The sequence below is a fragment of the Eleutherodactylus coqui genome, chromosome 12 (genome assembly GCF_035609145.1).
Source record: "Eleutherodactylus coqui strain aEleCoq1 chromosome 12, aEleCoq1.hap1, whole genome shotgun sequence".
Taxonomy (NCBI): Eukaryota; Metazoa; Chordata; class Amphibia; order Anura; family Eleutherodactylidae; genus Eleutherodactylus; species Eleutherodactylus coqui.
Window position 1 is genome coordinate 67877736 of NC_089848.1, and position 72089 is coordinate 67949824.

Here is a 72089-nt window from a genome sequence, read left to right on the forward strand (position 1 = left end):
CATGAATAGATGAACCCTTCCTGTTAGCTGTTCAGAGCTGTATCTAATTTGCTGCAACTGCAAGAGGCTATTATGTCCGCATTGGCCAATACTCTTGAAAAGCAATCTCAATATTTAGCAGAATCGATACCACAATGGATTGTTGCAGTTCTGAATGCCAAAGAAGGTCCAACGTTCTAGTAGATTGGTGAGCCTAATAAAATGGCTATTCGTTGTATATCATGTATGTTATCAAGGGTAGACACCAGCAGTCGAAGTAACCTGAGCAAGAACAGTATATGGATGGACCCCTTCTTCTCTAACTGCTAATTTACTGACAGTGGGGTAATAGACATTGACATCTGCATTCATGGATCTCCAAAAAATTCCTCACTTATATACCAATTTGTTAGTAATTTTGAGACATGCTGGTAATGACCATTGCCACTTATAGGTGATGTATTAGACAGTAGTATTTTTAGATTCCTCGCAGGCCTTATTCACCTTGCCTGCAAGAACATACATAACCCTCTAACTAAACAGTAAGTCTCTGGACATAAACAGACAGCACTCGGATTTACCAAACCACATGATCCTTTATTATACAGGACAAGTATGCAAATACATTGCCACACCAACAACAAGGAAACATCTGACCCTGGTCTATACCAAGAGGGGAACCTGCCTATAAGTGGAGTAATCATCCTGATAAGGACGGTCCGACATCAGGAACCCAGGCCTAACTCACCCTCCCTAACAGGTAGCAGTGGTACAAATGACATATAATATAAACTCCATCAAACAGTACAACATGAGCCAGAAATACAGTCAAACTCCCAAGACCAGGAAACAGATAAGACAAGATGCATTTCAAACACAAGTGCCTGCATGCACCTACGGATGGAAAGGGAGACTCAGGTATCTGTGCACCTATGGACGGAGGAAAGACTCAAGCGTCTTCGCACCTAACTGAGTGAAGTCAATTCAGGCATAAACCAAACAGGACATATTTCAGACACAGGTGTCCACACCTACAGACAGATGGAAATTCAGGCATCTTCACACCTACGGACAGAAGGGATTTAGGCATCTTCACACCTAAGGCCAGAGAGCTACAACAAGTAAAACCACATGCATGCAAACCACAAACCAGATGGAGAGGACTAGACACCAACAAACACCCAGAGATTTGCATAGCATGCCTCCTATCCCCCGGGTTCAGTGAGGAGATGGTGAGATGACCTGCATTGTCTAGGCTGGAGCAATCAATCAACCAGCCAAATCAGCTCTCACCTGGATAGATGTGCTCCTGAAAGTACATAGTACTACAAGACCCAGGAGAATAAACCACCATGATGTGACAAGTACTGAGCAAAAATATTTTTCTGCAAGCATCAATGCTTGCAGGACCCCCTGTATGTTATACATACTACACGCAACTGTCAAGATATATTGCTCAAATATCTTGTTTTAGTCTGCATGTGACCTTTTATATGCTTCTCTGATACTACAGGGGTGTACCTACAGGGGATGCATTTGCCTCTCTTCTCCATATAGGGAGCCCAGTACTATGAATAAAGCATTATAGTTGGGGGTCCTGTTACAGATTTTGCATTGGGTCCAAAAGCTTTAATGCATATGCTTTGCTCACACTGATTATAACAATAGTTTCCACTAATTTTTGGTCCTTTTATACTGACAGAATGTTACATATTTATTTTCCAATTTCTCATCATTTGATCATTAAGATCAAAGACAACATTTAGAGATAATCCTGTCAGATGTAACAGCAGGGCACAATACACGATAATAGTGACATTTATCTCCAGTATAAACAGATATAAGGCCGGGATATAGATCCCTGCACATTCACATCAAACAGATGAAAGAACAGACCTGGGTGTCAGGAACATGCTATCACAGGCCAGCCTCGCCCCAAGGGATGTGCACTCCTACAACTACTGCTTGTGTCTCCGCCACCCATCTTCCGCATTTATATGGTATATAATCCAAGCGCTGCTTCCCGGACTCGTTACGTTCTTGTCAGTTTATGAGTGATGGAAAGTTTGGTCTATAACTAAGAACTTATAATACTCCTTTAAATACTTTCTATAAATCATAACCTATAGTAGCTAGATCTTGCTTAAAGGGAACCTGTCACCAGGTTCATGCTGCTCTATCTATTGGGTAGCATGATCCGGGACAGGTATGTACAGCGTGTCCATGTATGTTTATGCTTAAATGCTGCACCGGCATAATGAAGACTGACAGCTCTCTCCATATACATAATAGGAGAGAGAGCTGTCAGTCTGTATGATATGAGCAGGGAATAGCCAGCGTGGCCCGCCTTTTTGACTCAGAGCTCCATCCCCACTCTGTTCTGAGTCATACTTTAACCCTTTGCAATCCAATTTTGGATTCAGGATTTCCTAGGGAGCTTTCTATTTCTGCCATTATACAATGGCGCCATCTGCTGGCTAGAGCCATTACTGCGGTATGGGACATGCTGGAGAGGCCCCCGACAACAGAGCGGCCAGTAACATACAATAAGAATACCCTGCCGGACATCTTCCGACATCGGAGCTGTACAGTCTTCAATCAGAATGTCTTCAGACGTCAGACAGTAGATTGGAAAGGGTTAAAGTATGTTTATTCTGAAATACCGCAGCATTTCAGAATAACCCTATTCTACAATACTACCAAAGTAATTTTATACCAAAAGTAATTTCAAGAATCAAAAGTAGGATTTATTTACATGTGTTAATACTTAGTGGGGTCTTCTTTGGCCCTAATGAAATTGGATACTCTGTGGCATACACATATACTCTCTAATGACTGATACACTTCAGCTGGTATTTCCCTACATTCATCCCGCAAATATCTGGTGAGTTCTCTCAAAAAAGATGGATGCTGTTCATATTTCATGACCCGACGTTCCAGCTTGTCTTGAAGATGTTCTGTAGGGTTCAGGTTGGAATTCTGTGCAGGTTTACCCTATTGTAGAACATCCATATTGTGACAAGGCACATTGTCTTGCAGGATGTGTTGCTGATACTTACCAGAATATTGCCACATTGTTGGCAGCACATTGTTGGCAGCATACCATTGTCTAGAATGTCAAGGTACACCTCCATGTTGATGGCTCTTGCCACTACAACCATTGGACCGAGACCATGACACGTAACGCATCTCCAGACTATAACGGAACTTCAGCCATACTTAACTGTTGGCACCTAACAGAGGCGTCCTCCACACCCAGGCACATCCATCTGATCTGAAGATGGAGCAGCGTGATTCATCACTCCATGGAACGTTCTTCCATTGCTCAACTGTCCAATGATGACACTGCTTGCACCATTGTAGATGGGCCGATGAATTGTGCTTCATGATGGACGGCTCGTGTGCGGAGGTATAACCTGTATATCCAATAGCGTGTCTGCATCCTAATGGTCTGCATCTTATATAGCATGGTTTAAGACATGAGGTATGCTAATAAGGCACAATCCATTCAACTGATAGGGGTGTCCAAATACTTTTGGTAGGATAGTGTATCTGCTCTGGGTTCATACTGCTTAGTGACAGGTTCCCTTTAAATACCATGTACTGCGTATGAAATTATGAAGGCGCACAGAGGGACTGATATAGCATTCTAGAATGTTATTTGCATATTCATCAATTGTAAAATGGCAATGAAAATGAGAAAGGAATGATCTGACCTCTATGTTGTGAGATTAATCACCCAGCATTGATCTGCTAAAGGGATAATGGGTCATTATAAACAGGAAATGCTATGTGTTAGAAATATCCCAGGCTCGGACAGATGAAAACTGATGATTTTCCATTGACTGAAAATGTAATTTTACAAATGCAAAATACAGTGGAATTCTTTCAATCCATCCTCCAGTAATTCAGAAAGGCTGATAATCCAGAACGGTTTCCAGTACAGAACTGTAATACGTGGAATGATACCAGAAACACAAAACCGAGCTGCAAAAATCAATTAAGATTATCACTTGATTAAAAGCAGATTTGGGGTAAATTGGTAAATTAGAATCTTAAGATTAAGGGTACATTCACATGGGTGAGCGCGATACCGATCCAAGAAACTCATCCCAATATCGCACTTGCCAACATGTGATCTTCACGGCGATCGGAAGGTTTTTTTTAATTAAAAATCACATTGTTTCTGTGAAAGCGCATGATAGGATTGCAAGAGCTCCATCCCCACTCTGTTCTGAGTCATACTTTATACTTTAGAAAGGCCTGAAAGTTTTTACATGGAAATGGCTGGACGCCTTTGGATTCCAGTGTGTTGCTTTTACCAGTCTATGAACATGGCTGTCGTCGATGCCCAAACTAAAGCTGGTTAAGACACATGTTCAAGACACATCTTCAATCGAAGGCAATAGTGGTTGCATGTCAAAGGCAGTACATGTAATAGGCACCGTGAGACCAAATGTCCTTCAGCCAACAGCCTGGAAATGGTTCCGACAGACACAGAAGCCGGTAACGATGGTGCCACCTGTCTCTGGATGGCATTTGTAGCTGCTTGTACTTGTCAGATGATCCTCTCTACTGATGGTCTCTGGAAAGCGTCCTGAGTCCGGTTGCCTTGTGTGCCCTCACACATCCACTGGTCCCAACACCTCCTAACAGCCTGGTCAGAATGGCCCAGGTCTCACAAAAAAACTGCAGCATGCTCTATTTTTCTGTGCACTTGTGCACCAGAGTCTCCATAGAAGTCAATAGCGATGTGCAATACCCTAGGAGATGCGTGAAACATTATGTAATTGTGCAGGAAAAAGAACACATCTTGAACTCATTAGACTAATTAGCCATTTTAATGTCTGGGAGCATCAGTTTGTTTGTTTTTTGGCAGTCACAAATGCACATGCCTTGCTGGTGGAAAATGTACAGTAGGATATGCCAATAGGCGTGCAAAAAAAACGTTTGTTCCACAAAACGCGGCACTGATGCACTCGCAAATGCATATACGCTAGTGTGAAGCCTTAGAGAAGCAGTTAAGAAGGAGTTATTTTCATGACACAACCTTTTTAATTAAAGGAAGATGTGCCAACAACAACTATGTATGATTCATTAGATAGTTGGAGTCCCTTGACGAGAGATCAGAGGACCAGATTAGCCAGAACTGAAGGAATACTGTCTACTTCATGTTCAAAACAGGATTAGATCCTCTTCCAATAACCTTACCTTTTATTTTTTTGTTATTTAAAGGGGTTGTCTTATCTCATCATTGTCCCCTTAAGACATTTCAGACAAATGGCTAATTTGCCTGAAAGAAGTCACGGCCAGCCATAAATGTAGTATTACAGATTAGCAGCTCTCCATTTTGGCTCATAGAAGAGGGTCTATAATACGCCATATAGACCATCGTTTTCTTTATGAGACAACACCTTTAATAACTTCCCTTATCGTATTACAAAGAAATAACTCTACTTCTCCCACAACAGCTCAGACTGAAAACGGAGCCTATTTCAACATAAACTTAGTCTTTATTTTCTTTCCATATATATTTTTTTAGAAATAGCTTGAGACATTGTCTGAGCGCTGTAACAACAGGATCACTCCATTTGTACAGCTAATATGTCACCTCCTTTAAACTGCTCTGATTCTGCTCACATTGTTAAAGGGGTTTTTTTGCTGGAGGAAAACCTGCTGCAGTCTGCAAAAGAACTGCCACTTCAAAGAAACTGTGTCTGCTAGCAAGAGTGGACTTGAAATTATCTGTTCGCTCATGGTCCCATGCAGTTTGACAGAGCCTGGACAATGTATCAAAGGAGAAATAAAGAATATTGCAGTAGAATCTGACCAGACATCACTGCTGGGGAAATCTGAGTGGCTGACCATGTAAGACATGAATAAGCTGGGTCGCCGTTTTAGCTCATTGATAGGGATCATAAGCTGGGACCTACTTCCTAGAGTTTCATATGTCCAAATTGGTCTTAAATGATAAATTCAGTTCAGATAGATATTTCATTTTTATGAAGTTCATGTGGATGAAGCATATGAATAAATACGCATTCAGCTAAACTCATGTGATTAGAAACATTGTAGACTTCACATTACAATGAAGATAATATATTAAACTAGGTACAGTATAATAGTGTGGAAAAAACTATGTATATAGATAGCTCCAGCACTTCTCATAAAAAAATGAATTTTTATTAGAATATATCCATAAAAAGGTAAAAACGCTCACATGTGCGAATAGTGACCTACGCAGTTTGGTAAAAAACTAAGACTTAATGAGATGATATAGTCTGTACAAGAAGCAAGTAATTTAAAGGTAGCAGGATATGATGTAACAAAAGCATAACCACTCCTACTAAGGAATACATTGGCGTTGTTCTCCGTGCTCTCCCCTTATTGGAGGTTGGCTGTTTCGTATGACGCTGTGGATCTAGATTTTTGGCGAGCTGTATTTTACCTTCTTACTGCTTATATATACAGTATAATAGTACAATTCAAAACAAAAGTTTCCATTGTTTAATCCATTGATCATCAGTAATGTACGTACATAGGTCATTCATCTCCTACATACACACAATAGTAACCAGTCAGTGTCTCATGGGACAGGCAGCAACTACAACACATTTCTACAAGTAGAGTAACGAATAAGTCATGTTTGGTACAATAGTACAAGATCACAGAATACAAATCACAGCAGTGAACAGTTGAAATCCTTTTTTTGTAGACATTTCATTGGCTTAGATACAACATTTAGCTGAACAGTTATATTCCCGAAACGTTATACCATGTCGTAGACTACATGAGGCAGTCATGCACATACATGACCATCATTCTATAGGGTTGATGAGGATAGCCAAGTGCTGCACTCACCTATGTCCATAGACAGTGAATGGAGCAGTGGTCACACATGTGCACTGCAGTACCATTCAACTGGCTGGCTCGGCGTGTACCGTTCTTGTGATTCCTGCGGGTCCCAGTGATCAGATCCCTAGTAATTAAATGGGTTTGGTCATTAAAACAACCCACCCCTTCTCAACTGGGCCCTCTCTAAAATCACCTCTCCTGGGACCCAAGGACTCAACTGACAGCCGGCGCTGCCATTTGACTTCCAGGCAAACTGGCCTGGCAGAAGCATGTGACTGCTGAAGCCAATCAGAGGCCACAGTGTCACCATCAGCACTCCTGGCATCAGTGCTCATATCCTGGCCACCATGATGCCAGGAGTTTTTGGGGACGTGGATAGGCGATAAATTATTTTGGTGGGAAAACTCTTTTAACTGAACTCAGAACTGCTATGTCTATATAACACATGTGGATATAGCTTTATTAATGCGAGAAAGTGGTGTATTACTAGTATCATCTTAACAATACTAATATAATAATTTACACATGATAACATCCAGAATAAATATTCAGTACAAACAATATAATTTATAGAATATTATTATCACAGCAGCAGAAAGATCCAGATATGTTAGAGATGGATATTCACAGATATAACAATATATAGAAAATATATAAATGATATAAATCCTAAGGAAACTAAATGTAAAAATGTAAAGGAAAAAAACAAGGCGTTGATAGCTTGTGTACTTTATGTTTAGCACTTTATATACACTGGCAATACATCTTGGCATACCAGCCATCCAGTAATTTTAGAACACTGTTTGGGTTGCTATGGCACCTATCTGCAGGAACCTACCTAATGATACTGATATTATAAAAGCACCACAAATTCCGCTGTAATGTACTAAGGTCTTTATACCGGCATCAGGGTCTGATCTCCGCAACATAAGATTTCAGAAAGAGATCAAAATGTTTGCTTGTTTGTACTGTAGATGCACTAGAATTTAATGATCTTTACATTTAATCTTCAGGCTTGGAAAAAGAAGTGGCTCGAAAAACTTCCAGGCAATTGACAAAGATAAGAGTCCCAGTCAGCTCCCTCCATTGCCTGGTCACCGGATACTTCATTCTGTCCAATGCGCAGTGTAGGTCTTGGAGTACATCCCTGTAACTGTCTCCATAATGAGCAGCCCATGTAAATAGGAAGTCAAAAGCAGGTTTCCACATCATCTGCCAAAGAAAGAGTTCAAGGGTTAATTGAAAGTAAAGTAGTTTCATTACTGAAGCCAAAAAGGTCAGTAGCAAGTGTTCTTCCCTGCGAAGAACAATCTGTGCCTCGGAGGTTGCCTACACTACCGCTCAAGCATCCCTTGAAGTTCTCAAGCTAGATTTGGCTGCCCCAGAAGGGTAAGCCATGTTACAGGGAGATGAGGAACATAAATGGCCATACATATCCCACATAGAGTAGCTATCACATCATTAGAAGTGAGAGGCGGACTACCAAGGATTACTAACTGAACCCCAATGATAAAAAAATGTGACCTAAAATTGGCAACCACTAATCACCGGACAAACTGTAAATCATCAAACGCTTTGTAAAAATAGCACACCACCAGAAACATAAATATTCACCTACTGGGCACTGGGGATATTATTAATAAGCTTTTAGATAACAGGGACAATATTAATGAGTGATGACCACATTTTCGAAAAGTTCGATTTGGCCAGTTCACTGAATATTTTCAAAAAGTTTGGTCCGAATTAGTGTGAATGGAACCAGCAGTTCACCAAACCCCCTCAAACGAGTGTATAATATTATCGGACAGCCATAATTCCCCTGTATAATACTGAGTGGCTTTTATGGCTCTTAGTGTTATACACCAGTATTCAGGATCAGGACTAGAACCAAACCAGTAAAGCCCCGTTTCAGGAAGAACTTTGCTAAAAGCTTGATTTGGGTTCATGCCAAACTAAACATTTAACAAAGGTCACCCTAAAACAGGGTTCTACTAGTAAAGTTGACTCAACACTAGTATTAACCCATAGCATCAGAGATGTTATTGAAAAGCTAGACACATGGAATCATGACCCAGGAGCTTCAAGTTACGCCTCTTAATTAAGGGGTTAAGAGAAGTTCGGGAGCCCCAAGATAAACTTTTGCACTCCGGCCCATGAGCCTTTAGCTACACCCCTGTCAGGACCCATTGAATTCTGTGGGAGTCTGTTGTAGACATGCTCTGTGACCTGTGCAGAAGTCATTGTGCAGAGAGAAAGAGTAGATAAGCTGTGATTATCACCTATTGTGAACACTGGGTCATATGTTATCTATAAATATATGCGTTACCTTTTATTGTATCCTGCCTGTGATTAGAATGAGATGACTGCTGAAAAGTTTTCTCTACAGAACAGGAAGCGTCAGACTATTATTAGGCTCAGCAGTCCGTGTGAAAACTGCAGGATTTTAGGATTTTTTTTAAACAATATAGATCATGACATCAAAAATAAAAAAATGGCTAAACATTTTAAAAATATATATGTTTAAAAGAAATACTTAATTTATACAAGAGGTCTTTTTTATATAAATAATTTCCTTTAAGTTATATTAAAGCTTATCTTTGTTTTTAGATTGTTATGAAATCTCATCTGTAAAGGTTGGTCCACAAATATCTCAAAAATCCATTGTGGATTTCGTTGCAATTTCTGCAGTGAATCCACTACAAGATTTGCATGTTTTATATGACATCAAATCTTGAATAGCATATAAAAAATATATAGCATTGTTCAGAGGCATAACTTGAAGCTGCTGGGCCCCAGAGCAAAATTGTGGAACTGGGTCTCCAACTATAAAGCTTCATTGATAGTATTGGCTTGCAATATGGGGAAGAGAAACTTTATGGACCCCCTAGGGCTCCTAGGCCCAGGTGCAACGGGACCCTCTGCACCCCCTATATGTACACCCATGGCATTGTTTACTAGAGTGTTCCATGTCTCATGTGCAAGAGGTGCGTAACTCCTTCTGTATACATTCACAACCTTTTCATACTGAGTGGGTATTTATTAGCTTGTAACAATAGGAAGCAAATATGGATAAGGAAGATACCTGGAGGTTGACTTCTCCACTTTTCCCCTGATGCGGAATCTCATAGGCCTCAATCTGTTGCTTTGTAAGTCTGGCTAGTTTCTCAGCAAGCTCTCTCCAGCGTACGCCGAGCTGCACAGCAGCAGTCAGAATAACTGTATCTTGTGTAAGACGAGCTACTAAACCTTGACAGTCAATCTTCAATAGACCCTATGCAGTTCACAAATAGAAAAAACATGATGAAAATGCAATCCATGAGTCTTAGAAAGATATCCATTCAGTAACGTGGCATGTGTCAACTGTATTGTGTGTTTTAGATGCCTACCGTGAATCTTCAAAAAGGGATGTTGCTAAAAGGACTCTTAAAACATACTAGTACTAAAAACATGTCGAGGGACCTAAGCAAGAGAAATGTGTCTAACATGCTTAGCAAGTTGCACCATAAATATATTATGCCATCTGTGCTGCTATTTTGATCAATTTCATGCAATTTGCACAATTTTTGCTAACTTATGAACACAATGAAATTATTGAGAACTCTGCCACATTGAGTTTAATTGAATGCCTTTCATACTATTTGCAATTTATGGCACACTTGTTGAAACAGCCCCATTCACTCATGAGCTCTCTTCACAGGCTGGCATGGAAGTCATGGCAAATTTAAAATTCCCCCAGCTAAACTTCTATATTTTGGAATTATTTCTGCCCTCTGTGGCAGTTTTACTGCTTACAATTTGCATATTAGGCAACTTCTGTTGGGTAGCATAATGAAAAATGCTATGGGATTCCGTTGGGGGTTACATCACACGTTTCAAAAACAGCACTGTGACAGAACCATTGAATGTACCCATTCACTATCATTAGTGAAATGGACATTATTTTGGTGTTTATTTGACAAGATTTCAATTCATTTTCGTTATATTTAGAGTATAAAATAACACAGTCAATGACTTTATCCTATACTCCAAATATAATGGAAATCAACGGAAACCTTGTCAAATGGACTCCAAAGTGAAGTCAGTTTCACTAACGACACTGAATAGTTCCATTAGTTTCTGTTTGGGGGTTTCATGACAATACTGTTTTCAGCACCTGTGATGTAACCCTAGACGGAACCCCATTGTGTACTGAAAAGTGCTGTTGGAACATTCCTTTTATGCCGCTCCCTACTAATTTGTAATGTAAAGCTGACCAGGAACGCCAATTGCATATTAACAATTCTAACTACTGACAATAAAACTGGTACAAACAGCCAATTACAGCTAATCATTCATTAGGATATTGCGTGCTTTCATTACTTGTACTTAACATTAGGAACAAGATGCATCAACCAAAAATGACTATTTTTCGGTACATGTAATGGCAGGTTTACTAATATCTATAGCCATTAGTGTGGTCCACAAGTATACTTCATGATTCATCCAGTAAACATAATGGACTGTGCACAGTGATGGAACATAAATGGCAAGAAAAGAACCCTTCACTGTAATGTGTGAATAATGATGTGAAACTTTTATTAGCTCAGCAGTTCACGTCATGTGATGTTTTGGTCCTAATACATGAGCTATACCTATAGCTAACAAATTTCCACCAAAAGACAATATCCAAGAGAAACAGCTAAGCTGGAGAAAGGCCTGTGGCGGGCCGAAACGTCGCTTATTTTATGGACATAGTAAAAATGCATCTTAGGATGCAATTTTCTAATTAGAGGAATTTCCGTGTGCTGCTTGCAAAAACCTCCATTGCGAATTACTTGGATTCTTTTGGAGTCAGGATCCAGATGGCAAGCTGGCACCCCTGAATTGGTGGTGCTGTTGGACAGCCTCTTTTTGCAAGAGAAACAGCTGAATGGTACTAATAAGACGTGTGGCGCAGAGTGTTAAGACAGCAAAATGCAGTCCTAAGCTCTCGCTCACGACCTGAAGGTTGCAGGCTGCCAGTTCAAGGCTGACTCAGCCTCCCATCCTTCCGAGGTCGGTAAATTGAGTACCCAAGGCTTTTTAAGCTTAAACAGCTGCAAACGTCAAATGAGCAATTTTTTCTCATTCACACTGAACGATTATCTCTCAAATTCGTTCATTTGTATGAATTTTGAGCAATAATCGTTACATGTAAATGGGCCTTAAGGCTCCCCCTCCTTCATATATGACTCATGTTTGTTAAGTGATACATTTACTTTTTTAGATGTACCGGTATGTATGTCCTCCATGATCCTGGTGCTGTTTTCCTGTATTTGACAAGTTAGGAAGCAGCTTCCTCTTGTATTCCATGTATAGTATATAAGAGCCAGTTAGCAGCCAACCTCCAATCATGAGCTCAGAGAGAAAAGCAAACTAAATATAAAGAATACAGAGGAAACATGCACTGGACTACTGATTAATGCTAAGTTTATTGAAAGTTTCGGTAGGCTTTTATCTGCCTTAATACTGCCTTCTTGTTCTCTCTAGTAGTCCTGAGATGAGTGTAGGCATGCCCAATGCCCAGTGCTACCTTCCTCTGGCCTGTAGAGGAGGAGCTTCACTACTGAGCATGTGCAGATAGCACAGCACACAGTTATCTCAACTAAAAGCCTTAAAGAAGCAGCATACGGATATTTAGTGTAACAGAGAGGAAAGGCAATAACTGATTTTCTATTGCTGTTCCCACATCCTAGTTATCAATGTTTTTGATAAATAGGGGCTTAGATGAATAGAATATATATTATAGTACATTTCGAAATTTACCTAAATTCCTATGTAAGGAACTATGATATATATATATTTTTTATAAGCACGGGTACATTTCTACCGACTCAACCAAAATGGGACTTTGACTCCGACTCTCACTCTACAGACCTGCTTTTAGGTAGGCCTATTTGTAGGATTCAAAAAGACAAACACACGGAGCACCAACTGTACTATGTTGCCTTTACTACAGAAGACTAAAATACCTACCATAATGAGCTCATAATGAAATTTCCTCTTCTTGGAGTCGGCATGACAATCTTCTTTCAGCTTTTTCACAACACATGACACTCTTTCCGACTCTTTCTCAGGAAGAGTGTGACAGAGATCGTCTAGTGACAAGTGGGAGTAACCAAGGGCATCGGCTAAAGCTCTCCAGTCATGGACGTTGTCGGAGACATTTGACAGCACGGATGAGTATATGTAAGTCAATTTCCTAAAGGGCAGTGTGATCTGCTCCAAAAGCATCTTGCTTGTAAAATGTACATCCATAAAATCAATGACTTGATCTTTGGAAATAATCTTTACATTTTTGCAGTGTACAAGGCCAACCTTCCCTCTCAAAACACCCACATACCATTCTTTAACCTTGGTCTGTCCAACAGCCTTAATTTTATCTTCACCAAGAAGCACAATTGTGTCACCTTTAAAATATTCCAGGAAGTAGTCAATCTTTTGTTGCCTCAGGACAGTTTTTAATGTCACGGCAAAGTTGAGCATCTTCAAAGTTTTATCTTGGAACTTCGGATATTTCACAGTATTCCTAATGGGCATGACAGGTGTAGACACGATTTGCTTGCGTTTCTGTACGTAAGTTTGACTTTTCAGAGGGCATTGTATTTTTGGTGCAGGGTTAGGTGTGCTGATTGGAAACTCCGATATTAATGAAGAACCTTGGCTGTCTTTGATCTGAACATTAAAAACAAATGAGCTGATATCTTTTCCACCTTTCAATGAGAAAGGGAACTGGACCCGAATGATCTTACCCGCCTTTAGCTGTTGTAGTTTGATTTCATTACCATTATCTGCTGATTTCACTGAATAACAAGAGTCATTTGTAGCAAAATGAATCAGTAAGTCTTGCATTTGGTAAAACGTGAACTGATGCTTTCCCCAAAGTTGAAAGAAAAGTGGTGGCAAATTTTTTCCTCGTCTTTTAATGTCATCTACTATGAGTTTATCGGGAGTGTAATTATGTCCCAGAACAGCTAGAACAGTGGTGAATGCCGGATGTAGATGCTTGGGTCCATACACTGCCACAGTTAAGGATTTCTGAATGTAGTCATAAACACTGCTGGACTGGTTTAGAAAAGTCTTGGCTTGTGCCGCACTCACAATGTATGTGATACGGCTAAGGATCGGTAACTTGATTTGTAACATGTTATTGTAAAGGTAGCCGTCTGGGATTTTTTCAAATGGACCTTCTTTGTTGTAGCTGTAAAAGGTTGCAATATTAGTCATGACTTGACTGTATGGATCATTCTTTATCTCAGCCGCAATTTTCATTTCCAGTAAAAGATCTTCTACTGTATTGATGTTGCTTAATGTTATTTCTAGAAGAGGACTAACAGTAGTTGACAGGTTGTTGTTAAGCGATGCTGGTGGATCAAGAAAAGCTTTTAAAGAGATGTCCTGGAATTCCCCTGGTTTCACATGACCTTCAGGGACATGGATAGTTATGTCTGAGTTTGGAAGCTGTACAGATCCTCCTTTATCATCTATCCTGCAAAATATATGAGTGTCTGATGCTTGTGTCTGCCCCCAGCCGGGACTCTGACTCATAACGTCCAAATCAAGACATGACCGGGTCAACTGTCTATGGCTCAACCAAGCCATTTTGTAGGCCTCTCTGTCATTCTGAAGCCATTCTAAATCCGGAGTCAGAATCTGTCCATCAATCTCCTGTGCATTTGAGTTTTTGCTGCCTAGATCATCCAGATACGAAACACTCTTAGACCTTCCAGACTTTATTGGTTGGCTTTTCTCCAAAACATGATCTATATCAAGTTCATCTCCGGAACTTGATGCTGAATTTCTGTTTTGTGAATCCCTAAAGAACAAGAAAGGGTCCTCTTTCAAAATTGATACTCTTTCATTAGCTGATGTGTTGGCTTGAACCACATCATCCAGAAAAGGATTCGATTCAGAGAGTCCATTCCAAAATGGGTTTGTTTGCTTTAGAAAATTCTGGGAATGTTCTTGGAATACATCTGACCAATCAATGAGAAGATCCAATTTGTTTTCCAAATTTTCTGTGGAAAAAAAATGTGATAAATTGATTCAGATACTTTATCTTTTAAAAATGCTAACATATTGAGACAAACAAAACCTTTGTGAACAGCTCACTAATATATGGCTCCACTAGATCACATGTGCATGGAAGCTCTGGGAGCATGGGCAATATGGATCCAAGAAATTAAAGTCCAGAACCAGGTGCAGTGTGGGTCTAAAATATACCCTTTATCAATTCATGATGCAAATATTTAACAGCACACTAAGAGCATAACTTATATGGTTCCTCAGAAATGTCTTACTCATAGCTTACTTGCCATTAGGGAGTCGGGAAGGAATTTTCCCCCAAAAAAGGCTAATTGGCTTCTGCTCTTGGGGTTTTTTGCCTTCCTCTGGATCAACAACACAGGAGGATAAACAGGCTGAATTAGATGGGCATTGTCTTCATTCAGCTTTACAAACTATGTAACTATGTTACTATGTTACTTGGATTATGAGTAAGACCACTCTCACACACAATTCTTATTACAGCATTTACTGCAGTTGTAAAATGCCTCCATTGCTTGCAATGGGGCTTCTCTGATTAGTGTTTCTAATGCCACATTTTTGAACGCGGCGTTTAAGCATTTTTTAAATGGGATGCGCCCCCCATTGAAATCAATAGAGAACATTTTCAAACGCTGTCAAAAAGCTGTAGAACACTGTGTGCAGTGTTTTACCACATTTTTGAACGCATCATTTTATGTCACCGGGAGGAAAAGTGAAAGTGGTGATGTCATCGGCCTGCTTTGCCTGCAGGCAAATGCTCACACTGAACACTGTACAAAGCAGCTCTGCCTTAGTAAAGATACAGTGTTTTTACCATCGCCGGTGTTAGAGTGGCCTAAGGCACTCTCCTCGAGGTGTGTAAGCCATGCTCCCTATCCTCTGCTGTTGGACATTTGCACAATGAAGTAACAAAGCATACATTTTAGACTTACATCATGACTGGTGATGACCAATATACTGATGATCATTATTCAGTACTGTTCACTAAGAGAACAAAATGTGAAACCCTTCACAATTTGTTTGTAAAAAGACTACAAATTAATCCCACTTATTGTTATCACTATGTAAGGTAAATTGGTCATCTAATGAGGCTGTAGCAGATATTCCATGTTTAATTCTAACAAACACTATAAAGCCTCATCTACACTAGTGCCAGTAGGTGAGAAAATATATGAACTAATTGAAATCCCAGAGGCATTGCTGACTTTCTCAAAGCTCTGTAATTAAGGTTCAACAGGATGAAATCATAGAAACAGACTGGTGGAGTTGGAAGGGACCTCCTGGGTCATTGGGGCCAATTCCCTGTTCAATGCAAAATCAGTAAATCATCGCAGACAGATGTCTAAAATGATTGTTCTCAGCAAGAGAAACCAAGTAATCTTGTAGATATGATGCCTTTTAATGGCTAACAGAAATACATAATGTTATAGCGAGCTTTTAAACCTACTTAGGGTCCTTCTTCAGGCTTAATGGAATAGATCTGAAGATATATATATATATATATATATATACATATAAAAAGGCACAGACATGGCGTTTAAATTATTTGCACTTGAAACAATACCAGAACAGGATGAGTAGAGGAGTAAATACTTGATTAGTCCACTGATAAGGGATGTGAAAGTTTTATGGACTCTTGATTGGTGTTAGGTGGTCACCAGACCTGTGTGTTATCTGTGCTTTAAATTTCTCATAATCTCCCAGTGATGCAGGAGACCTCTTGAAATGTTTATGCCTCTCTTGAGACGTTGAGATTTGAAGTTGCCTTTTAATATAGTAACTTTCATATGTTTTATGAATTTAGGGACCAAAAACTTTCACATCCCTTATCAGTGGACTAATCAAGTATTTACTCCTCTGCTCATCCTATTGTGGTATTGTTTTACGTGCAAATTAATCACGCCATGCCTGTGCCTTTTTATGTGTATGTACATTATATATATATATATATATATATATATATATATATATATATATATATATATATGTATATATCCTCAGATCTATTTCATTAAGTCTAAAGAACAACCCTAAGTAGGTTTGAAAGCTCGCTATAACATCATGTCTTTTTCTTAGCCTTTAAAAAATGCATCATATCTACAAGATTACTTTGTTTCTTTTGCTGAAAGCAATCACATTTTGTTCGACTGGCTAACATGGTACCAAACTTTTTTCTTTTTACCTAACAGACAGATGTCTGTCCAGCCTCTGTTTGAAGACTTTCAGTGAAGGAGAATTCACGACCTCCCGTGGCAACCTGTTCCACTCATTGATCACCCTCCTTGTCAGAAAGTTTCTTCTAATATATAATCTGTCTCTAATCCCTTTCAGTTTCATCTAATTGCTTCTAGTCTTTCCTTGTGCAAATGAGAATGGGGCAGATTGCCCTATGTACAGGCAATACTATAATCAGTGCTTCATTGTTCTATCTGTAAAAGTACTCCAGAGTTTAGGGGAAAGCATTGAAGAGGCATTCATACCTTATAGAGTGAAGACATATCTTTATGATTGGTTGGTGTTCGAAGTATGGGACCCCCACAGATTCTGACAATTAAGGCACCTTCAGTGCATTGGCCCTTTCACAGGTTTTTTTCTGGCACAGAGGTTCCCCCAGCCCCCACTGCTGAAGCTTGTAGAACTCAGTGCTAGGGGACTGCTAGAGCCTGCAGGACTCAGAATTGAAAGGCTGCTGGAGCCTGGAGTACTCAGGGCTGTGAAGCTGCTGGAGCTTGGAGGACTCAGGGTTAGGAGGCTGCTGGAGCTTGCAGGACTTAAGGCTAGGAGACTGATGAAGCCTGGTGGAGTTAGAGGTGGAGGCTGCTGCAGCCTTCAGGACTCAGTTCTGGGAGGCTCCTGGAGTCTGGAGGACTCATGGCTAGGGAGGCTGCTGAAGCCTGGGGAACTCAAGATTGAGAGGCCGACGGAGGCTCTAGGCATCTCTCTGGAACTATGGCACTGGCTGGGACACTTAATCTCTGGAGGCTGCCTGAAGAGAAGAGTGCACACTGGCTAGTTTGGTCTAGCCAATGAAGCCCTCACTCAACAGCAGTCAGCACCACAGGCTCTTTAAGACACAAGTGGGAAGAGGAAGCAGGGAGAGGATGGCGACTCCAGAGATGGAGTCTGCAAAGAAGTCTTCGCCTTTCTGCTCAGGATCAGGCAGCCCAGCGGTCAGTAGCAACTACTGATGGTAACATTGTCGCAGACAGTGTCCGAGTGTCACATACTACTGCAATGCTGCTTACAAAACCACCACTCAGCTTCTAAAATCAATGCTGACAGACAGCGCTAGGCAGGCAGAAATTTGGAACAGCACACCTATAATCCAGGACTCAGGCCTCAGAAGTAAGTGCCTAGTGATGCCCTTGACTTCATGTATGATTGAATCAGCTTTACTTTTACTGCATTCTTTTTTAATTATCTTGTATTTGAGCTTTACAAAAAATTAAACTTTTCAAACAAGCTCTTAGGAAAGTATGCCATTCGTATGACTTTTGACCTGGGAGGCTGCAGAAAAACTCAGTTCTGCTATAACCTGTTCAGCTGTGCTGTACCCCTGTCCAGCAGCTGAACGATTAATCCCACCAGCTCTGGACTTTCACTTGTACGGATTTCTGTTTTCACCTTTTTAGGTTTCTATATTACCCCGCTTGTTTACTTTTTCTGTGCTTGTTAGGGCAAAAATAGATTGCCGCAGGCGAAACTACACTTGGCAGCGCAGAGCGTAGTTGCCTCTGGATGAGGAAAATTTCTTCTCCCTCCCTGGATTTTCACCCTCCCCGCCAGAGCGCAGGAGTTTGAAAATAACTGCGGGAAAATAGGATCCGCCCCTTCTTCTCTGCACTATGCATTCTCTAGATGCAGGAAAGATAGGGCAGGTCCTATCTTCTCCCGGCCGTGATTGGTACCCAGCAGTGAAAATGAAAACTGAATAATGGGAGGAAAACACGCTGATGTGTTTAAGCCTCCACCTTTAGTCCGTGTTTTCTGTTCAGTTTGTTTACCTGTGATAACTCTGACTCTTGCCTCATCTTGTTCCTATTTGTTGCCTGTATCTATTAAAGCTTTCATCAACTACAGAACTCCTGAATCCTGTCTGTCCATCACTACTGGCTTCAAAGGGAGTGCTGAGTGAAGTTTTGAAAAGTTCGGTCCAGACAGTTTGCTGAACTTTTGCAAAAAGTTTGGTTTAGTCCGAATAGTTCGAACCTGACCAAAGTTCACCAAAACCGCTAAAGCTGGTATATAACAGTGTCTAAGAGCTATAAAAGCCCTGTGGGAGAGTCAGCTCAGGTAGAGCGCGGGGTTGCAGTGTGAACGACAGTCAGAGACCAAGACAGTAGTTATAGTCCACACAGGCTTGGCCTGCGTTTATTAAAAACACAAAAATAAACAAAACACAGTCTTAGCTTTCAGGCACAAACAAAATCCTGCTTCTCCAGCACTTACTATACAGAGTCCTTCCCTGACTATAAGTGGATGGCTAGCTGCAGCCTCATGAACACCAAACAGTTTGCAGAAAGTCCAGATTTTCCTTGGTCAGGAATAAAGCATTTACTTGAGGCCAGCAGCCTCCAGCATGCTTAGCTGCTCCCAGGCCTCCTCTCTGTTTGCAGCTTGCAGACTTTATGGACTTAGCTAATTGCCCAGTCTCTCCACTTGCGGAGCATGCCTCCCCCTAACAAGACCTGGAGTAGAGGGAGTGGATTGGGCAGCCCCACTACCGAGCCTGCCACCCATGTAAAAAAAAACAACAGGCCCAAACACATTTTACCAAAGCTGCTCCATAAACTATCTTTGCTGGAGATCATATCACATTCCCTGGTTTTTCCCCGTGTCTCACGTAGTGAGACACAAACTCTCTTCATACCTACTGGGCATAATATCTGAACCCAGGTGAAATATACCGACCATCCAATATTAACCCCTTCAGTGTCTCACAGCCCTTTATAACACTAAGGCTGGCTTAACATGGGCAGGGAAATTGCGCGAAGTTTGGGCATTGTGAGACGCACAAATTTGAACCCCATTCTTTTGAATGAGGTTATATACATGAGCAATGTTATGTTCTCCTGCGTGGCACTGCGATGTGATGCTATGCAGGAGACACATTGCAGCATGTTCTATCCCACTGCATGCTCTCACATCGCAGCTCCATTGGTTTCAATGGGACCAGTGGCAGCATCATACCATGTGCGAGGTGCATGTGATGTGAGGTCTCCCATTGAAAATAATGGGAGAAATTCTGTGAACCTCCGCCACAGCTGTCTGCCATGGCAGGAGGATTGCTTCTTCCCCGAAGTAATATGAGGCTGTTTTGCCATGAAGACACCTCCCATCCATTCAGATTTCAAATGGATGGTGAGCGTGATATGGGGGCGGGATTCATGGCCCCATATCGCGCTCACCTCTGTGAAGTTAGCCTCAGAGTGTTACACAGGACTTTTATAGCTCCTAGACACTGTTATACACCAGTGCTCAAGACTAGTGAACCAAACCAGTAGAACCCGGTTTCGGGTAGAACTTTGCTGAAAGCTCAGTCCGTGTTCATACTGAAACAAACTTTTAGTTTGACTTGGTTCGGTTCGCTCCACACTAAAAGGGGCCTCATTTTGGAAAAACCCTCCTTAACAAAAGCAGTCCTGCCAAAATATGACAGTGAGATAATGTAGCACAGCTTGGCTTGGCTACGCTTCTTGGCAAATGAATGACGTAGAAACCCTAGCCTGTCTAGGCAATTCATCAACTGATCATTGAGTTTCAGCAAGTATAAAAATGCTCGCTGATTGGTGGTACATCTTTCTGTGTGACTAAGGAGATGTACAGCCGGCCTATGGGGAGGAATGATTCTCCATCCATGTAAAAGAAAATGAAACAAGTGCAAATTAACATGTGTGCTATTACATAAGGCCAAAATTTGTCCCATGTAAAAGGACCATAATCCTACTCAAAGTTGAGAGTTTGCTACAATTATAACCAGTCTAGGCAATTAAAGGGGTTTTCCAGGCAGCGCCGGCTGTCAGTGCCAGGCTACAACGAGGTCAGAGCGGAAGCTGTTACTCCGACCCCTCTGTAGTGGCTGGCACTCGTAATTGCAGGTGCAGCTCTCATTGAAATCAATGGGACTCCAGTCTGCAATTACAAGCGCAACTCCTATTGATTTCAATGAGATTTGCACCTATGGGCTGCGGGTACCCACATCATTGATAAGCGACGGCGTGGGAAATACAAACAAAGAAAAGATAAACTGTACTGCACGTGACCGCCTGCGAGCTTCCGGTCATCCACTGTACAGTTTGGGGAGGTACACAGGGTCACCAGCCGGAATCTACTGTGGGCCTCCCGCATGCGGAATCCGACCCGTTCGTGTGAGCCCAGCCTTAGGGTGCGTTCACATGAACGTATATCATCTCGGTTTTCACGCCGAGCCGATATACGTTGTCCTCATGTGCAGGGGGGGGAGGCTGGAAGAGCCCAGGAGCAGAAACTCAGCTCCCGCCCCCTCTCTGCCTCCTCTCCACCCCTCTGCACTATTTGCAATGGGGAGAGGCGGAACGGGGGTGGGGCTTATTACCAGAACTTAGCCCCGCCCCCGTTTCACCTCCTCTCATTGCAAATAGTGCAGAGGGGCGGAGAGTAGGCAGAGAGGGGGCGGGAGCTGAGTTTCTGCTCCTGGGCTCTTCCAGCCTCCCCCCCCTGCACATGAGGACAACGTATATCGGCTCGGCGTGAAAACCGAGCCGATATACGTTCGTGTGAACGCACCCTTCGATATAGAAGGTTTTTCTAGCCTCAAGATCTTAACCATAAAGCTTCTTATTTACTGACAGCAATAGAAATTCTGAAAACGGTGAGGAATGGAATCACAAAGTATATTAGAAAGTCGTATTACTCTTCATTATACAATGATTAAGCTTTATTTACATAAAACCAGAAAACCCCTTTTAAAGTTGTAAATTCCATTAGCAGATTAAAATGCTATCGAAGGTAAAACTCAAATGTGATTTGTAGAGCTTTAAGAAATGCTCAATCAAGGAAGATGTAATTAGTAAATTCAATATTAAAAGGCTTCCTAAAACTTGGCAGTCTGAACAACGTCAGTACTTACAGCAATTAGAATTTATTAGGAGACTTGGATTAACTAAAACATAAAGCATTCTGCTGTTTGAGCGAAGATTCGGAAGTGTGAGCCTAACCACATTGTTACATTATCGGCTGCCATTACAGAGTACAATGTGTTTATATCAGATCTGAGGCCAGCGCTGCGCTCCGATGACATTTGTAAAGTAAGGCTCTTACATATATCTACTTTCATGGTATCATTATCTACTTAACCCTTTCCAATCCAATTTGTATCCCGGTTTTCCTAGGGGGCTTACTCTTTTTCTGCCGTTATACAACGGCGCTATATGCTGGCTAAAGCCAGTACTGCATGAGGTGACACATTGGATAGGCTCCGACAGCAGAGAGGCTGGCAATATACAGTAAGAGAACCCTGATGGGCGTCTTCCAACATCGGAGCTGTACAGCCTTAAATCATAATGTCTTTAGAGGTCAGACAGTGGGTTGGAAAGGGTTAAAGGGATTACAAATAAATAGTTTTTTTTCTTCCGGCTGGTGTGAAGGCGCTTTTATGGAACGACTGTCATTCAGACTCCCGCAATCCATCTGCATGCAGAAAACTGAATGATGTATCATTCCATGTAAACAGGCAGTCGTTCACTTATGAATGACTTCCTGTTTACTGTGAATGGAAGAGGATGACTGGAATGATCTCTGGCCTGCTGCGCCTCCATTCACTGAGCGATGATCATTCCTCTTTAAAAGCACAGGAGCGATTATCGCTGGGATGAGCAGTTGGGCATCTGCGCCTGACAGATCATCCTGTGTAAAAGCACCCTAAGGCCCAATGTCCACGGGCGGATTTTTTGCGGTGGAATCCGGAGCGGGCATCCCCCTCCAGACTCCACAGCAATAACCCTCCATAGTATGCATTGCAAATCAGATTCTTCATACGCACATGATTGGAAACCAATTGCGGTTTCCATTCGCGGATGAAAAATCGCAGCATGCTTCATTTTACTGCAGTTCCCGCATGGCTGGCTTCCATTGAAGTTAATGACCCGCGGCCCGCAGATTCTGTGGGAAGAACAGGAGATTTAAAATAAATCTGTACTGCACATGTCCGACGGCTGGCACGTCCGCTCACATCCACAGTACAGAAAAAAGTCATATCGCTGCATGTCCTAACTTTTCGCGTGGCTCAGAACGCAACACCCATTGTTATCAATGAAGCAGTAAAACACATTGCACTGTGTTCGATCTGCACGTGGGTGCGTAGCGAGGTTTTCAATTGAAAACAATGGGAATCACTTGCCTATCCTCCGATGTGGTGATATAGCGCCCCGCCATGGTCCTGTTGTTTGTTGCTGCTGCTGATGATGTCAACTATACAGGTATGTGAATGTATAGGATTGCCTCTGGGACCTTTCACATGGACACAAATTGTTCCACAGGACAATAGATGAACATAGTAACAGCAGATAATCTGCACAACGGAAATCTAAGTCAGCACATAAACAATGCATTATGAGTCGAGAAAAACTTTACGTCTTGTGGATTTCAGGACGGGTAATTAACAGCCTTGCGGACATTCTGCAGCCTATTCTCCATCCAGTGCGAACATAGCCTGGATGCAGGTTTTAATGTAGAATTCCTTGCAGAATTAGGCTATATTCAATCCTGCAACAAGATCCACATATGCAGATTTTTTGAGGAATTTTCTGCAGTATGGCAAATTCCACTGTGTCCTGCAGAACAATTCTTGTACCTAATATAATTGTATACATCCTTCAATTCTGTTCAGGCTCTTATTAATCACTCTCAATCACAACACAAAGCACCAAAAACAACACAAAAAGTGGAGGAATGCTGCAACTATAGTTTTATAGCCGGGTGATACGCCCATCTCCCTTTTATTCTAGTTATTATGTTCTTAATACTTGTTTGAATGTTGTTTTATACCGTGTTTCCCCCAAAATAAAACTTACCACTAAAATAAGCCCTATGCTGGTTTTCGTGTGGGGGGGGGGGGACTTGAAATATAAGCCCTAGGTACAATACATGAAAAATAAAAAGCAAAAAAACTTACCTAGCAGGTGCTGTCCAGGTCCCTCCCGCTGTTCCCCAGAGTTCTGTCAGACTTCCTTTTAGAATTCATGGCTGTGATTGGTTCTCGAGCACTGCGGCTCAGCCAATCAGAGCAATTGTTTGCTGGATCTCTCTCTCTCTCTCTCTCTCTCTCTCTCTCTCTCTCTCTCTCTCTCTCTCTCTCTCTCTCTCTCTCTCTCTCTCTCTCTCTCTCTCTCTCTCTCTCTCTCTCTCTCTCTCTCTCTCTCTCTCTCTCTCTCTCTCTCTCTCTCTCTCTCTCTCTCTCTCTCTCTCTCTCTCTCTCTCTCTCTCTCTCTCTATATATATATATATATATATATATATATATAGATGTTTGATATCCCTCTGGTTTGCCCATCATGGCAGAGAGTTCCTGGGAACCGTATGTTGAGAATCCCTTAGGCTTTTTATGTTTCCCCTAGCTAGCCAATCAACAATACTGAAAGTTTATATATTTCAGCTCCTGCTCTTGTAGAGTGCCGAATATTCATTTTATATTGATGAAGTTGGTCTGATCCACATCTTAGTAGCCGGTGTATTAATTTACATATAGGTGTAACTCCTGCCATTGCCTCAGTTTTGCCTATTTTTATTACCACCTGTTTATTGGCACTGCGTGTTTTTCACCTAGCGGCAGTGCAGGTGGCACAGGTTCGGGACATGGGCCCGCCATTATCAGAGTCATCACCCTAGGTAGGGGTTTTCCTACATACAGCAGATAGTGGGCAGTGGGACTTACTGGTGTTTATTCATCTCGTGTGAACACTGCCTTGCATCCATTCCGGGCATGGTACGTTTAAACTCGGCACGGACGTAACAAATAGCAAATTCATGTACACAAAAATCAATAAAAGAAAAACATGCGAAGATGATACATCAGTTGTAAATAGTATCCAGCAACCACAAAAGTCAAAATACATATTTATATTGCATTGTGTACTTCGGCCATTTGTGATGGCTGGATAGTATTTGTTGGATACACAGTGTACAGTAATCATAAAACGCTCGCTTTGGCTCTAAAGGAGCTGCTTGCCCCAACACAGATATATACAGTACATGCAGCTCTATAATATAATTCAGAGGGGCATTAGTAGGCAGCCAATCAGACCATGCACATCAGATCTTGCATGCTATAATCCTTGCAATTTCTATATAATTATGCATCGGTCTTGCCCAAACACACAAAGTGATGCCAGATAAGACACGATGATGTAATGGCTACTAATAAAGTGATGTACAGAAGCAGGCAGTTTTCCATTAATTTTATCTATATACCAATATTAGTCTTTATGGAAGCTGGCTGGGAAAGAGCTGATAAAACCTTCTTTTACACCAAGTTAATCATTAATGGTAGATTGTATTTATGTTCGAGAGTACACATTGAAGAAAACTTCAAAAGTTAATAATTTCTGTACGAGAATGTTTCAAAATCACTTTTAAACAACCATCATGCAGTGTTACATATCATCTATGCAATATTTGCCACAATTAAAGGGGTATTCCAGTTATAGAGCTTTTTTTTCAAGTTATTACACCTGCTGGATGGGTTAAAACTCATAAATCGGTGGGAATCTGACCACTGGGACCGATCCAGAGAATGGGGATTACATTTCCCCCATCCTCCTCACTTTCGTGTGGCTTCTCACACTTGCAGTGATGTCATTGAATGGAGCGCAGGTTGGGCTTGCATGGCCGCCGCTCCAGTCATTTCAATGGAGCTGCTGGAAATAGCCAATCGCTTTGTACTTGGATGTCTCCATTGAAAATAAATTGAGCGGCACTGCACAACTTTGAACTATGCTTAATTAATTCTCCTCCTCACTAAAGGGGACGGTGAGAAGGACAGGGGAAAGGGGACCCCTATTCTTGGAAATAGTGGTAGTCCCAGGGATTGGATCACCTCTCATCCATCAGTTTTGACACCCAGTGGATGGGCGAAAAATTGAAAAAACGGAACAAAACCAGAATACCACTTTAAGGTTGATGAAATAGGAAAGATGGATTTTCAGTCCAACTCAAGCTGCAGTAAAAGAAGGTGAAATCCAGATACTAATGTTACCTGGGTTATTTGTAGGTGTACTCTGCCCATCCAAGTCAATCAGCGTTCCTTCTGATTTGCTTCTTGAAATGCCAACAGACCGAAAAGATTGTTGTCGACTTGACATTGTCCTGCCAAATAGGAAATGTAATGGCATTAATATTTGTACAGCGGCATGTCTTCAGACAAACATAAAAACTCAAGTGGACTTGTGACTCCCTGATGTGTGTTATGTTCCTATAGGCTCAGCAATGTGTTCTCCAGACATCTCCTGCCTTCAGTTCCTGAAATGTGATGTACATATCTAACAAGTACCATTGCCAGCCATATTAGCTCTCCTGGGACTCATTTAGCAGTCACCTAGAACATTGACCTGTCTTCTTCCAGGTCTCCCTAACAGTCCGCCAAAGTAAGAGAATCCTCCCACCCCATAACTTTTAGAGAAGTACCATAAAAGACAACTTCCCCCTTAGCCTAAAAACAAAGAAATACTGAATGACGAAGTAACTAACGTCTCTTTAGGGTTTTAAAGGAAGTCTGTCAGCAAAATTATAATAAACATGACATAACTTTCTTGTCATACACTTATGTCCCAGGCTGAAAGCTGGATACTGTATATTTCTCGTAAATGGAGTCCGTCAGCAAAATGATGATTTCCCCCCCAAACAACTGCTGGCACTTGGTAGGGCACCTACACCCCGGTGACACATACTTTGGTTGCCCACTTGGCTGTTTCTGTAACCCCAACCACCCCTGGCCACCTCAGAAAACAGGGTAGTGCGGGCTAGAACTAGAGACAGATGCACAGTTAGGACCCATTTCTGTCATTTCAGGTGGAAATACCATGAAAGTCTGAAATGGGAATACCCTTTTTGGATATGTTCACACATAGCAGAAAAAATTGAGCATTTCTTCATCAAAAACTCCGTCAAAAGCCACACCGTTGGTGCAGATTTTTACTCCAGATTAGCTGCAGATCCGCAGCGGATTTCAGCCTGTGCAACACTCCTCTCATCTCCCTATACTACACACTGCTGCACCCACCAACAGCTACTGAGAGCCGCTGGTCATGTGATGTGGAAGTAGCATCAAATGATCGGCACATCACATGAACGCCAATGACGACACTCAGTAGCCATTGCCAGTGTGTGCTGCAATCTGACAACAGCAGCTCATAGTATTGGGAGGTGAGAGGAGCGCAGGCTGAAATCAGCAAAGTGCAGAAATGCTGAGGATTTTGCTGCAGAACATCCACAGCATTTCCACCATGTGTGAACATACCCTTAATCCTTTGCAATCCAATTTTGGATTCAGGGTTTCCTAGGGGTTTTCACTTTCTGCCATTATACAATGGCGCCAACTGCTGGCTAGAGTCAATACTGCGGTATTGGACATGCTGGAGAGGCCCTCGACAACAGAGCGACCAGTAATATACAGTAAGAATACCCTGCCGGACATCTTCCGACATCGGAGCTGTACAGCTTTCAATCAGAATGTCTTTAGACATCAGACAGTGGATTGGAAAAGGTTAACGTATTTGTCTCGTCTGACAACCCGTCTGAGATTAGAGAGGCTCTTATAGAGCAGATCTCCTCTGTATTAGATATCTGCTTTAACGGAGCACTAAGTATGCTCTATTAAAGGGGTTTTCCTGTGATTCAAAGTGAAAGCTATATGCTTCATAGAGTGATAACATGTCATTCTGCAATATAATTTTATAGCATGTGTTACAGAGCTGCAGGGATATTTCGCCCAGTCTCCGGAATACCCCTTTAATACTTTGTACTATAACTAAGCTATATAATATGACAGACACCTATGCTCACTACTAGTGTTGAGCGAACCAGAGCAGTTGAACCCGGTTTCCGCTCCATAAACTTTGGGCTACAAATTAATCTTCTTCCTTCTTTTAAAAAGAAGGAAAAGGAAGAAGGAGAAGTGGGAAAAATAATATTTTTCATTCTTCTCTTTTTTTCTTTCTTATTTTTCCTTTTTTTTGTCTTCTTTCTTCTGTTTCTTCATTAACTTTGCAGTTAAAGCAGCTCAGTACTTTTATACTCCCCTGGGAGCCCTAGAGAGTATTATACAGGACTTTTATAGCCCTTAGGCTACATTTACACGGGCCAACGCAACATCGGGCTCAGTTTCTCAGCTTGATATTGAGCATTTTTCATGGAGATCCGAAGTGTTTTTTTCTTTCATTAAAAAACACAGTTTCTGTAAAATTGTGATCCTCCTGCATGTGTTTCACGTGTGTGAAAGGATCGCGAGTGTTTCCCTATTGACTCCAATTGGAAATCACATTGCACTTGCATGCACATATCAAGGCATGCATGTGCTATACAATGGCTTTTAAGGCCCCATTGAAAACATTGGCGAGGAGTTTTGACGGGACACCAAAAGATAGAAAATGCTGTGATTTGTTTTTTTTTCCTCAAAGCAATTGCTTATGTGTGTGACTCCATTCGAAGAATGGATTTCATATTCGCTTGAGTTTTGTGCCCATCGAGACAGTGTTATATACCAGCTTTAGGGGTATTGACGAAGTTCTGGTTTGGTTTGAACTAATCAGAACAAAGCAAACTTTTTTGCCCAAATTCCAGGAATCGGACGGACTGTGCTAGTTCCTACTATACATGCATATGTCTCAGATTCATGTGGAAAAGATATAAAGAATCAGCCATGTTCCACTGGATGCCATTCTAATACAGTGTTATGCAGAGGCCCTGCACAATGACAGTGCGGTGCCGCCGCAGGCACTGCCTGTTCCCCTCATACAGGCACAGGGCACGTGGCTCCAATGTGTGCAGTGAGTAGAACACATATGGCACAACTATATTAACTAGATCATCACAGTAATTTTGCTAGATGAAAATACAAATCCAGCACCAACTTCCAGGTCAGTAATTATTAGTTTGTACTTCACACAAGATTTGGGCGGTCACATGGAGCCCATGCTGAGTGCAGACTTGCCGGCTCACAAGTACACACCCTGCCGATGTTATAAGACGAGATGAAGAAAATCATGAAATTCCAGTTATAGAGAAACAAGGTTATCATCTTTCTATACACTCCTGTTCTTTGTGCCTCCATTATAGGTATGCCGATGCTCTGATGTAGATGTCAGTGATCATCTTTTGTCCTTTCTCAATGTGCTCACTGATCTTTATGTGATTATAGGTTTCGTGTTATCACCTATATATGCAATATCCCACAGTATATCAGGTCTATTGTAGTCACAGTCATCCGGTATTGGATATATGTGCAAATCAATGCAATGCTTCATCACACTCACCCACTAATATAGCCATCAACAAATGTCATTACATGGGATGTATAGGTGTAGCAATACTTAACATGAATGGCTCATAGTGACAACTCGATTAACAGCATCTTAGTAAGTTGTAATTACAGCAATGTCGGTTATCAAATGTCAAGTTAACGCTTGCTACATCTATAAGATGCAGCAGTTTAGTTAAAGGGGTTTAACAAAATCACAGGATAGGGAATAACTTGCTGGTCGGTGGGGGTCTCTTCTGACACCCATACCAATCTCATGAGGAAGGGTCCTGCGGGCTTACTGTACCCCCCATAGTATGGAATGGATCATTGGCCACTCAAGCCGATGGTGCTCCATTCACTTTCAATGTGACTGCCGGACATAGTCAAGTGGCGAGCACTCGGGTATTTCTATCAGCCAATTGAAATGAAAGGACGGCACATGTAAGGCCAACGCTCCATTCATTCTGACATCGCCGGATAGAGGCAAACACGCAGTGACAGGCAGACGGGAATTTGGGTCTCCTATTCTCGAGATCGGTGGGCTTTTTAGTGGTGAGAAGTTCATCAATCAACAAGTTATCCCCTATTCTGTTGATAAGTTGTGATTCTGTTACAACCTCTTTAAGTTTTCTTAAGACATTCACCGCATAGTTATTTTATGTTTCAGTGGATTCAATGCTGTCTGGCAGAAAGTTATCAACCTCTCTTTGACATTATCTATTTTCATTTGCACAAGGAAAGACTAGAAGCAATAGGATGGAACTGAAAGGGAGGAGACACAAATTAGGTATTAGAAAAAACTTTCTGCCAGTGAGGGTGATCAATCAGTGGAACAGGTTACCACGGGAGGTGGCGAGTTCTCCTTCAATGGAAGTTTTCAAACAGGCTGGACAGACATCTGTCTGGGATGGTTTAGTGATCCTGCACTGAGCAGGGGGTTGGACCTGATGACCCTGGAGGTCCCTTCCAACTCTACCATTCTATGATTCTATGTCAATACTATTGCTTTGAAATCCAAATATACAGTAGATGTTCCATAGTTGATTAACATGTATCTTACATGGGTGCACAAGAGTTAACCTTCCATAAAAAGGTTAAAATCCCCCCCCCACACACACACACACACACACACTCCATACCGTGTTAAACTGTTCACTGATATAAGTCTCCAAAGAATGAGAAGACTATAAGATACATTACATCGTAGATTGGGCCATCGGAGAATTAATTTTTGTTACAAGTAAATTAAAGTCGTTCCTTGCCATAGCATTTCAGTCTTTGGCAAAGTATAACATCTGACTTCTACTTGCAGTCCTAAAATTGATGTGATGAAAGCAAAGTACATGATGCCAAAAAGCTGATAAAGTCTTAAACGGCATGGAAATCTTACAAACATTATACCCATTGCCTGTACTCATACGTCTTCTAAATAGAGATCTGGTTATAAGCATGCATCTTATTTGGGCATCCTAAATGTGTTACTGCTGAGTTGACCAAACAGTATATAACAGAGAATGGTTTAAAGGGCCACTCTGAAGAAAACACATTTTTTCCATGCCTGCCCCATTCACCTATCACACTCCGGAGGTCTCCTCTATGTATTCAAGGCACTTCCATGCATTAGAGTGGTGCTTGAGGTCATATGACCGATGGACTTGATGTCACTTGAGCACCGTTGTCCCTTCAAATAACGGATTGACGGTTGTGCCAGGAGTCAACCTTATACCTAAGGATAGGTCGTCTATATCTAAAGCCCAGAAAACTCCTTTAAAGTACATTTACAGACAGCGAAAATGGTATGGCTTTTTCAGAGTAAAATCCACACTAAAGCCAGTCTCACACAAGCGTATTTTTTCATGCGTGCATAGTACACAGCACTAACCCTACATGTATTTCAATGGGGCCTCCCACACTAACATTTTTGCACTGCGTATTTTATGCGCATAAAATCACATGCAGTATGTCTTATTTTTGCAGCATGTATTTTACGCACTAAATCGCCCATTGAAATAAATGGGGTGCGGAAATAATGTTGGTCCCTCCAACAGCATGTGATCAATAATGTTGGTCCCTCCAACAGCATGAGGTCAATAATGTTGGTCCCTCCAACAGCATGTGGTCAATAATGTTGGTCCCTCCAACAGCACGTGGTCAATAATGTTGGTCCCTCCAACAGCATGTGGTCAATAATGTTGGTCCCTCCGACAGCATGCGGTCAATAATGTTGGTCTCTCCAACAGCATGTGGTCAATAATGTTGGTCCCTCCAACAGCATGTAGTCAATAATGCTGGTCCCTCTGACAGCCTAAGGTCAATAATGTTGGTCCCTCCAACAGCAGGTGGTCAATAATGTTGGTCCCTCCAACAGCATGTGGTCAATAATGTTGGTCCCTCCGACAGCATGAGGTCAATAATGTTGGTCTCTCCAACAGCATGTGGTCAATAATGTTGGTGCCTCCAACAGCATGAGGTCAATAATGTTGGTCCCTCCAACAGCATGTGGTCAATAATGTTGGTCCCTCCAACAGCATGTAGTCAATCATGTTGGTCTCTCCAACAGCATGTGGTCAATAATGTTGGTCCCTCCAACAGCACGTGGTCAATAATGTTGGTCCCTCCAACAGCATGTGGTCAATAATGTTGGTCCCTCCAACAGCATGTGGTTAATAGTGTTGGTCCCTCCAACAGCATGTGGTCAATAATGTTGGTCCCTCCAACAGCATGAGGTCAATAATGTTGGTCCCTCCAACAGCATGTGGTTAATAGTGTTGATCCCTCCAACAGGATGTGGTCAACAATGATGGTCCTTGCATCAGAATGCGAGAAGGTCACCTCTTCTTAAGTCCCCGCCTTGGGCAGCACAAGAACCTGTAAGGCCCATGTTACGAGGATTTGTTCATAGAACTATAAATTCATTTGTGTAGATATGATCTTGGGGATCTTGGCTCGTTTTTGCTATTTCTAGAATGATGGTTGTTATACTACATTAAAATGGTAAAAGAATGAGCCATGCCTCCAATACTCAAGGTGAAAGGATGGGGGGAAATAAGGTCTTCATTTGTACAATGCCCGTTACACCATGTATTATGCAGCATGGATTTCTTAAAGACAAACATTTCGTTTGAATGTCAGTTAGGCCCGAGGCAAGCGACGCTCATCAAAGCATTTAGTAAAGTCGAATGACTCTTTCCATCTCAACTGCATAATTCATGAACATTACTTAGAAGTTTATTGAGTCCTCGGAGATATGTACAGTTTAGGACTCCTTATAATTGTGCTGTAAACGGAATTTACATCATCAGTCAAATTTCTAACATCTCTGTTCTAATATGATATTTCTCCATATAAATAAATATACACATCGGGATCCTTTAAGTTCTCTAAAAAAAAACTTCACACGAAGCTCGTATGTCAACCCCTGTGTCTATAATGAGTAAATCCACCACCCGCTTATGTGTTCACCTTTTATTTCTTGTCCACTGCACCTTCCGCTTCCACATGCACAATCTAGGACATTAATTATTTAGATTGCATAATTTAGGATGTTGCTGAAGTCGTTGCATACTGAATAAAACTATCATGTAATCAATAGGGCCCGTGATGAATAGGGCTCATTCACATCAGAGTTTTGCTTTCCATTAAAAAAAAATGAAATGAATAGCAAAATAGATTTAGAATGGAACCAAATGGCACCAATGGTTTCCTTTAATTTTTTTAACGGATCCGGTAGACATCTGTAAAAAAAAAAAAAAAAAAAAAAACCAGACCACATCTATCAGTTTGTTTCCAATTTGTGAAGTTTACTTCTGTTTTTTTTAACAGTTCTGTTTTGTATCATTTTATTTCTTCCCTTTTCCACATGCTCATTTAAATTGGATCCGTTTGTCAAGAAAAATGAAAACAGACTGTCACATCCAAGCAGGATGCGTTGGATCCGTAAACCTGAAATACTACGCAACTGCACATCAAACTGTGGTAAGCAATAAAGAAAACCACCACAAGAAAAAGACTGTCCCTAAAGACCCTCACACAGGGAAGGGATCTGCCTGTGCACAGATAACCTACCCTGACAAGGGCGAACCTAACCACATACCTGGACCACTAGCAGACCCTATGGAGAAGACCACAGAAAACAAGATGAAAAGAATAATAAATGCAGTACTCAACTTTGAGAAGACTCAAGCAAACAGAAGATCCAGCACCAAGGTCTGACCTCTTTCACAGTCAGAAGAAGACTGAATTTATGAGTTAAGCACAAGGCCAGGTTGACAAATTACCCAAATTTGAGACCAAGCAAGTATCACCTAATACCCTCCCACCAGAAGTTGGAGAAACATATACAATACTCGTACCGAAATACTAGAAAGTAAGGGATCCCAAAACCGCTGTAAGGGCTTCTACCCACTATTGATATTTTTTCTTGCGATGCGAGAGCGATCATTATGAAACAAATGATTTCCAATGGTTTCATACTCATTTGCAATTTTTACTCTCAAGCCTCGCAGCGCAGAGAAGAAATCTGCGATATTGCTCAGAGTTTTCAATAGGGCCGGAGCCAGCAGCGCCAGCCCCATTAAAAACATAGGGAGTATATCGCTGACTTCTGCCACAGCTGTGACAGCTATGGCAGAGGATTCCTTCATCTCCGCAGGGGCCACAGGGAAGAAGGAATCCTCTGCCACAGCTGTGACAGCTGTGGCAGAGGTCCACGATGCTATCCCATTGCTTTCAATGGGGTCAGCACTGCTGCAGCCCCATTGAAAGCAGTGGGTTGCAGGCAACTTCCGCAGCAATGCTTTTGGGGAAGGGCTTGAAATATAAGCCCTTCCCTCAAAATCAGCCCTTGCTGTAAAAAGAAGTTTTAAAAAATTATACTCACGTAGAAGAGCCGTCCGGCTCTTCTCTCTGGCTGCGGCAGTTGTCTTCTGGAGGCCAAGGATTGAAAAATCCCTGCCCCCAGAAAGCACTGGTCTCATTGGCTGAGCGCTCAGCCAGTCACAGGCAGCGCTCAGCCATTGAATGACAGCTGAGCGCTGCCTGCGATTGGTCACAGCGTTCAGCCAATTACAGGCAGTGTTCAGCCATTGAATAACAACTGAGTGGTACCGCAGGGATGAAGGAATCCTCTGCCATAGCTGCCAAAACTGTCACACGATGTACTCCCTATGCTTTCAATGGGGCCGGCGCTGCTGCCGCTGGCCCCATTGACAACAAAGAGTGATATCGCAGAGTTTTCTCTGTGCTGTGAAGCACTCGCTCTTGCATCAATAGAATAAATATAGCTAGTGGGTAGGCACTAGAGATGAGCGAGCGTACTCGGAAAAGCACTACTCGCTCGAGTAATTTGCTTTATCCGAGTATCGCTGTGCTTGTCCCTGAAGATTCGGGTGCCGCTGCGGCTGACAGGTGAGTCGCAGCGGGGAGCAGGGGAGAGCGGGCGGGAGAGAGGGAGAGAAAGATCTCCCCTCCGTTCCTCCCCGCTCTCCCCTGCAGCTCCCCGCTCCGTGCCGGCACCCGAATCTTCAGGGGCGAGCACAGCGATACTCGGATAAAGCAAATTACTCGAGCGAGTAGTGCTTTTCTGAGTACGCTCGCTCATCTCTAGTAGGCACCCCAACACAGACTTTCCATCCAGTTCCTTTACCCATTGGCTATACTGTTAAAAAAAAAGAAAAAGCCCTTTCTGCTTGCTTTCCTTTTTTTCCTGGAGCCCTGCAGTCTACTCTATTTTTCGTAAAAAATGGAAAGCAGATGGAGTGATCCAAACTGAGCATAACTGAAACTCAGAAAATCCCATCAAAATCAAAGGGAGTTAAAATGGAGCCCTTTTTTCAGTTCTGCTGCTGCTCTGATGGAACAGCCAAACGGAAAGCAAAAACTCTGATGTGAACAAGCACCAAGTCATATGATGTGTACCCTCAGGGTATTTTAATAGCTTTCAGAGGAGTCCTAACACTAATACCAGGTGGTCTAATCTTAACCTGGGAAAGATGGGTACCTACCTGTAAGAATGCTCCTCTCTTGGGACTAAGCCTACAAATAAAACCAGGGAAGGTAGGATATCATCTATATGGTCCAATAGATTATTTATTATAGGTATGTATACTTATGATAGTAAAGGAATTTTGAGTGCTGTTGCCACTTTTTGGTTTCTGCTTCTAATATATGTTGCAGCTATTGTTTAACGGGCACCTATAGATTTCTGTTGGGAAGTGCCGACCTATTTTATCCTTCTTTCTACAAATATTGTGAAGTTTTGGCTGCCTTCACTTGGTCGTGCACACCTGCCGCCCATTTACCTTCTGTGGCTCCTATTGGACCATATAAATGATATCCTAACTTCCCTGCTTTTATTTGTAGGCTTAGTCCCAAGAGAGGAGCATTCTTATAGGTAGGTATCCATCTTTCCTAAGTTAAGATTAAACTACTTGGTATTAGCGTTAGGACTTGAGATGAGCGAGCATACTCGCTAAGGACAATTGTTCGACCGAGCATTGTCCTTAGCGAGTATCTCCCCGCTCGGCAGAGAAGGTTCGGCTGCCGGCGCGGGTGACAGGTGAGTTGCGGCCATGAGCAGGGGGAAGCGGGGGAGAGAGGGAGAGAGATATCTCCCCACCGTTTCTCCCCGCTCTCCCCTGCCGCTCCAGGCCGGCAGCCGAATCTTTGTTCCCGAGCGGGCAGGTACTCGCTAAGGGCAATGCTCGATCGAGCAATTGCCCTTAGAGAGTATGCTCGCTCATCTCTAGTTAGGACCCATCTGAGAGCTTGGTCACCTGGACGTTGGTAGATGGGCTAATGTAATTTGATCAAATTATATACCAAGAAGCTTGCATTATTTAATGTGGTTAGAGTATTGATTATTGGTATGTATACCTCTGATAGTAAATATATGTTGCATGCTGCTGCCACTTTTTATATTACACATACCTAGATGTCCATTAGGTACAGTGGCCTTAAAAATGTTACTTGCTAATCTCACAAGCATAGACAGTGGGGCAAGTTTTGCATGGCTCAATATTGAGCTGGATGACGAGCACCAAGCAAATAGATTGTAACTCATTAAAAAGGCCTTTACAGGCTAATGCCGTCTGTTTGGGGAATGAGTTAGTACAAGTTAATGAGGAATGAGTTAATAAGCAAAAGGCGTTCCTCAGGCATCCTCCACACCCAAGTTCATCCAACTGATTTGAAGATTGAGCAGCGCAATTCGTCACATCGTAGTACATTTTTCCACTGCTCACCTGTCCAATGATGGCGCTTCTTGTTCCATTATAAATGAGCCGATGCATTGCACTTCGTGATGTGTTCAACAGCATAACTCATATATCCAATAGCATGCAGTTCCCATTGCAGACTATGATTGACATCTCCAAGGGTCTGCATTTTATGTAGTATGGCTTTGGGCACATGACATGCTATTAAAGGGGTTGTCTAGTTGTAAAACTATTAATGGCTAGAGATGAGCGAACGTACTCGTCCGAGCTTGATATTCGTGGGAATATTAGGGTGTTCGGGATGCTCGTTACTCGTAACGAGCACCACGCGGTGTTCTGGTTACTTTCAGTTTCCTCTCTGAGACGTTAGCGCGCTTTTCTGGCCAATTGAAAGACAGGGAAGGCATTACAACTTCCCCCTGTGACGTTCAAGCCCTATACCACCCCCCTGCAGTGAGTGGCTGGCGAGATCAGATGTCACCCGAGTATAAAAATCGGCCCCTCCCGCGGCTCGGCTCAGATGCCTTGTGACTCAGCTGACGGAAAGTACTATCGTGCTGGTGCTGCTGTAGGGAGAGCGTTAGGAGTCAGTGTAGGCTTCAAGAAGCCCAAAGGTCCTTCTTAGGGCCACATCTATCTGTGTGCAGGCTGCTGCTAGCAGTGTTTTTTTTTTTTCTCAAAATCGGCAGTGCAGAGCATTGCACCCGGCATTAGGGACAGAAGTGGTGCATAGGCAGGGAGAGTGTTAGGAGTGAGTGTAGCCTTCAAGAACCTCAACAGTCCTTTCTAGGGCCAAATTTAAGCGTGTGCAGTACTGTGCTGGCTGCTGTTAGCAGTGTTGCATTTTTTTTTTTTTCTAAAAATCGTCTGTGCAGAGCATTGCACCCTCCATTGATACTACAGGGACAGAATTGTGTAGGCAGGGCCACAACATGGTTATTGTTCATTGAATATACGCAGTGGGGCCCTCCCTTTGCAAAAAAGGAAAAGAAATTATATTTGGCCTGCCTGTGTCAGTCCTAAGGTCTCTGTGTACGTGTGTGCTGCGTGGACAACGTACAAAAATCAGACGCAACCAGCTACGGTTTACTGCAGGCTTGCGCCATTGTCTTTCCTGACTGGCAAATACCTGCTCTGCTAGAGTTAATAACTCTGCTACACTAAAGTTGTGTGTCACTTTTTCAGGGCCACACTACAGTTCTAAAAGTTATTGTTCATTGAATATACGCAGTGGGGCCTTCCCTTTGCAAAAAAGGAAAAGTAATTATATTTGGCCTGCCTGTGTCAGTCCTAAGGTCTCCGTGTACATGTGTGCTGCGTGGACAATGTACAAAAATCAGACGCAACCAGCTACGCTTTACTGCAGGCTTGCGCCATTGTCTTTCCTGACTGGCAAATACCTGCTCTGCTAGAGTTAATAACTCTGCTACACTAAAGTTGTGTGTCACTTTTTCAGGGCCACACTACAGTTCTAAAAGTTATTGTTCATTGAATATACGCAGTGGGTCCTTCCCTTTGCAAAAAAGCGAAAACATTATATTTGGCCTGCAGGCTTGCGCCAATTTATTTCCTGCCTGGGAAATCAAATCAATGGTAATACAGCATGCTGAGGGGTAGGGGTAAGCCTAGAGGACGTGGACGCGGCCGAGGACGCGTAGGCCCAAGTGAGGGTGTGGGCACAGGCCGAGCTCCTGATCCAGGTGTGTCGCATCCGACTGCTGCGCAATTAGGAGAGAGGCACGTTTCTGGCGTCCCCACATTCATCGCCCAATTAATGGGTCCACGCGGGAGACCTTTATTAGAAAATGAGCAGTGTGAGCAGGTCCTGTCCTGGATGGCAGAAAGTGCTTCGAGCAACCTATCGTCCAGCCACAGTTCTGCGCCGTCCACTGCTGCAAATCCGAATCCTCTGTCTGCTGCTCCTCCTTCCTCCCAGCCTCCTCACTCCACTACAATGACACCTGCTCAGGAGCGGGAACACTCCCAGGAACTGTTCTCGGGCCCCTGCTCAGATTGGGCAGCAGTGGTTCCTCTCCCACCAGAGGAGTTTATCGTCACTGATGCCCAACCATTCGAAAGTTCCCAAGGTCCGGGGGAAGAGGCTGGGGACTTCCGCCAACTGTCTCAAGAACTTTCTGTGAGTGAGGAGGACGATGACGATGAGACACAGTTGTCTTGCAGTGAGGTAGTAGTAAGGGCAGTAAGTCCAAGGGAGCAGCGCACAGAGGATTCGGAGGAAGAGCAGCAGGACGATGAGGTGACTGACCCCACCTGGTGTGCAACGCCTACTCAGGACAGGTCTTCAGAGGGGGAGGCAAGGGCATCAGCAGGGCAGGTTGCAAGAGGCAGTGCGGTGGCCAGGGGTAGAGGCAGGGCCAGACCGAATAATCCACCAAGTGTTTCCCAAAGCACACCCTCGCGCCATGCCACCCTGCAGAGGCCGAGGTGCTCTAAGGTCTGGCAGTTTTTCACAGAGACGCCTGACGACCGACGAACAGTGGTGTGCAACCTTTGTCGCGCCAAGATCAGCCGGGGAGCCACCACCAACAGCCTCACCACCAGCATGCGCAGACATATGATGGCCAAGCACCCCACAAGGTGGGACGAAGGCCGTTCACCGCCTCCGGTTTGCACCGCTGCCTCTCCCCCTGTGCCCCAACCTGCCACTGAGATCCAACCTCCCTCTCAGGACACAGGCACAACCGTCTCATGGCCTGCACCCACACCCTCACCTCCGCTGTCCTCGGCCCCATCCAGCAATGTCTCGCACCGCACAGTCCAGCCGTCGCTAGCGCAAGTGTTGGAGCGCAAGCGCAAGTATGCCACCACGCTCCCGCACGCTCAATCGTTAACCGTCCACATAGCCAAATTTATCAGCCTTGAGATGCTGCCGTATAGGGTTGTGGAAACGGAGTCCTTCAAAGCTATGATGGCGGCGGCGGCCCCGCGCTACTCAGTTCCCAGTCGCCACTACTTTTCCCGATGTGCCGTCCCAGCCCTGCACGACCACGTCTCCCGCAACATTGTACGCGCCCTCACCAATGCGGTTAGTGGCAAGGTCCACTTAACTACGGACACGTGGACAAGCACAGGCGGGCAGGGCCACTATATCTCCCTGACGGCACATTGGGTGAATTTAGTGGAGGCTGGGACAGAGTCAGAGCCTGGGACTGCTCACGTCCTACCCACCCCCAGAATTGCGGGCCCCAGCTCGGTGGTGGTATCTGCGGCGGTGTATGCTTCCTCCACTAAAGCACCCTCCTCCTCCTCCTCCTCAACCTCTGTCTCGCAATCTAGATGTGTCAGCAGCAGCAGGACGTCGCCAGCAGTCGGTGTCGCGCGGCGTGGCAGCACAGCGGTGGGCAAGCGTCAGCAGGCCGTGCTGAAACTACTCAGCTTAGGAGATAGGAGGCACACGGCCCACGAATTGCTGCAGGGTCTGACAGAGGAGACGGACCGTTGGCTTGCGCCGCTGAGCCTCCAACCGGGCATGGTCGTGTGTGACAACGGCCGTAACCTGGTGGCAGCTCTGCAGCTCGGCAGCCTCACGCACGTGCCATGCCTGGCCCACGTCTTTAATTTGGTGGTTCAGCGCTTTCTGAAAAGCTACCCACGCTTGTCAGACCTGCTCGTAAAGGTGCGCCGGCTCTGCGCACATTTCCGCAAGTCCCACACGGACGCTGCCACCCTGCGCACCCTGCAACATCGCTTTAATCTGCCAGTGCACCGACTGCTGTGCGACGTGCCCACACGGTGGAACTCTACGCTCCACATGTTGGCTAGGCTCTATGAGCAGCGTAGAGCTATAGTGGAATACCAACTCCAACATGGGCGGCGCAGTGGGAGTCAGCCTCCTCAATTCTTTTCAGAAGAGTGGGCCTGGTTGGCAGACATCTGCCAGGTCCTTCGAAACTTTGATCAGTCTACCCAGGTGGTGAGCGGCGATGCTGCAATCATTAGCGTCACCATTCCTCTGCTATGCATCTTGAGAAGTTCCCTGCAAACCATAGGCAGCCGCTTTGCGCTCGGAAACAGAGCTGGGGGAAGACAGTATGTCGCTGGATAGTCAGAGCACCCTCCTGTCTATATCTCAGCGCGTTCAGGAGGAGGAGGAGGAGGATGAGGAGGAGGGGGAAGAGACAGCTTGGCCCACTGCTGACGGTACCCATGCTGCTTGCCTGTCATCATTTCAGCGTGCATGGCCTGAGGAGGAGGAGGAGGAGGAGGAGGAGGAGGATCCTGAAAGTGATCTTCCTAGTGCGGACAGCCATGTGTTGCGTACAGGTACCCTGGCACACATGGCTGACTTCATGTTAGGATGCCTTTCTCGTGACCCTCGCATTCAACGCATTCTGGCCACTACGGATTACTGGGTGTACACACTGCTCGACCCACGCTATAAGGAGAACCTTCCCAGTCTCATTCCCGAAGAGGAAAGGGGTTCGAGAGTGTTGCTATACCACAGGACCCTGGCGGACAAGCTGATGGTAAAATTCCCATCCGACAGCGCTAGTGGCAGAAGGCGCAGTTCCGAGGGCCAGGTAGCAGGGGAGGTGCGTAGATCGAGCAGCATGTACAGCCCAGACAGTGCAACAGTCTTTAAGGGCCTGGCCAGCTTTATGGCTCCCCAGCAAGACTGTGTCACCGCTCCCCAGTCAAGGCTGAGTCGGCGGGAGCACTGTAAAAGGATGGTGAGGGAGTACGTAGCCGATCGCACGACCGTCCTCCGTGACGCCTCTGCCACCTACAACTACTGGGTGTCGAAGCTGGACACGTGGCCTGAACTAGCGCTGTATGCCCTGGAGGTGCTTGCTTGTCCTGCGGCTAGCGTCTTGTCGGAGAGGGTGTTTAGTGCGGCTGGGAGAATCATCACAGATAAGCGTACCCGCCTGTCAACCGACAGTGCCGACAGGCTAACACTCATCAAGATGAACAAAGACTGGATTTCCCCAGACTTCTCTTCTCCACCAGTGGACAGCAGCGATACCTAAGCAATACGTAGGCTGCACCCGCGGATGGAAGCTACGTTCTCTCTCACCATCCAAAACGGGGACATTTCTGCTTCATCAATCTGTGTCTAATATTCCTCCTCCTCCTCCTGCTCCTCCTCCTGAAACCTCACGTAATCACGCTGAACGGACAATTTTTCTTAGGGCCACAAGGCTCACTCATCTAATTTTTCGAAACAATTTTTATATGTTTCAATGCTCTTAAAAGCGTTGAAACTTTAACTTGAACCAATTTTTCGTTAAACTGGGCTGCCTCCAGGCCTAGTTACCACTTAAGCCACATTAACCAAAGCGATTAATGGGTTTCACCTGCCATCTTGGTTGGGCATGGCCAATTTTTACTGAGGTACATTAGTACTGTTGGTACACCAATTTTTTGGGGCCCTCACCTACAGTGTAATCATAGCAATTTGTATGTTCTTCACCTGCACTCATGGTACAGAAGTATGTGTGGGGTTGGCCTACACTTTAGCTACATAAATGTAACTTGGGCCTTGGCTATACTGCAGCTACTGAAATGGAACTAAGACTGCGCTCCCACTATACTGCTGCTTCGGAATTGTTACTGGGGCCTGTCTTGAGTGCTACTATTGCTGACATGGAACGAAGACTGCGCTCCCGCTATACTGCTGCTTCGGAATTGTTACTGGGGCCTGTCTTGAGTGCTACTATTGCTGACATGGAACAAAGACTGCGCTCCCGCTATACTGCTGCTTCGGAATTGTTACTGGGGCCTGTCTTGAGTGCTACTATTGCTGACATGGTACGAAGACTGCGCTCCCGCTATAATGCTGCTTCGGAATTGTTACTGGGGCCTGTCTTGAGTGCTACTATTGCTGACATGGAACGAAGACTGCGCTCCCGCTATAATGCTGCTTCGGAATTGTTACTGGGGCCTGTCTTGAGTGCTACTATTGCTGACATGGAACGAAGACTGCGCTCCCGCTATAATGCTGCTAGAGATATGTTAGTGGGGCCTGTCCTAATGCTATGGCTGAAATGTTACGAATTCTGGGCTCTGCCTATACCGCTGCTAATGGTATGTCTCTGGGGTGTGGAAACAGAGGCTTCCCAAAGACATGATGGCGGCGAGGCCATTTCCCACCAACGCGGTTAATGTTAAGGTGCATATAACCACGGACACGTGTAGAGGACACGTAGTGCCTCAAAAACATCCCCCTCCTCCTCCAACAGGGAAAACAAACATTCTTGGCAAATGCCTTTGCATTGGTTCGTCTGGTGGCAGTCCAAGAATTTCACCTTTACCGACACAACAAGAGAGCCCCCACACCATCCCCCCGCCACGGCCCACTTAATCCTGGCCGCATTCCGAAAACCAACAAAATACAACCGTGCTACTAGGTCCGCAGTCACCACCACATTACCACCAACGCGGTTACTGTTAAGGTGCATATTACCAGTCTGACTGGGGCATGCAGAGACACCTTGACAGAATGAATAGTGTGTGGCACATGCTATGCCCACGTGTGCAGCTCCTGATGGCGGTGACACAGGATTCTATTTCTCATTGCTTCTGTACAGCATTGTGGGCTATCGCCCCACCACTTTTAAAGAGGGTCGCTGCCTAGCCGTGCCAACCCCTCTGCAGTGTGTGCCTGCGGTTCCTCCTCATGGCAGACGCACTTCTAAATAGACATGAGGGTGGTGTGGCATGAGGGCAGCTGAAGACTGCGCAGGGACACTTTGGTGTGCGCTGTGGGGGGGAGGGGGGGGGGGGCGGTTGGTCAGCATGTAACCCAGGAGAAGTGGCAGTGGAGTGTCATGCAGGCAGTGATTGTGCTTTGTTGGAGGTAGTGTGGTGCTTAGCTAAGGTATGCATTGCTAATGAGGGCTTTTCAGAAGTAAAAGTTGTTGGGAGGGGGGGGGCCCACTCTTGCCGCTATTGTGGCTTAATAGTGGGACCTGTGAACTTGAGATGCAGCCCAACACGTAGCCCCTCGCCTGCCCTATCCGTTGCTGTGTCGTTCCCATCACTTTCTTGAATTGCCCAGATTTTCACACATGAAAACCTTAGCAAGCATCGGCGAAATACAAAAATGCTCGGGTCGCCCATTGACTTCAATGGGGTTCGTTATTCGAAACGAACCCTCGAGCATCGCGAAAAGTTCGTTCCGAGTAACGAGCACCCGAGCATTTTGGTGCTCGCTCATCTCAATTAATGGCCTATCCATAGGATAGGCCATCAATATTAGCTCAACAGGAGTTTGCTGCCCAGGAATCTCACTGATTAGCAGTTTGCCAGACCAGTGTTCTTATGCACGGAGCTGATTTTCACAGGAAGTAGACAACTCCATTCCCACTCCAGGGGCCAGGCTTGGTATTGCAGGGAAAGTTTCTATTGAAGTGAATGGCCTGCAATACCAAGCCCGCCCACTACAGTGAGAATGGAGCTGTCTTCTTCCTGCATAAACCAGGTTACTGCAGAGCAGGAGTCCTCAGTGGCGAAACTCCACTGATCTACGATTGATGGCTTATCCTAAGGATAGGCCATCAATAGTTTACAAGCAGAGAACCCCTTTAAGACATTCTGCCAATAGGATTGTCCAAATACCTTTAGTAGGATAGTGTAACATTATTCATCTGTTCTTTTTTCATAGCATTACCACTGCACTATGTCTCTGTATAGTATTTTATAGCCTTGTGGTGTCATGTATGTGACATGTGTCCTACATGGGACTTTTGTGTATGACATATGTGTGAGAAGTATGTGTGTCAGTGGAGAGTGTGTTTAAATGTTGTTTCAAAGTACACTGTAAGTCGGAGAAGGGTGCCAGGAGCCCAGTATTACATACAAAAATGCAAGGTTTTACTTCTGTACAGTACAAAGTTGTTGAGCACCAGAATTATTTCCAAATGTGCCTAAATCAGAAAGCCAATAGTTCCTCTTAAGTTTCCCTTTTTAATTGTGTAGTAAACAAAGCGTGCCGCTCCCATGTCTGCGGAGCAGTACCATATGGAATCCATTTGTGCTATTTTTTTCATTCAGTAAAACCTAAGATAAAGGCATTGCTTCCATGGAGTAGTAGTTGGCTAGAGTTATTATGTAGCTTACTCTGACATATGTTCCTATAAAACAGCAGGTGCGGGGTCTACAAGATGGTGTAGTGTCACCCTTCATTGTAACTATAAACACCATGAAGCTCAAAAGGAAAACACCTGCAGCTTCACAATGTAGAGTTGTAAGGACCACAGTCAACGCCAAGAGAGTTGCCTTTCTTGCGTATTATAATACTACAGGTTATAGTCACCGATTACTTCAGAAGGGTCGGTGATCCGGGGATTACTTGGTTGCCAGATTGGAGTCGGGAAGGAATTTTTTTTCTTTTAATTGGGAAAATTGGGTTCTACCTCATTGGGATTTTTTTTGCCTTCCTCTAAATCAACATTGGGGTGGAAATGGGCTGAACTAGATGGACGTCGTTTTTTTCCGGCCTAACATATTATGTTACTATATAGTGAATACATAACCCACAGAAGTGTACATAGATTGCCATCACTCACATTGTGTCCTGTCTTCATTGAGGCTCACAATGCAACCTATCCAGGGGTGTAACTATAGGGGATGCAGGGAATACGGTTTCACCCGGGCCCAGGAGCCTTAGGGGGCCCATAAGGCCTCTCTTCTCCATATAGGGAGCCCAATCCTATAAATAAATCATTATAGTTAGGGGCCCTGTTACAGAATTTGGATTGGGGCCCAAGAGCTTCAAGTCACACCTCTGCCTATTAGTATGTTTTGCAGTGTGAGCGAAAACCAAAATACCTAAAAGAGACCCACACAAACTCCATGAAGATGTTGCCTTTGGTCAGATTTGAACCAAGGATGCCAGTGCTGCAAGGCAACAGCTTTCACCATTGAGTCACCGTGCTTCCCAACAGACATGATAATATACATATGGTAGAGTGAATTTGCAACTATGCTGGACAAAACATATTGACAGTAGGATAGAACATATAAGCTGCCAATAAAAAATTATAAAAATGTTGATTTTGGGGTGATTTTTAAATTAATTAGTTGCACATAATTAGTTTTTCAATTAAAATAATCTGTAATATTCAATATTGACATTATGTAACATATCTCACACATGCATAATACGGACTGCTGTATTTACACGGATAAGGCTGGGTTCACACCAGCATTTAGCATTCTGTTGTTCTGTTCCAGCAGGAAAGCAGAATGTAGAATCCATTCGGTGACAGAAACAAATGCCGCCAGACAGACACCACTAACTATGGGGTCTGCCCAACTTCCGTCCTGGCATCCTGCATTATTTTGTCTAACATTTTGTGTTGGAGGCGATGAAAGGGAATCTCCAACATGGATGTGAACCTAGCCTAACTGTTCATCACAACATTCAAACTCGGCAAAGTGTCCCTTTGATAGTCAAAGTAAAGCTAATAGAGATGAGCGAGCACGCTCGTTTAAGGCTGATGCTTGAGAGAGCATCGGTCTTTTCGAGTAACTGCTTACTCGTTGGAGCACCATGCGGGGGGTAGGCGGCGGGGGGGGGGGGGATGAGAGATCTCTCTCACCCCTGCTCCCCCGCATGGTGCTCCGATGAGTAAGCAGTTACTCGAAAAGACAGATGCTCTCTCGAGCATCAGCCTTGAACGAGCGTGCTCGCTCATCTCTAAAAGCTAACTAGTCTAACTTGTAAAGTTCAATACACTGACAGATGTTTGCTTTCTTGAATTGAAGTTGCTTGGCCAGATGTATAGAGAGTATAGCATGACTATGATCAGCCCATTTACTTTATCTTCATCTCCTCCATAAGATAAATAATTTAGAGGTATCCTTTACCATACCTGGTTCATTCTACCATGTATGATCTGAAAAGCAATAGCCAAACACAATCAATATCCAACTGGATAAAAGCCAAGGTTCACCACCACCCTTGATGGACCTTCACTTTTATGGCCTTCAGCACATCAAGACAGCGTCCGCTTCTCCGCACCGAGAATACACGCTCCGTAAGCAATGGCTGCAGACTGTTGCTGGAGCTGGAGTCGGTAACTGGATTTCCTACTGATTTTTCTCCACTATTAGCCTCTTGTATGAGGAACAAATCACCAAAAAGGTTAATAAATTGCTATAAATATACAACACGTGAGCCTACGCTTTACAGCCTGCTTTGTGCCTTCTATACTGCTGTGGGTGCAAAAATAGACAGCAGTGTTCTTATTAGCAGCCATTCACATTCTAATTATAATTTGCTTAATGCAGTTGAAAACCTTTAGATACATTAAAAATGTGCAAGTACATTCATATATTTACATACATACACACTCATTGTAAAAAAAAATTCCCCCCTAGAAGGAGTTGTTGGAATCTAATGAAACATTCAATCTGTGATTGTGGCGTTGATATAAGTAAGGGATTACAATATCAGAGCAAAAATATAATTAATTTTGGAAAACTGAACCCTTGAAGAAGGCTCTAGTACCCTCATGTACCACCTCTAGCTTGGATGTAAGATGTGATTCGGGTGGGTATGGAGGCATACAGGTGCTGTATGGTATCCTGCAGCATATCAGTCCACTTTTGCTGTAACTGAGCCTCTAGATCGTGCAAACGCAGAGGCTGTCAAAGTTGGCATTCCAGATGGTCCTATAAATGTTCTATTGGCGATAAATCTGGCGAACAGGCAACCACAGAAGTGTAGCAATGTTGTGGAGGTATTCCTGTGACACCCTTGCAGCATCTTGGAAGCCGCCATGAGAAGTAACACATATGACTGAAGAATGTCCTGAACATTATGCTGAGCTGTCATTGTCCCACATGTCATTACTAGGGGGGACCGACTGTTCTATGCAATGGCCCCCAGACTATCACACTGTGGTGCTCCACATCAAAGTCACAATCGTGGGGCTCACCCCGAGGTCTCCAGACACAAACAGGGTCGTCGTCCATGCTGAAAATAAACCTGGATTAATCGCTTAAAACAACCCATTTCCACTGTATAGCAGTCCAGTTTTGTCATTAATGAAACCATTGCAAATAGAGACAATGGTGTCAGAGACAGTAAATGTAATGGACACTGTGACACCAAATATCCTTCAGCCAAGCTCCTGGAAATGGTTCTGACAGACACAGGGGCCGGTAATGATGGTGCCACCTGTCTCTGGATGGCGAACAACGAAACAAGCTGCTAAAGATTTTTAAAAGATCAGATAATCCTCCCCACTGGTGGTCTATCAAGGGTGTTTTGAGGCATGCACCCACTGGTCCCAACATCTCCTCACAGTCTGGTCAGAATTGCCCAGGTGGTGTTAAATTTGTTGATACGACATTCCAGCTTCTCACATTCCAATAATGTGCCCCTCTCAGACTATGTTAACTGGGCAAAATCTCATCAAATGCATCGTAGAGGCATCTACTCGTCAACAAGCTCTACACAGAAGTAGCCTCTTAGAGTCTCTTTAGAGGCCAAGGGTGGGACAACCTTTAGAGCTTCAGGTGCCAGATTTTTCCCCTAATCACTAGAGATGAGCGAGCGTACTCGTCCGAGCTTGATACTCGTTCGAGTATTAGGGTGTTCGAGATGCTCGTTACTCGAGACGAGTACCACGCGGTGTTCGAGTCACTTTCATTTTCTTCCCTGAGAAATTTGCGCGCTTTTCTGGACAATAGAAAGACAGGGAAGGCATTACAACTTCCTCCTGTGATGTTCCAGCCCTATACCACCCCCTGCAGTGAGTGGCTGGCGAGATCAGGTGTTACCCGAGTATTAAAATCTGCCCGCCCGCGGCTCGCCACAGATGCATTCTGACAGAGATCAGGGACAGTGCTGCTGATGCCGGAGCTGCTATAGGGAGAGCGTTAGGAGTTATTTTAGGCTTCAAGAACCCCAACGGTCCTTCTTAGGCCATAGTCAGAAATCGCAGATCGCACCTATCTGCGATCTGCGATTCCTGTTCTCTTCTCTATATGCGCTCAATGGGGCCGGCGGCAGCAGCGCCGACCCCATTGAGAACATATAGAAGACAAATCATTCTTCTCTGCCACAGCTGTAACAGCTGTGGCAGAGAAGAACGATGTTTGCCCATTGAATTCAATGGAGCCGGCAATACAGCAGGTTCCACTGAAAGCAATGGGCTGCCGGCGTGCGCGGGATGAATTGTCGGGAAGGGCTTAAATATAAAAGCCCTTCCCTGCAATTCATCCAGAAATGTGTTAAAATAAAAAAAATATACTGTACATACTTACCTTGTCCCGGCAGACGGAGTTCAGCGCGGCCGGCAGTGGGTGTGAAGGGGGTGTGAGTCAGACCTGCCTCTGATTGGCTTATGTGCATCACCAAATAAATCTGTCTTGTTGCACTCCCTAGAGAACTCTATAAATTTGGGGGATAAAACGTAGAGATGTACTCTATCTCCCTGCCAAATTTCATCAAAATCACTTCAGCACTTTAGCCGTGAAAAGGTAATAGACAGACAGAGTCACTTTTGCATTTATAATATTAGTATGGATATTGAGGTGCTGCAGTAAACAGAATGGCCTGTAGAGGGCTGTAGACAGGCGTTCAGGCTGCAGAAATTAGAGAGACCATCTGTGAGTGTGGCAGGAAGTAACATAAAAGTATGAGTTCCTGCCATATTTAGGGGGAAACTGGCTGCCAGCCAGAGTGAGAGGCTGAAGCAGCAGTCACCAGGCACTTGGAGCCTGAGGTCCGTACGTGCCTGTTCTAAGTCTGACAGTAGAGGATGCCGGGTGAGGGATGGAGATAGAGACCCTGTGGGTTGTGAACCTTGAGCGCTGTATGTTTACACATATTTGCTGTGATATGGAATAAATGCTGGTGAAAGCTAGACGTTAAAGAAATCCAAGTCTCTGGAGCTTTTATGTATGTAGTGGCCATTCCTGCTGAAAGGCAAAGATGACGATCTGATTTGAACCCCCAACAATATATGTATATATATATATATATCTTTTTTTCTTCTCAAGATCAAAACATGAGGCAATTTCCTGCTGGTGGACAAATTTTTGTGAGTCACATACAAGTGTACTTGTGCATGCAGGTGCGGTCGCTATGCCAGATATTGGTGAAAAAACAAACACAATGACATCACATAAGGAGTGACACCGGAGAATGTCAGTGTTAAAGCACACTCAACCTCAAAAATCATAATACTGTAAAACGTGTCCCTTAAACCTTATGCTGAGAAACAATGGAGCGTATGTATAAAAATAGTTAGGGTACATTTACACCCTCTGTTCTTGCAGAGAGCCACACCATTACTGCACCGCAATAAAGCAGCATACAAATACTGTACATTATGTTTCTTCCCACAATTATACCATAATTGAGCTCATGGTTTGAGAAAACTGCATTCATGGAAAAGCTATAACAAACTGCATGAACCTATACTTACATCTAGTAATACAGCATCCCTCGCCTGCACCATCGCCAAGAACCCCTCTGTACATTGTCCTGCTGGGAACTCGCTACATGAGTCTAAATAGCACCTTAATGCAATCTTAAGGTGACCATACACAATAGATTAATATTGACCAAACCTGCAGCTTTTTGCTGGTCTGGACAATCATCTAATGTGTATGGGTTTCTCCCACTATCCCCGGACAATAGATGTTGGAGGAGATTAGGATCGGACAGTTGGATTTCAACTGCTCAATCCTTTTTCTCTCGTTGAGATAAGCTAACGTCAGAGGAGTCTGGTAGTGACTTTCCCCATTCTCTAGATTAAGAGCAGTGGTGTGCTACCAATGTAGGCAGACTACACCATTCATATATGGCCCATGTGGCAAGGGGACCTAGGGCCAAATGGCCTCAGCTCCCTTCCCATCACTCGTCCACCCCCAGAACATGAGATACAGTGTCCGGCATCCAGACCATCTGACAGGCTTACTTTTGTGAGTGAGAGATCTTCTTGTTAAAACATTGCCGCAAGACTGGAGGTATGGCACTATTAGTGCAGGTTCTGAGTTTTGCTATGGGTCCCATGAGTTCTATGTATGCCTCTGAATAACGTTCCCACCTCTTTAGAATAGAAGCACTGATGTGTGACCAATGTAGGCAGACCACCCAATTGCTATGGGGCCTGTGGGGCAAAGGGATCGGGGCAAAATAGTCTCACCTCCCTTCCCATCACTCGTCCACCCGCAGATCCCTCACTTATAGTAGTATTGAGCCTGTCAGAGGTTCTGGATGCCAGGCGCTCTATGCAGAGGAAATCCTCATTCCTCCCCATTTCCTGCATGTACTATATGCCAGAACATGAGATACAGTGTTCGGCATCCAGAACATCCGACAGGCTTAGTAGGACTTGAAAAATATGGCAATTCCCACCGACAGCACCAAGTATACCCTACACAGGGTCAGGCCACCTAAAGGACTGAGAGTGAGAGATCTGCGATCTGCTCATTAAAACATTGCTGCAAAGCCAGAGATTCACACGGAAAGGTAAGGTACTATTATATTAATAATAGATTATAGGGGGCACTATTATATTGAGGGCAGCAGGGAACACTATTAGTGCTAGTTCTGAGTTTTGCTATGGGCCCCTTAAGTTCTATGTACGCCCCTGAATAAGAGCACATGCATGCTCAATCAAGCTGCCCATACATTGGTAAGGGGATTAAAGGCAAGATACTGTCAATTAGGTCTGGCTCACACAACCGTGTCGGTACAGAGTGTTCCACGCACTAGTCCTCTACGCTGTACCAATCTGCCAATGGTGGCCTTGTTGCCACTAACATGAATTGCACAAAATACGCACACAAGTAAAATTGCAGCATGTTCTATCTTAGTGCATATTATGTCTGCATACATGCCAAGATAGTACGATGACGATGGGTGGCACGCAGCAAGTACGCAATATCATTGCATACCTGCTGCGTGCTGTGTGCGTGCCTCTCGTGGGTGGCATGCCGCAATTTATGGTTGTGTGAGCCAAGCCTTAAACAAACATTCGGCAGGCGGCTTGCTAATGTGTATACCCACCATTAGACTACTTGTGAATAAGGCAATCTCCAAATAGGCCCAGTGCACGAGTGTCAAAATGTGTCTTTCCTCCCTGTTGCCCTGTCATCATCCATTCACAAAGATTTTTTGTGGCAGAAAAATAAATAAAACACACATTAGTCACCTAACCCAGGCACAGCAGGGCAGCAAATCACTGCCCCAATGGGTATTAAGACCAATTAATGGCCACAGTGGTCATGTGCTTCAACAGCCATGTGGCCGCTGGCTGCAGAAGTGAGCAGAGACAGGAGCGGTGAAGACACAAAATAGGGGAGTATAGCTTGTTACTGGATTTTAACTTCCTCAATACTTTTCAATTGAAGTTGAAATTGGTGCCAATCGCCGGGGGTCTGGTGCTGCCAGGAGCCCAGTGCAAATGCCCCATTTGCCCTATGATTAAAGGTACCCTGTCTGTGGATAGTACTGTGTAGAAAGGAGAAGCTGAGCAGTTTGATATATAGATAAGTGGGGGAAAATGTGTATGATTTGTAATCCATAGGATAGGGTTAAAAGCCTGATTAGTGGGTCTCTTAACGCTGAGACCCCCACTGGTCCTGAGAATGAGGGTCCCATATCCCTCTCTTCTGTCATTGCGGGAATGCTTCTCCCACCTGTAGCTTGAATGCTGCTCCATTCATTTCAATGAGTCTTACGAAAACAGCTAAGCACTTTGTATTTGGCTATCTTCATTAGTAGAATTGAGCGAACATACTCTGCAGAGCTTGATGCTCGTTCGAGAATTAGCATACTCGATGGTGCTTGTTATTCGAACGAGCATCAAGCCGTGTTTGCCTCCGCCCCAGTTTTTGGCTCCTCCCCTCTGTGACATGCCTGGTTTGGCCCTTCCCTGCTGCAGCGCCATTGGCAAATGTTTTGTCTGGTAGGCAGAGGAGAGAGAAAGAGAGAGAGCTCGGCCCCCGGCGTCCCACATACAAAAATGCTCATTGTAGTCAATGGGGATCATTACTCGAGTAGAGCTCTCAAATTTTACGAAAAGCTCGACTCGAATAACGCGGACCCGAGCATTTGGGTGCTCGCTCATCTCTATTTATTAGCCCTATTGAAATGGATGAAGCAGCAAGTACCCTCCTCACTGTGGAGGGGTTGGGGCAGGGGCAGTGAGCCTACAGTGAAGAGGACAAGGGAAACGGGAATCCTGTTCACGGGATTGGTGGAAATCAAAGCGGTCCACTAATCTATCAATTTTCACCTATCCACTTGAAAATTTGCCCCCTAACTGAAATACTCCTTTAATGCAGCGAGGCTCATGCACACGGGCAGATCACAACTCTTAGTGGTACAAGCGTTTGGGTCCTTACTGTACCTCTGTATGACTCCAACTGCATACAAAAATAGTCACTGTATGCTCCATATGTACAGAGGCATTCTTCACTAGAAGCAGGAAGTACTGTATAGAATCCAAGTCCCTACGGGCTCCATGTATACAGCCCTGCTCTATACCTAAGCCCTTGGGGTTTGCATGGATGAGCTGAAAAATAACTTTATTTGATATCAATTCGTTATTTTTAATGTGTTCACTATGTAATACGCCTATGAGTACTGAGTCACTTCCCTGCATGGAGTACACGTGATGCATATGTATATACAACACTGTGCCTGCAACGTCCAAATACAGAGATGACAAGAGGGAAACTTGCCACGTGAAAATATTTATTGTACCTTTTGCACATTTACCTGGAAATATTTGGATAGCACAAAAAACATCACTTGTCTACACTTACATCACATTTGGGCAGGAGATCGGTTTGATATATAATCGCCAGGATATAAAGTATTACTTGTCACAGACTTGTTGAGGCACAGGTATACTGTATCAACATTTGACAAATGAAAGTCTGTGGGCACAGTGTAAAGGTGCATTAACACACACAGATGATCGCTTAAAATTTGTCAGAAACTGACAGTTTTTAGCGATTGTTTTGCATAGGTACTAATAGGCTAATCAGCTCTTTAGTACTTCATTGAATGTATTTAGAGAACAGCAGGTAGACTGTTCTCTAAATACATCACTGTGACCATTTTATACACATATATAAATAACAGGTAAGTGGATGCTGGAGAAATGGAGGATATATAGACGATGTAATCCTAGATTATGATGCACTGACATAATATTTCACAGGTTGACAGCTACAAAAATATATGGGAAGCCCTACCTAATTGTACATATACTAACACTTGCTTTATTAGAGAACACACAAGAGCAGTAGTGAGTAGAACTAATGCTGAATCCTAGTAGCGGGCCGAGAACTGGGCATCGCTTTTTTTAAAATTACATCAATCAAATTAGTTTTTATTTGCAGTAGTTTTCATGCTCGTTACGACGCATCTTGAACAATTCCATATAGAACTAGTCTTGTCTGCCTAGAACCTGCTGTAATTACTTACTACAAAGGGTTCGTCACCTAAATTAGATTTTACAAAAATATGGTAAACATGACAATAAAGGGTGAATACCGGGATGCTGATTGGTGAACCCAGATAATTTTGCTTTGGACAGGAGACAACTTTATGTCTATAGCGGGCCATGTGTAACAGGGGTCTCCTGTTACTTAGTCCCCGGAGCTGAATTAGCCAAATATTTAGTAATGTCTTATTGATCCATTATTGTGTTTTTGTGTAGTATTTTTTGTGGTGCAGGATGATGTCTTCCAGGATGACGTGAAGGGAGAACAGGCTCTCATGAGAACACTCAGGCACTATATGAAAGAAAATGGCACAAAAACGGGGTTGATTGTGATGCAGCTAGAGGTCATTGTGGAGACAGATGAGTGGACAGTCGCCCCAGACCATTGGAGCGGACACTATTGGTAATAAGTTCCAGCCTACTAAAACGCTGACTTCTCTTGCATTAATGCATTGACCCAGAGTCCCACTGATAGGGGCGGAACCTAATCAGCATAATGAGAGCCTGTTCCACAGATACTTACCCGGGGCACCAGTATCTGTACTGTCTACTAAGCTGCAAGTGGCAATATTACAGTCTTTGGCTATAAAAGCTACTTCAGTATCAACCCTGTGTGAGCAAAATCAATATGTGGTCGTGGCCCCTCAGCTGGTCATGACAAATTCCTAAAACTTCAACTTTTTCTACAAGCAGTCCGCCTTAGGACTCAACTCTCAGGTAAACCACTCTGAGCACCAAGACCTAGTATTCCTCAGGCCCAGCTTACAATACTGTGAAATACCGTGTTTCCCCAAACTCAAGACACTATCTTATATTAATTTTCGCCCCAAAAGACGCACAGTGTCTTATTTTCGGGGGATGTCTTATATACTCACCTAGCAGCCGGCGTTCGGGTACCTCGCGTTGGTCTTCGTCGCTGCTGCAGGCTTCCATGTCCTCCTGCACATTGACAGAGCAGTTCTTCCTTGTAGCGGGGTTTAAATACCCTGCCTGCAGCAAGCTTATGCTCTGATTGGTTAATTGAGCACCACGTCAACCAAGGAGATTCGGCGCTCAATTAACCAATCACAGCCATTCATTGAATAACATCATTGAATGGCTGTGATTGGTTAATTGAGCCCTGGCTTTCATTGGCTGATGCGGCATTCGATTAATCAATCATAGCATTAGCTTGCTGGAGGCGGGGTATTCAAGCCCCGCTACCAGGAAGAACTGCTTTGTCGGTGTGCAGGGGGACATGGAAGCCTGCAGCAGCGCCGCAGCCTAGCGCAAGGGACGCAAACGCCAGTTGCTAGGTGAGCATAGTTTGGGGTTATTATTAGGGAAACACGGTATACACAATAGATGTAGGGTACATTCCAGTAGAACAGTTCTGTTAAACTTAAAGCTGACCGTACACTTTAAATAGCTGGTGTATGAACTCCACAATAAACGTACATAGACACATAGAAGATTGCTAGCTGCTATTCGTTTCAATGGGGCTGTTCACACAAGCGTTAGAATGCTGCGCTTTGACAGTGATGCATATTCTATCTTTGTCTGTTTTCAGCCATGCATCGGCCATTGAAATGAATGGGCAGCGGTTTCAGTACTGCTGCAGACGTGGTACACACCGATTTTTTTTTGGGGGGGGGGGAGGGGGGGAGAGCTTGAAATATAAACCCTACCCTGAAAATCAGACCCAGCTACACTAGATGGAATAAAAAAGCAATACTCACCTAGCAGGCTCTGAATGGCTGAGCCAGACAATGAATAGCTGTGATTGGTGCACCGAGCCAGCACCACTGAGAACCAATCACAGCACTCTCTTGCTGGAGGCGGGGTTCCCAAACCACGCTAACACTAATAGATGATCTGTCAGTACACGGGAAGCCTGACGCAGCGCCAGAAGTCAGTGGCAGGGACCCCGCGGCACCTGCTAGGTGAGTGTTGCTCTTTTTCTTTCAGCTTCCAGTGCTGCTGAGACCGCAGTAAATGCAGCGTTGAAAAACACTGCGTTTCAGCAAACGCCTGTGTTTCTGCGAAATTCAATATTAGACCGGCTGCACACAGCCGGATTTGCATTGCAGAATACAGAGTGGGGTCTACCTCCGGATTCCGCAGCAAATACCACCCATAACATGCTACTGAAAAATGCCTTTTCTGCACATAAGTGTAAATCAATCGCGATTTTCCATGCACGGAGGAAAAAATTGGAGCATGTCCTACTTGTAAGTGGATTCTGTGCGGAAGTCAATGAAAGCCGTCCAACCCGCTAGACAATGACGCAGGAAAGGCAAGGGTTTAAAAAAAAATCTGTACTGCGCATGTCCGACGGCAAGTCGTGCGGACCATCCGTAGTACAGAAAAGAAGAAGAAATGACAGGTACGCACGGATGCCAACTGGGCACAGGGTTGGATTTCACTGAGGGCTCCCACATGTAGGGGGTCTACAGAAAACAAAACAAAAAAAAAAACGGTCAGTGGTCAACGGGGCAAAGAAATTTGGGCACCTCTGATCTGTACGATCAAAGCTGGATTGGGACTGTGTTGGGGACCAAAGGAGATCAAGCAGTTTAACCATAATCATGGCCCATCCCAATTTATGACCCTATATTTTCATATAGCTCATATTTTCTACATATTTCTCAATCAATTCTGGTCATTTCCTCCTGTAAATCACCCTTGGCCTCTCCTTCAGAGAGATTTTTCTTAAACCATTTCTAATGGCACTATGATTCATCCAAACTCTAACGATCTTGTGATTTTCCTCCTGCCATTATCAGCTTCTTAAAGGGAATCTGTCAGCAGTTTTGAACAGGTTGAACCACATACAAGTGCAGAACAATAAAGTAGAGCGCTTTCCAAATCATATCTTGTAATGTTGCTTGAAGACAGTAGACTTTTTATTATTTTCCTGCTCTGCATAAAAAATCGCATCTGAACAGTCCTGTTGACGGGCCCAGATCTTCTCTGCTGCCCATACTTCCCTCCCGGCCCCTCTCTGGCTGAGTGATATGAATAACATCTCCTATGTCATCCACAAGATTACCAAACTCTCCCGCTTGCGAAGCAGGACTGCTGACCAACATATGCGCAGATCATATGGCCTTGTATTGAGCAGAATTAACCCACACTTCTGCGCATACACTGGCCAATGGCCTTGCAGTGCATGTGCAAGATTTGGATCATCCCATGGCTTACACAGGAGATATCATCCCCATCACTAAGCCAGAGAGGGGCTGGGTTATTGAGGAAACTTTGGGCAGTACAGATGGTCCTGATTAGCCCACCAGACCACTTGGACATTTTTGAATGTAGTGTGGGTAAAAGTCTATTTTTCAAGGAATGCTGGCCTACGGAAATATTACAAGATATGATTTGGAAGGAACTCGACTCCATTGTTCTGCAGCTTAATGTTGTTTAACCTGCTCAAATCTGCTGAGTGGTTCCCTTTAATTTGCATCAATATGTATAGCAGTGACTTCTGCTACCAGTCTTCTCCCTTCTACCAGGCATTATGATTCAGGATTTGCTTTGTTTCATTACTGATTCTGAAAACCTTTGAGTCTACCAGTATCCAAGAAAATGGGAGCAGCAATAGGACCCTATGAAAACAACATGCACAACACAACATGCTGTGATGTTTTCTTGGCTGACTGTTTTTGTGGAGTGCTTTACCATTGCCTTCCCCAGTCATCTTTACCCCCCAGCAAGTTGGGTACTCATCTTACTGACCTTGGAAGGACAGAAGGCTGAGTCAACCTTGCACCACCTACCCATGGGGACTGAACCTGCAACCTTCAGGTCATGAGCGAGAGCTTAGGACTGCATTCTGCTGACTTAACACTCTGTGCCACACACGGCTCTAATACAGTATAGAACACAGTAAAAACAACCCTGTGTCATGCGATTAAAGCCTCAATGAGTTCATCTTCTTTAAATAAGTATATAGTGCACAAGCAGATAATTCACGTAATTCGTGATGATGTTTTCTAACATTGTTTTCATTAGTAACTCCTAATTATATGTATTGTATATTGTGTTCTGTACAGCCACAGCCTGTGACCCCCTGCTGTGTGGCTCACCATAACAGCCTTGATTTATGACCTTGTGTTCTGCCTACAATGTGGCACTCACATTAATAATATTACCAACCTATTCTTTCCCGAGAACGCCCACCAGTTGATGGTATAATAAAGTGTTTGAAGTTTCAAACTGAAAAGTCAATTTGCAAATTTAAATGTATGATTTTGTGTTTATCATGATTAATTTGATAACATTTTTCTCCTTAGTGTAGTTCCGGACCATCACTCAACGTTGAATGTGGCTCACAAGGTATAAAATGTTGGGGACTTCTGATATTCAGACACAGCATATTGGGGCATTTTTGCTTATACTGGTGAACTACTGAGAAGTACACTTTTTTGGTATTTTAGTGTAGCCTTAAAGGGGTTGTTCCAAGGTTACAAGTAGAGATGAGCGAGTATACTCGCTAAGGCACTACTCGCTCGAGTAATGTGCCTTAGTCGAGTATCTCCCCGCTCATCCCTAAAGATTCGGGGGCCGCTGCAGCTGACCGGTGAGTTGCGGCGGGGAGCAGGGGAGAGCGGGCGGGAGAGAGGGAGAGAGAGATCTCCCCTCCGTTCCTCCCTGCTCTCCCCGCTCCCAGCCGCCTGCTGGCCTCCGAATCTTTAGAGACGAGTGGGGAGATACTCAGCTAAGGCACATTACTCGAGCGAGTAGTGCCTTAGCAAGTATACTCGCTCATCTCTAGTTACAAGTTATCTCTTATCCACAGGGAATAACTTGCTGATCAGTGGGATCTCACACTTGAGACCCCTGCCATTCTCGAAAATGGGATTTCCGTGTCCCTCTCTGCCTAACACTGCGGGTTGCTTTTTTCCCTACAGTGATGTAAGAGTGAATGGAGTGCTGGCCGAGCAAGCGCAGTCGGTAGTCAATTCATTTCAATGGGGCTCACGAACGTATCAGAGCGGCTGCTACTTGATTACCCCTGCAGTCACATTGAAAGAGAATGGAGCGTTAGTACACTTGCATATCCAGTGCTCCATTTAGTCTCCTTTCCACTGCAGGGGGTGTAGTATCCCCAGAGTGAGAAGGCCAGGGAACCTTCATTTTTGAGATTTACGGGTGTCTTAGAGTTGAGACCCCCCACTGATCAGCAAGCTACTCCCTATTCTGTGGATAGTCTTTTTACAACCCCTTTGATATAATAAGTGCCCATTCACACAACTGTATGTTCAGGCCACGTGCTGTCAGTGTATTCCACAGACAGCACACAGCCCCATAATAGACTATGAAGCTATTCAGACAGCCGATTTCTCACCCGGCCTGATTGTTCGTGTGAAAAAAAAAACATGGCATGTCTATTCTCATAGGCACTGGAGCTTGTCTATCTCTGGTGAGCTCAATGAAGTGAATGGAGCAAGGGTGCCCATGTGTGTCCTCCGCTGCTCATGCTTTAGGATGCATTGGGGCTGTATTCTACATATTGGCTTGGGTGACATGACCCCTTTAAATGCCCCCTTATTGTACTATTTAGTCATCAGCAGTAATCATTACCAAGTTTAAGAATAAGATCCCTATTTCTGAGTTTATAGCATCACTGGATATGAATAGTCATATATTAATACAAAAAACATTGTGATATAGTATGACAAATACAGCATAACTACTAATCCAAAGTCACGCCGACACATTGTATGATAGACTATATTCAATGAGCTCTATTTCTAAATATCAAGGGCAAACTTCGGTATCTACAGTACGTACCTCTCCTCACTCTCATTCATATCCTTCTGTCACTATCATCTATTCCCGCTTGGTTCAAACTAATGTGTACGAGCACAATGTACAAACTTTAAGCTCTGAACAACTTTTTGAAGAATTTTAGACACATTGTATAATAGACTATATTTAATGAGCTCTAGTTCTAAATATCAAGGACAAACTTCGGTATCTACAGTACGTACCTCTCCTCACTCTCATTCATATCCTTCTGTCACTACCATCTATTCCCGCTTGGTTCGAACTAATGTATATGTGCACAATGTACAAACTTTAAGCTCTGAACAACTTGTAGAAGAATTTTAGATACATTGTATATCTTTCAGGGAATTTAGTAACATAAGGAAACAATCTTACCTGTTTGAGAAGTTCAGCTCAGAAGAGATTCATGGTGTTCCTCTCATGCTCAATTACTCCTGTTTATTTACCTAGTCAAGCAGTTAAGTTCCGAGTAATGATTACCTTGTTGAGCAAGACTAGGCAAACTCAGACACACCTTGCCCTGTCCCTGCAGGTTGACATACCGAAGCGCAACGTCTGCTGGGACTTGAAGTTTTTCTTCATTCACTCCTAGGTTCTTTGGCAGAGATGAAAACTCACTACCCAGAATTCTCTTCCGTCTACCTGTGTGAATACCTGAAACCAAGGAAGGAGTTTCGGTTGAAGGAGGTACCAGGAAAGAAAAGTGAAAACTTGTTGTCACGTTTATAAAGCAGGAGGTATAGTATCACATTTCGTAACATTCTGCATCACAGGGTATTGCAGGACGGACAAGCAGATGCATTTACTATATAGAATGTCCAAACATAGATTTGTGAATTATAGCAGCAGCAAAGTGGAAAACATGTTAATAAATCTCATCCATACAAAAAAAAATAAAGTGGAAGTTAAGTGCGGTGTGGATTTCAGATCCACAGCATGTCAATTCTTTTTACGGATTTCCAACGTGGATTTCAGCTTTTGCAATGCATATGGTGAAACAACCACAAATCCATGCAGATTTCCCTGTGGTTTTGAAGCAGGGGGTGGTGGTGTTGCGTATGGTGCGGAGATGATGGATGGAGACGGAGGCACTTTTTAAAAAAAAATAAAAATAAAGTTTACTGAACTACGCTTAACTTTTTCTCTCCATAGAAGGATATTTTGTACTTGAACGTTGCATATCTTTAACTGGAAGTCACACTTAACATATTTGTCCACTTCGGCGAGACAAGGCATTTGTCTTAACCACTGTTCTTGTAATACTCCATACGCAATGTCGCACTCCGTACTATATTCTTGATAGCATGCAGGATGGCAACATAGTGACCTCACACACCGTAGGTGCCAGAGTACATCACACTTTATGAGTCCTGCGTCACTGCGGGCTCAATGCATCGTTGGTGCAAAACAACATCTCAGGAATTTTTCCGTCTGACGTACACTCTTACGAAGTGTCCTGTCCCCGCTACAACCAACATTATTACCCAGCACACCCACTTACTGCGCATTGCTACTGTGCAAACTCCTTTACCAAACATAGTCTGTCATAGTCCCTGTGTACCATGGTCCCATCTCAGGGATACTCCCCGAGTCCCGTCACAGCCCCTAGCGTGCGAACACTAACGGAAAGTCATCGGATCTCATATGTCTCAGTTTTTCCACAGCATTTCATACAGTGCTGCATAAAAGGTTGGTATATAAAAATAGAATGCTTGGTCTGGGCGAGAACGTGTGTAAGTAACTGGTCAGTGATAGAAAGCAGAGGGACTGGCTGGAGCCTTCGCTAGTTATGTGATTTGTATATATACTTGTAGTATTTCTTGCATTTCTCTATGTTATCATTCAGCATTTGTATTTCAGGTAATGCCTTTGTTTCACGGTGAAGTGAAGGAATATAACTCCAATCCTAAAGAACTTCTCTCCTCTTGGAATATATCACCTACTAGAGAGTATACAGAGTGGCGCAGCAAGGTCAGGTGGTACCCGGTGTGGAAATCTTTTGTCACCCCCCCTCAGTGATAGCACCCATGGTGGCCCGCATCTGCCGCACCCACCTTCCTACGCCACTGCCTGACACTATTTCTGCCTCCTCACTGCTGTCCCTTACACTATTACTGCTCCTGACACTATTACTACTCCCTCACCACTGCCCCTAACAACCTCACACTATCACTGCTGCCTCATCGCTGCCCCTGACACTATTACTGCCCCTCATGCTACTACTGCTCCCTCGCTAATGCCCCTAACGCTATTAATGCCCCCTCACACTATTACTGCCCTCTCACTGCTGCTCCTGACACTATTACTGTCCCCAACACACTAGTTATGCCCCCTCACTTCTGCCCCAGGCACTATTACTGCCCCCTCACACACTATTTCTGCCCACTCACACACTATTACTGCCCCCTCACACACTAGTTCTGTCCCGACACTATTGCTGCCCCCCTCACACACTAGTATTACTGCCCTGACACACTAGGTCTGCCCCCTGACACTATTGCTGCCCCTTCACACACTATTGCTGCCCCCTGACACACTATTGCTGCCCCCTGACACATTATTGCTGCCCCCTGACACACTATTGCTGCCCCCTCACAAACTATTACTTCCCTCTCACATACCATTGCTCCCCCCTTGCACACAAGTATTACTGATCCCGAAACACCATTGCTGCCCCCTCACCGCTGCCCCATACACTATTACTGCCCCCTCACACACTATTGCTGCCCCCTGACACACTATTGCTGCCCCCTGACATACTATTGCTGCCCCCTCACAAACTATTACTTCCCTCTCACATACCATTGCTCCCCCATTGCACACAAGTATTACTGCTCCCCAAACACCATTGCTGCCCCCTCACTGCTGCCCCATACACTATTACTGCCCCCTCACACACTATTGCTGCCCCCTTACTGCTGCCTCTGACACTATTACTGCCTCCTCACACTATTACTACTCCCTGACACTATTACTGCCCTGACACACTAGTTCTGCCCCCTGACATTATTGCTGCCCCCACACACTATCACTGCCTCCTCACACACTAGTTCTGCCCCCTCACACACTATTGCTGCCCCTCTCACACACTAGTATTACTGCCCCCGACACACTAGTTTTTCCCCTTCACTGCTGCCCCAGACACTAGTTCTGCGCCCTCACACACTAGTTCTGCCCCCTCACACACTATTGCTAACCTCTGATACTTTTGCTGCCCCCTCACAAACTAGTTTTGACCCCTGACACTTTTGCTGCCCCCTCACACACTATTACTGCCCCCTCAAACACTATTTCTGCCCGCTGACACTATTGCTGCCCTCTCACACACTACTATTACTGCCCCTGACACACTAGTATTATTGCCCCCTCCACATGACTCCGTCCTCCACCCCCCTCGGCCTGACACCCCCTCACTGCTGCCTCAGACACTATTACTGCCCCCTCACACAATATTGCTGCCCCCTCATACACTAGTTCTGCCCCCTGACACTATTGCTGCCCCCTCACACACTGTTACTGCCCCCGACACACTAGTATTATTGCCCCCTCCACACGACTCCGTCCTCCTCCCCCCTCGGCCTGACACCCCCCTCACTGCTGCCTCAGACACTATTACTGCCCCCTCACACAATATTGCTGCCCCCTCATACACTAGTTATGCCCCCTGACACTATTGCTGCCCCCTCACACACTGTTACTGCCCCCGACACACTAGTATTATTGCCCCCTCCACATGACTCCGTCCTCCCCCCCCTCAGCCTGACACCCCACTCCTGCCGCCGCGCTGACCTATCATCCTGTCCATTACTTACACCTGACTCCACCTGGGGACAACTTTCATGGTCTCGGCATCACTCCCTAACAATGGTGTCTTCTTTGGTGACCAGTGGAGCTCCTCTGGCGCATTCAGCGGCTCACATCCCCATAGTGTGGGCTCAAGTGCAGGACACAGCTGCAAATGGTCACATAGTCCTCGGACTGTACGATAGGGGAGAAGCGGCGCTGACTGCCTGCTGTGACAAGCCGCTCATCCCTTCCTAGTTCAGCCTGACTCCTTCTCCCAAGCCTTGCCATGCCCCAGGCTATCATCCTCCCTCATCGGGTCCCTTCCTCCAGCCAGTGGCATAGCAAGGTCAGGTGGTGGTATCCAGTGTCACCCCCATCAGTGATTGCACCCGGGGCAGTCCGCACCTGCAGCACTCCCCTTCCTATGCCACTGAGTATACATGCGGAAAATGGTCATCACTGCCAGGAGGTGCCTCTATCTGAAGGACTGGCACATAAGGAGCTATAAGGTTGGAGCATTGCCCATTCTATACTATGCACAATTATTTTTTATTCAGCACTTAGCACAAGAGTGTTTTTTGTCCTATACCTCCACCAGCAATCATGTTCATCCTACACCTTGCAGAAACCATGTCGATCCTCTACATCTCCCACAAAGAGAGTTGCATCTGTTCTCTACCATTACCCTCAGGAGTTATTTTTCCTCTATACAATACCTCTTCTTAGTGACCCTCAATCAGGACTTGTAGAATACACAGGTGTCTCATACATCTGACTGGCTGAATGAATACTGGGACGCTATGACGTGGCCTATTACCGATTTGTCTAAATGGGCCCTTCTGGCTTCTGGTATGTACAGTGACCGTATGTAAGACTAAATTCCTTGACACCCTCCACAGTATAGGAAACAACTTGCAGATCAGTGGGGGTTCAACCGCTGGGCCCCCCACTGATTTTGAGTATAGGGCCCTTGCGCGTTCCAAAGTGTGAGCAACAGTGGTCACACATCCGCACTGCCACTCTATTCACTTTAATGGACCAGCTAGAGATAAGAGAGTTATAAATTTGAAGACACTTTTCAGCAATTTCGTGATTTTTTATTTTATTTTTCCTGGTCACCATAAACATATTTATTTAGTTGGTTTTTTTATTATTTTTTTTTGGTGTGACACATAAGGCTGTTTTGTTTTTTTACCATTTTCATTGTGATATTCCTTATTTGTTCTATTAAAGCGGTTGTCCCACGGCAGCAAGTGGGGTTACACACTTCTGTATGGCCATATTAATGCACTTTGTAATATACATTGTGCATTAAATATGAGCCATACAGAAGTTATTCACTTACCTGCTCCGTTGCTGGAGTCCCCGTCTCCATGGCTCCATCTAATTTCGCTGGCGGCTTGCTTCTTTAGACGCGCTTGCACTGTGCGGTCTTCTGCTTGGTGAATGGGGCCGCTCGTGCCGGAGAGCTGCTCACCGCGTCGTCATCGTAGCTCCGCCCCGTCACGTGTGCCAATTCCAGCCAATCAGGAGGCTGGAATCGGCAATGGAACGCAAGGAAGGAGAAGAAAATCCATGGTGCACCATGGGAGAAGACCTGCGGTGCACCGTGGGAGAAGACCAGCGGCACCATCTTTAAAAGAAGAATAGAAGAAGCTGCAGACGCTGATGCAGGTAAGTGCAAAGTGCTTTTTAAAAACTAACCTATGCTTTCTTTTTAACAGGGCAGAATGCGGGGGTAAGTGGAAAAAAAAATTTGCTGCTTTCGCCGCGAGACAACCCCTTTAAGGTTAAATTGTATTAGAATTTATCTTTGAATGTACAAATTCACAATAAAATAAAGTGATAGAATGGGCTCCCAATTTGGTTTCAGCCGGTTTGATATGTATAGCCTCGAATGATTGTGGCAGCTCCGGTGACACCAGTTGGCCTGGGCAGTATATGCATTTTATTTCTTAATTTGCATGTTGTTACATTTTTGTATTTGTATTCTGGGAAATCGTTCACATTTGCTGATTTTTTCCTTTTGTATTAATTGCAGGAATATTAAATCCATGTTGTACAATTACAATGCCACTGGCTTAAAGCCCAGGACCCTGCATCGTAGGTTTATGGTCCTTAAAAGGTCATTCCAGCAACAATTACTGAAGTACTAAATTATCAAATGTTCTGGGTTATTAGAGGGATTCAGAGAAATATTGAATATTTCTGTAAAGTATATAAAACTCAGAGCAAGGACCCACAAGAATGATGGTAGAAATAGAAATCCTGGAATTTGCTGCTTTCACATCATTAGACTACATTCGCACGGGCAAGAATCTTGTGCAACTTTTGCGCACAAAACTCACTCGAATATGAAATCCATTCTTTTGAATGGACTTAGTACATAAGCCTTTTTTTTTTGCCTTGCAGCGATGTTGCGAGGATAGAAATCGCAGCATGTTCTATCTTTTGGCATTCTCCTCAAGAAGCTCCTGCACACTTATTTGCAGTCTTCAGCCTCTGCTTCCTGGTCAGGGGGTTCATAAAGCGCTGTCTCTGATTGGTTAAGCCAGTGCTCTCGATAACCAATCACAGATAGCACTTGTTTGAAGTCCTCCTGCAAAGCTTCCATGAATGGCTGTGATTGGTTCATCGAGTGCTGGCTCTGTTTGGCTGAGGGGCGGAGCTCAAAAACTAATCAGAGGCAGCGCTTCCTGGAGGCAGGGTTTTTCAAATGTTCCTTCGTACAAACTTCAAATTTGGCACAACCATTCCTTAGGTCCTAAATAGGAAGGGGTCACAACTTGATTATTCAATTCTTAGTGCAAAAGTAAATGACCCCCTATGTAGTCTAACTAATAACACACACCTGTGTTGCAAAAACGGGAAATTTTGCACAAGCATTCTTTACACCTTAAAGAGGAAGAGTAAAGGGGTCACAACTTCAATATTCAATTGTAAGTGTGAAAAACGGAGTGAAAATCTGCTTCTCAGAAACAATAAAGCCTATAATAATTTGTATGCTGAGGAGAATCTACCTCATCTCATTGTGTATATACTACGGAGGAAACTACCTCACCTCTATGTGCATATACTCAGGAGAATCTACCTCACCTCTATGTGTGTATGCTGAAAGGCTGAAAAGTACATAAGGAAGTGGCCATGGACTGCAGGGATGGAGCATGACTTTAGGGCTAAAAGGGGGCTGCAGCCCTTCAGTCTGGGGACAATTTGAATAAAAAGGGGCATTACCTTTAAGGGTAAAAGTGTGGAGAATGGGAGCGGCAGTACATTCTGCAGAGGGACATCAGTACATGCAGTCTGAGGAGAATCTAATGCTCCTCTATGTCTATACATATTTTATTCCTCCGTTCTTCTGAAGTAACCACGACTTCATAAAATTTTCAGTGCGAACAATAGATAAACACTTGTATCAAATTAACTCGGGCAAAGCAGGGTGTATCAGCTAGTACCTCATATGAAAAAAAAAACCAAAAAACCTTTAAAGCCGGTCTGTCAACATATGTAAGGACAGCATAATATTGGTAACAGGTTCGCTCACCTATTAGTCAAAATGACACAATAGTATATTGTACCACTTGGCTATCAAGAGTGATCAGAGAACACATTGACACAGTTGAGGGGTCTGGTGTATTCACTGTTTAATTGAGGCACTTAGGGGGCACAATCTGATGCTATAATACTTCGACCAAAAAAAGTTGTGCATGGTGATCTAATGTCTGGGACAATTTCTTGACCAGAGGGCAGAAGATCAATAAAAATAATTATAACTACGACACGATGACATCATCCCTGGAAATTATTATAGTTTGCTTTCCTATTTTTAACAATGACTACATGGCAGTTTTTATACATGTTCCTGTATACAAACAGGGGGTGGACAAAAACACAGTGCGAAATGCATGTTTTAAATTACATGGTATTATAAATCATATTTCAATAAGACATTTGAAGACCGATTTTAAGTGGAGGTAATATAAAGTGAACATCTGCCCGAGCAACAAGGTTCCATTTGTCAGGGGTTTGAGCCACTCAGCTGCTGTTACCAGCTGGCACCCAAAACCACCCAGAGCAGGGCAAGATGCGAAGTAAACACAAATTTGGTGGGAAAGCTCTCAGCCAAGCAGGGGTAAAAAGGGCAATCATGTATGTTGCTGCAACCCTCTGGGAAGTTTCCCTAACAAGAATTCAGAATACACATAATAATGGGTTAATAAAAATCTTGAGTAGAAAGTGACCCAGCTCATGCTGGAACACAGGCGGAAAGACTGGGTGCCATCAAAGCCAAAAGTGCTTGCCCTGCCAAACACAAGCCCTCATGTAGCTCTGTCAATGCAAAAATAAGGGTTTGAGTCTCAGAACAGGACAGCAGAATGCAATTCAGAGAAAATAAGTGTTTTTAATTTTTAAAAGTAATAAAACTTTATGAAAACCATCTTAATTTGGTACTGCTATAATTGTACTGACCATAAAAAAAGAAACCCAAGAAAGGTAAAACTAAACCCAAAATACAGTGGGGCAATTGCATTTTCTTTGTATTTCACCTTTCACCACACTTACAATTTTTAAAAATTAGATAGATTAGATTGGTAGGTAGATTATATAGTACTATTAAAAAATCCAACTCGTCCCACAAAAAAAGCCAGACCTGATGCGACTATCAAAGTGCAAACGATCACTTGTCCTTAGTCTGTGTGTGCTGTGTGAGCTACATGCAGAGCCTGACAGCACCTGTGATGATGTCACCATCATGTAATCAGTTACCAGTTCTTAGCTCCACCCCCTAATCACATGACAGTGATGTCATCAGAGGTCTTTTATCCTCCTTGTGCACTGAATGAGGGATTATAGGTGGACTACATCCCCCACAAGCCCCCTGTGGGGAATTATGGGAGGACTACATCCCCCTAGGTACTCATTTTGGAAGTTTGTACCTGCTTGTGAGACAGCTGCACACCTGTGTGGAGACTCCAAAAATGACACCTCACAAATTTACACATACATACCTTGTGTGCTGATAGGACCTGTGAACCTATGATGATGTCACCATCATGTGATCAGTCACATGGTCTCTGAGCTGAATGAGGGATTATGGGTGGACTACATCCCCCACAAGTCCCTGTGTCCTCAGTTGCTATGGATACAGCAGTACTCAGTCTGGCAGTTTGTAGCTGGTTGTGAGACAGCTGGACACCTGTGTGGAGACTCCAATAAATGACATCTCACAAATGTCCACATACATAGCTGGCGGTGCATATTGACTAACAACATTGAAGCATAGTCCTTCACCACTATCTTCACATCTCCTGAACGATATATCATGTCATCTCAAGTGCTAATGCTGCCAACACCAGTCCAGTCTTTACCTAATCGTCAACCGTTGTCCAGTGTTGAAACAAACTATCGCTGTCGTGCAAACATGTCACCACAGAGGGTTTAACGCCGCCGTGAAGCTAATGCAGCTTACACAACACAGCGACAAGCCACGATTTCCCCTCAGCCACCTGCTGAAGTTTGTAAATCTCGTGCAGCACATATGTGAAAGCTACGAGCAAACATGTCTCCGCAGCGAGCTGCTGAAGTTTGTATATCCCATGCAGCTCATATGCAAAAGCAACGTAGTAGAGCTGTGTGACGTGCATGTAGCAGAGCTGTGTGACGCATTGCACGCCCAGAAACACTTGAACTATAATTTCCTAATAATTACTAGTATTAATCGAAAGACAAAAATGGCCTGTACTTCATAAACCAAGGCATTGTCTGTCAGGAGATTCCATATGGAACATGTGGCGCATAAAATCCCAGATGAAATAATGCAGCATGCTTCTCTATTTCACCAAGATAAATGCTATAGAACTAGGCACAGGCCAAGCAAACCCCATTTTAATCAGTGGCGTCTGTCTGATGGTGTTCGGGTTTCCCAGGTGCCAACTTTGGCCCTTCCATTTTTCTTCTTCAACTCTTATGGTGGAGCCAAACAAGGGAACATCAAAGCGCAGATTTGAAAGAGCCCTAATAAACTGAGAGGCAATTAGGCTGTGTCTTTGGCATGGCCTGATACGCACATAGCCTTAGAATGTCTGGGTGCCTTTGTTAGACGTCATTGCCAGTTAAAGCCAGAAAAGCAGGAAGATCACAAGAAATGGTAAAAGTGGCAGGTAAAGAAGAGGCAGCAGCAGTTCTTTCAGAGGATACAAGGAAATATATCCAGCAATAAAGTGTAGTCAGATGAAGAGCCCAGCATAGACCTATCCAATGGCCAAATACGCTGTGATTGGTTAATTGTAAAATGATTATTACCTGAAAGGACCAGTGATCTTCCACTGCTACATCATAGGGAGCACCAGTGCCAGCCACAACATCAGAGCCTCAGGGATCGCCAGTGGGAGGGTTCACCGAAAATCGCAAGTGACCAATTTACATAAACTATTTGAGTCATCGATTATTTAAATCAGTATAATGTTGTGGATTTTTTCTTGAATTTTGGTACAGATTTGCCACAGATTTCACCCTTTGGATTGCAAAGGGTGAAATCAGCAGTGAACAACTGACAAGCTGCGGATTTTAAAAATTTGTTGAAATCTCATCCATATGTCTTGTACTGTAAATGATAAGAATTTTGCATACAGAAAGTCAGCGCTGAAAATCTGCAGCAGTTTCACCTGCGTGAGCATCCCCTAATACTCTTGGAGGATTGTGATGATTGTTCTAGCATGTCTCAATTCAAAAGGTAGAAGAGAAAACAAGGGGATCTGCTATCTTGGACCTAATTTTTACCAAGTGGGAGAAAACAGTTGAAGAAGTAAGAGTGTCTGGGATCTTAGGAGGCAGTGATCATGCTATCCTTGAATTTTGGATAAAAAGGGGAGGAAGACCTTAAAAACTCAGACCTCAAGGTTGGATGTCAGAAAGGGAAATTTTAATGAAGCAGCAGCAAATGTGAAAAGGATTTTGGTATACTAATAGATCATAGACTGAACATGAGTCAACAAAACGATGAAGCAGTCAGAAAGGCAAACACAATTCTGGGATGTAGTAAGAGAAGCATAGTGTCTAGATCACATGAGGTCATTATCCCCCTCTACTCTTTCTTGGTCAGACCTCATCTGGAATACTGTGTCCAGTTCTGGGCACCCCACTTTAAAAAAGACATAGACAAACTGGAGCAAGTTCACAGAAGAGTTACCAAGATGGTGAGCGGGCTGCAAACCACGTCCTATGAGGAACAGTTAAAGGATCTGGGGATGTTTAGCTTGCAAAAAAAAAAAGACTGAGAGGAGACTTAATAGCAGTCTACAAATATCTGAAGAGCTGTCACAGTGCAGAGGCATCAGCCATATTCTCATTTGCACAAGGAAAGACTAGAAGCAATGGGATGTAACTGAAGGGAGGAGACACAGATTAGAAATTAGAAAAAACTCTCTGACAGTGAGGGTGATCAATGAGTGGAACAGGTTACCACAGGAGGTGGTGAGTTCTCCTTCAATAGACATGTTTAAACAAAGGCTGGACAAATATCTGTCTGGGATGATTTAGTGAATCTTGCACTGAGCAGGGGGTTGGACCCGATGACCCTGGAGGTCCCTTACAACTCTACCATTCTATGATTCTATCCTACACATAGTATATTGATAATATATGGAAACATTAGATTTCTACAAATGATTATATATTATATACACACACATACACGTACTGTGGCAAGTTGGAGTCACTCGCCTACAGCATCACCGTCCTTTCCATACAGAATGGGCATCACACATATAGAAACGCTCGGAGACTTTAATTCTCTTTAAATCTGGTGCCTGCCAGGATTTATTTCGTATACAGCATGCAAGGCCACAAGAGAAACAAAGTTAATTTGTCCGTACCCTACCAGGGTGAGAGTCTAGGGTCATCCTCCCTGTCAGACTCGAGGTCTACACTGGACCACAGTCTTTCAGCTCTGCTGACCTGTCAACTGCCCCTTGAGTGTTGTAGGAACTGATCCTGCCATATATACGGGGGTTTTTCCTCCCTCACTGATATGAGAATGCCTGTCTATAGCCCTCTTCAGGTAATTCTGAGTACTGCACTCCTACAATACATATACATACATACATACATACATACATACATACACATATAAACCTATTTATATATGTCCTGAATAGCCATTAAAATCTGAAATACCCAAGTTAAGGGTTTCGACAAATGAGCGCATGCGCAAATACGCTCGCCGCTGCAGAGCATATTTGTAGATGAATAAGTACAAAGTCTTTTTTCTTGCAGTTCAAACTCTGCGCTATTGCGCATGTAAAAAACAAAACAAGACAGAAACATAGGACAGGGCACGCTCGTGAGAGTTAAACCACTGAAAACGTTCTGCAAACATGGTTGTCTGTTTAAGCCATAAGGGGCATCTTCGCCTGACTATGTTTGCGCAGGTATTTGCACACGCAAAATCTGTGCATGCAAAACAAAGAATAGATCCCATTGATT

At 44.0% G+C, this 72089-nt stretch overlaps 1 protein-coding gene across 1 annotated transcript; it reads right to left on the bottom strand.

Moving 5' to 3' along the window:
- Positions 1-6463: 6463 nt before the first annotated feature.
- Positions 6464-60326, bottom strand: MACC1 (MET transcriptional regulator MACC1). Its single transcript, XM_066585595.1, has 5 exons — positions 60195-60326; positions 26129-26238; positions 12829-14870; positions 9917-10105; positions 6464-8046 (listed from the first exon to the last, which is right to left on the bottom strand). The coding sequence occupies exons 2-5, from the start codon at positions 26232-26234 to the stop codon at positions 7837-7839; spliced, it is 2547 nt and encodes an 848-aa protein (XP_066441692.1). The 5' UTR covers positions 26235-26238; positions 60195-60326; the 3' UTR covers positions 6464-7836.
- Between the last annotated feature and the right edge of the window lie 11763 nt (positions 60327-72089).

What these genes read in the sequence shown, in the direction of transcription:
- MACC1 (XM_066585595.1), bottom strand. Translation starts at nt 26,234, where the DNA reads ATGTCAAGTCGACAACAATCTTTTCGGTCTGTTGGCATTTCAAGAAGC. An exon ending in TTCATTATGAGCTCATTATG is followed by an intron (nt 10,106 to 12,828) that starts GTAGGTATTTTA and finishes TGAACTGCATAG; the next exon opens with GGTCTATTGAAGATTGACTG. An exon ending in GTGGAGAAGTCAACCTCCAG is followed by an intron (nt 8,047 to 9,916) that starts GTATCTTCCTTA and finishes TTTCTTTGGCAG; the next exon opens with ATGATGTGGAAACCTGCTTT.